This window comes from Hordeum vulgare, chromosome 3H (genome assembly GCF_904849725.1).
Source record: "Hordeum vulgare subsp. vulgare chromosome 3H, MorexV3_pseudomolecules_assembly, whole genome shotgun sequence".
Taxonomy (NCBI): Eukaryota; Viridiplantae; Streptophyta; class Magnoliopsida; order Poales; family Poaceae; genus Hordeum; species Hordeum vulgare.
This window is the reverse complement of record NC_058520.1, coordinates 360,982,330-361,054,418: the sequence shown is the minus strand read 5'-3', so window position 1 is coordinate 361,054,418 and position 72,089 is coordinate 360,982,330. Positions and strand designations below refer to the sequence as shown.

General features: G+C 44.5%; 3 pseudogenes; 2 read left to right on the top strand and 1 right to left on the bottom strand.

Annotated features, from left to right (window-relative positions):
• The first annotated feature begins 20,461 nt into the window (after window positions 1–20,461).
• On the top strand, window positions 20,462–21,906 carry LOC123441761 (annotated as a pseudogene).
• Window positions 21,907–38,260: 16,354 nt separating this feature from the next.
• On the bottom strand, window positions 38,261–41,382 carry LOC123441760 (annotated as a pseudogene).
• Window positions 41,383–43,744: 2,362 nt separating this feature from the next.
• Window positions 43,745–44,475, top strand: LOC123441759 (annotated as a pseudogene).
• The last annotated feature ends 27,614 nt before the right edge of the window (window positions 44,476–72,089 follow it).

Here is a 72,089-nt window from a genome sequence, read left to right as displayed (position 1 = left end):
ATTTTCCACTTTTTCCTCATGGGATTTCCTTGGATGACTTTCTCAGCCCATTATACCTTATTGTACATACAATAAACCCACGTGGACCCCTTGGGGCATGGTGGGCCCACCCAGTGGGCTCCCGGAACCCATTCGTCACTCCCGGTACACTATCGGCAATGCCCGAAAACTTTCCGGAATCCAAACACCAAGTTCCTATATATCAGTCTTCATTTCCGGACCATTCCGTAAACCTTCATGACGTCCGTGATCTCATCCAGGACTCCGAACATACGTCGGTCACCAACACATATAACTCAACTATACTAAAACACCATCGAACTTTAAGTGTGCACACCTTGCGGGTTCGAGAACTATGTAGACATGACCTGAGACACTCCTCTGTCAATATACAATAGCGGGACCTGGATGCCCATATTGGATCCTACATATTCTACGAAGATCTTATCGGTTGAAACTCTATGCCAAGGATTCATATAATCCCGTATAACATTCCCTTTGTCCTTCGGTATGTTACCTGCCCGAGATTTGATCGTCGGTATCCCTATATCTATTTCAATCTCGTTACCAGCAAGTCTCTTTACTCCTTCCGTAATACAAGATCCCCGTGACCCACAATTGAGCCACATTGCTTGCAAGGCTTATATGTGATGTTGTATCACCGAGTGGGCCCCGAGATACCTCTCCATCACACGGAGTGACAAATCTGAGTCTTGATCCATGCTAACTCAACGGACACCTTCGGAGATACCTGTAGAGCACCTTTACAGTCACCCGGTTACGTTGCGATGTTTGATACACACAAGGTATTCCTCCGGTGCCAGTAGATTACATGATCTCATGGTCATAGGAATGAATACTTGACACGCAGAAAACAATAGCAACAAAATAACACGATCACATGCTACGGTTATAATTTGGGTCTTGTCCATCACATGATTCTACTAATGATGTGATCCCGTTATCAAGTGACAACACTTGCCTATGGCCAGGAAACCTTGACCATCTTGGATCAACGAACTAGTCAACTAGAGGCTCACTAGGGACAGTGTGTTGTCTATGTATCCACACATGTATTTGAGTTTCCAATCAATACAATTCTAGCATGGATAATAAACGATTATTAGGAACAAGGAAATATAATAATAACTAATTTATTATTGCCTCTAGGGCATATTTCCAACAAATAGAGCTTGTGAGATGTAGTTATCACCGACATCGAAGAACAGCTGAGTTCTTGTGATCAACACGCAAGCAAACCCCCTTGAGCATTCCGATACAATCCCACTCTCTCGCTCTTGCTCTCATTTTAATGCACTAGGAAATAATGATTTAACTGCTAATTATGTTACGGTAGATGAACCCATTCCTTTGCATGACCTGTCTTTGTCACAGTAAATAGCTAAACCAAGCAACCTAGCATACCTGGTAGATGCTTGAGCCATGTTGTGCCATTACCCTGATATGCTTGCTATGCTTAGAGTTGAGCTGGTCTGATCATCTCGATGATGAATTGGAATGATCATGTCCTACTAATGGGGGTTAACTGTGTGAACCTGTTTTGGTAAAGGTAGCGATGAGAGGCCATGTAGGAGTACATGGTGGGTTGTCTCATTGATACCGCACTTAGGACCTGAGATCTTGTGTTAGTGTTCCAAGATTAGATACTACCGCACATTGGGTTCCGGTAACTCGACCCCTCTTGGCCTATTAACTACTTTGTTCTCAGTCCAGGAGTCGCAGTAGTTCGAAACTTTCATAGGTTGTGGCACGACCTGCTAAGTGGATGAACGGTCCAATCGGGACCGGCTTGGGGCCCTGCTCACATCGTTTGAGTCCATATTGGAAACCTTGCCAGACTTCCATTATGGATTCCAACTTATATAGGCGACTTCCTTGGGCGTGAGTCATTGTAGGTTAACGTCCGTGGACGACTCCCTCGCTGGTCTTCCGCTTGAAGGTTGCCGAGGTGCTTGCTTTATGTGCACATGGCGCTAAGTGGCGGGAGCATGTGTGACGAAGTACACCCCTGCAGGGTAATTATCTATTAGAATAGCCGCGTCCTCGGATATGGACTACTTGGATACTTACATGGTTCATAGATAACTTTAACGGATACTTTAAAATGGTTCAGATAAGTGTGAGTGCTATGGATGGCCTTCTCGTAGGATGACGAGAGAGGATCCATGGTGGTCTATTGATGTGGTGGATATATGGACTCGTGTGCGCTCTCTCGTAGGGAGACGAGAAAGGTATAAAAGGTCAAAGCTGGCTTTTCTGCAGTAAACCCCACAACCCCGTTAATTGATACAAGATGCATATGTAGTTAGTTCTGATGTAAGTCTTGCTGAGTACCTTCGTACTCACTGTTGCTTATTTTCATTTTTGCAGAGACAGACGTTTTTCTCTCTACGTTTTCCTATTGACGTTAACATCGATGGAATAGCTTGGGAACCCAGATAGTGGTCTGGCTCCTATCGTAGGGTCGTTGTAGCTTTTCAGGCTCTTCCAGCCGCTTTTAATAGATGTCTGTACCCAGACATGTAACTTCCGCTTGATGCTTGTATGCTCTGAATGTTGGGTCATGTGACCCCTCTGTTTGTAACATTATACTATGTTGGCTATTCGGAGCCTATTAAATAAATGATGAGTCATAGAGTTATGTTGTGATGACATTATTGTATCTACACATATCATGCATATTGTGTGTATGTTTGAAATGCATTGGTTTGTATGGGATTCGACACCTAGTTGTGTGCCTCTAGTAGTACTCTTTATAGGGAAATGCCTCTTTGTGATTCCTCTTGGTAGCTTGCTACTGCTTCGGAGACATTGATTGACTGGCATGTACCCTTCTTAGCTGGTGTGTTTGTCCCCTCGGGGAAATGTCACGCGGTGTAATGGAGTCGTTGTAGCTTGCTACGACTCGTCTACACACGTTGTTGACCGACACCTGCTTTGCTGGGTTATGTATGCATGTCCCTGTACGGATGTACCACTTGGGTTCATAACTAGCCATGTCGACCCGGGTTCTCTGACATATGATTGCTCGCGACATAGTCATATACGTGAGCCAAAAGGCACAAACGGTCCCGGCCATGGTAAGGTGGCAGCCGTGGGGATTACCGTGCGTGAGGCAACAAAGTGATATGATGTGTTACAAGCTGGAATTGTGTGGCTTAGGATCGGGGTCTCGACAGCGTTGGTATCAGAGCTTGACTGTCTGTAGGATTACCAAGCCAAACTGGTCGATGTTGTGTTTTGTAACACTATAGTTATATAAGGAAGTGATTGTGGAAAGGGAACGTAGATTCTTTTTACTTCTTTCATCAAGTCACTCTATTCTGAATCACCCTCTTCTCTTCTACGGGGATTAAGGACTAGGCTTCTTACCTATCTGCTAGGATGACGAGTTACTGAACCATGGACTTATAGGATGGTCGGGTGTCAAATCTATTTCCATCCATTTTGTGAGAAGTGTTGCCTATGTTCTTGCTGTACCTTGAACCCATGATTTTGATTTGTTATGTTGCCCAAATCTCTTGCACGTTGCCTCATGTTTCATGCCGGTACAGCCATTATGTTATCCGATTTTCCCTAGGATTGTGGTGTTTTATCGTTCTTCCTTGTTTCTGAACCCTGGTTGTTTCCTTCAGGATGTCGCCAGTAATCCAAAATTCTGCTGGTCGTGGTCTGAACCATGTAGATGGTAGGGATGAAGAAGGTCCTCGCGATCCGCCTTTGATGACAGAGGTTATGTTAGAAATTGAGAGGAACAAGCGTGCCACCAACCGTCTATTGGAACACATTGAGCATAATACAGCCCATCAGCGCAATGAGCTAGTATCCATCAGAGACTTCATCAAATTGAATCCGCCCACCTTCCATCATTCCAATGAACCACTAGATGCAGATGATTGGCTCCTAAGTATAAACAATGAGCTGCGTTATGCAAACGTGGCTGAAGGAGACAAGGTTACTTATGCCACATATCACCTTGAAGGTTCTGCTAGCCTATGGTGGGAGAACTCTGAGGCCATGCGTCCTGCAGGCCAAGTTACTTCATGGAAGGAGTTCTGTGAAGCTTTTTGTGAGCATCATATTCCGCAGGCCCTGATAGATCAGAAGCAAGAGGAGTTTTGCAATTTGTCTCAAGACAAGATGGATGTGGTTGCTTATAGTTGTGAGTTTGGACGCCTCGCGCGTTATGCACGAGAAAAAGTATCCACAGATGCCAACAAGCAAGCTAGATTCAGGAAAGGTCTTAACCCAAAGCTTCGCCATGATCTCAGTCTGCATGAGTTCATCAGTTTCGAGGTTCTTGTGAACAAAGACATCCAAGCAGAAACAAGCAGAATGACCTACGAGGAATCTTGCAAGCACAACTGTGATGTTGGATCATCTTCAATTTCTATGTCTCGGAAGCGCAGGATATGGATACCGAATGCAGCTCTTCCTCTGAGATATGTACCGAGGCCATCCTATATGGCACCTCGTTTGCCAATGCCAAGTGTTCCCCAGAACAACCTCATCAACCAAGTGTTCAACCCAGATCCACGTCCTATTTATGGAGCATGCTTCAAGTGTAGCCGGCAAGGACACTATTCAAGGGATTGTCCTCTGCGTGGTTATGTTCCAACCCCATCAGGAATGGGTGTTGTTCGTTGCAAGACGCCAACAAAGAAGCTTAATGAAAGGTTAGTTGCTCCAACTCATGGATGTGTGCACCATGTATCTGCAGAAGAAGCTCAAGATGATGATGATGATGTCGTGCTTAAGACGCTTCTTGTCAATTCTCATACAGCTTCAGTTCTATTTGACTCAAGAGCATCCCACTCCTTCATCTCTGAACATTATGCCTCCTTGCATAACATTGCTTTCGAAGATATGCCCATCCCATTAGTAATTCAGGCTCCAGGTTCCAAATGGCAAACTAATGCAGTAAGCCATGGGAACCAAATCCTTGTTGATGGTTTAGTATTCCTTGCTTCTCTGATAGCCCTCAAGACTTCAGATATCAATATCATTTTGGGGATGGACTGGATGTCAGCTCATCATGCCAAAATTCATTGTTTCTCTAGTACTGTTCAGCTTACCCATCCTTCTGGCCAGATAGTCAATGTCTCGTCTGGTATTTCAAAATGCCAGATATATGCTCTCAATGCCAATCGTCTTCCAGACCTTGAAAACAACCAGGTAGTCTGTGACTTCTCGGATGTATTTCCAAAGGAACTGCCAGGTGTTCCACCTGACAGAGAAGTAGAGTTTGTCATAGAACTTGTTCCAGGAACCGCTCCAGTTGCTAGAAGACCCTATAAGATGTCTCCTCAAGAATTAGTTGAGCTTAAGACCCAACTCAATGAATCTTTGAAGAAAGGTTTCATCCGTCTTAGTTATTCTCCTTGGGCTTGTCCTGTCCTCTTCGTCAAGAAGAAGGATGGTACGGATCCGGTGGTTGTAGATTATCGACGGGCTAATCTGGTTACGATAAAGAACAAATATCCGCTCTCGAGGATCAACGATCTGTATGATCAGCTCGCTGGATCTGCAGTCTTTTCCAAGATGGATATGAGATTAGGTTATGATCAAATCAAAATTAGGAACGGGGACATTCCTAACACGGCCTTTGTCACTCGTTATGGCCAATACGAGTACACCGCCATGTCCTTCGGTCTAACCAATGCCCCAGCCACCTTCTCTCGCTTAATGAATTCGATCTTCATGGAGTACTTAGACAAATTCGTCGTGGTTTACCTCGATGATATTCTGATTTACTCGAAGAACGAAGAAGAACATGTCGAGCATCTTAGGCTGGTATTGATGTAACTTCGAGAGCACCGCCTTCACGCCAAATTCTCAAAATGTGAATTCTGGTTGCCAGAATTGACCTATCTAGGCCACGTAATTTCTGCGAAGGGTATTGCTGTCAATCTTGAGAGATTTCAGGCCATTCTTGATTGGACTCCACCTGAATCGGTGAAGCAAGTTAGGAGTTTCCTTGGCTTAGCAAGCTATTGTCGCCGTTTCGTCGAGAACTTCTCCAAAGTTGCCAAACCTCTAACTGAGCTCCTTAAGAAAGATAAGAAGTTTGAGTGGACCCCACAGTGTCAGGAAAGTTTTCACGAGTTGAAAAGATGACTGACTACTGCCCCGGTACTTGTGCCCCCAGACTTCACAAAGGACTTTATTATCTTCTGTGATGCCTCGCGTCAAGGACTTGGATTCATTCTTATGCAAGATCGTCATGTGATTGCCTACGCATCTCGACAGTTCCGTCCACATTAGGAGAATTATCCAACACATGAACTGGAACTTGCCGCTGTAGTTTATGCAATGTTAACCTGGCGACATTACCTTCTGGGTAATCGTTGCGAAATATACACTGATCACCAGAGTCTCAAGTATATGTTCACCCAACCAGATTTGAATCTCAGGCAAAGACTTTGGGTTGAGTTGATCACGGACAACGACTTAGGAATATCTTACACCCCAGGCAAAGCCATTGTCATGGCTGATGCACTAAGTCTCCTATTGTAACAACCTCATGTTGCTATAAAGTCAACTACTTCTCCATATGGAATTTCTTAAGCTTAATCTTCACATTGTTCCTCAAGGATTCCTTTCCACCTTGGTGGCGAAATCAACTCTTGAAGATCAGATCAAAGAAGCTCACAAACATGATATGGGAATTTCCCGGATCAAGAGCAGCGTTGCCAAAGGAGTTGCTGGTCGTTTCTTGGTAAATGATAAAGGTGTTGTATTCTTTGTGAATCATTTAGTGGTTCCCAAGAAACAACAACTTCGAGAATTGATCCTCAAGGAAGCTCATGAATCTCCTCTCACGATTCATCCTGGTAGTACTAAGATGTATCAGGACCTACGCCAGAGGTTCTGGTGGACCCGGATGAAGAGAGAAATCACCCAATTTTTTGCTAACTGTGACGTTTATCATCGCGTTAAGGCAGAGCATGAAAGGCCTGCTCGCACCCTTCAGCCCTTGGCTATTCCCAAGTGGAAATGGGACAAGGTCGGTATGGATTTCATCACCCGCTTTCCAAAGACAAAGAAAGGGAATGATGCCATCTTCGTGGTCATCAATCGTCTTTCGAAAGTTGATCATTTCCTTCCAGTTCGAGAGAGTATAACTGCTAGTCAGTTAGCAGACCTATATATTTCTCGAATAGTTTCTCTTCATGGTGTTCCTCTGGAAATCAATTCAAACCGTGGAAGTCTTTTCACCTCCCTATTTTGGGAAAAATTCCAAAATGCTATGGGAACTCATCTCTCCTTTAGCACTGCTTATCACCCTCAGTCAAGTGGTCAAGTAGAAAGAGTCAATCAAATTCTCGAGGATATGCTCAGAGCTTGTGTTATCTCATTCGGGATGAATTGGGAGAAATGTCTTCCATTCACCGAGTTTGCTTATAACAACAGTTTCCAATCTAGCCTGGGCAAAGCTCCTTTCGAAGTTTTGTATGGACGAAGATGTCAAACGCCATTAAACTGGTCAGAAACCAGTGAAAGACAATTCTTTGGACCGGATATGATCCAGGATGCAGAAGAGCAAGTTCGCATCATTCGTGAGAATTTAAAAACCGCCCAATCTCGTCAAAAGAGCCAATATGACCGTCGTCATAAGGAAGTAAGTTATTAAGTTAACGAGAAGGCTTACCTTCGGGTTTCACCTCTCAAGGGTACCCATCGATTCGGTATCAAGAGCAAGTTGGATCCTCGTTACATTGGTCCTTTCCACATTCTTGCTAAACGAGGAGAAGTTGCCTACCAATTGGAACTGCCCCCTCAGCTTTCGAAAGTTCATGATGTGCTCCACGTTTCTCAACTCACGCGTTGCTTCAAGGATCCTATCCGCAAAGTGGACCATGAAACGCTTGATCTCCAAGATGACCTTTCATATCGAGAATATCGTGTTCGTATTCTTGATGAAACCGAGCGCAGCACTCGACATCGCAACATCATGTTTCTCAAGGTTCAGTGGTCTCATCATTCCGAGGATGAAGCAACCTGGGAGCGCGAAGATCGTCTTCGGCTTAAGTACCCCGATCTCTTCCCGACTACGCCTGAATCTCGGGACGAGATTCTTGTTTAGTGGGGGTGAGTTGTCACAGCCCTAGTTTCACTTTGCTTGCCAAGCATTCATGCATGCATATATAAATTCTTTTAAATTTGAAATGGGGAAGTGATGAAGCCTCACGAACCAAAATTTTGTGAAATATGCAATATAAAAATTGCTTCAAATAGTTTCAGGAAAATGTCCCTGGTTTTCCAATAAATTATTGGCATGATATAAAAATGTCAATCAATATTTCTGGATCACAGAAACATTTTATTTTGGACTTTTGATTTAATCTAACAATTATTTGCAATGGAATTATATTTGCTATATATAAAATATAGTTTCATAAACTCTCAAAATAATTGTGTTGTATTGGACAATTATTTGATGTCACATACAAATATTTTAGGGTTTTATAAAAATGGTTTGAATTTATTTTCAAATACAAACAAATGTCAGAAAAAGAAATAAAAGAAACAAAATAAAAAAAGAACAGAAGCTTACGTGGCGCTCTCCTGCTAGCCCAGCCCACCACGAGGCCCGTGTCGTCTTCCTCCTCTTGCGAGAAGGCACAGGAGAAGCAGGGGACAGCGCTCGCCGTGTGGCAGCCACCTCCTCCCTGCCTGTGTGCCTCCCCAAGCCAGCGCGACGATGGGGATGAGACCCCAGAGCCGTTCCGATCTCCTCCTCCTCTCCATTCCCCCCCCCCTCGCTGCTCTCCTCTCCTCACCGCCATTAACGAGCTCTGCTCGAGCTCGCCACCGACGCCTCTCCGGCCGCAGCGAAGCACCCCGAGCAGCCCATCGACTCTGCCTCCCCGAGAAGCTCCTCCACGTCGAAGGAATCGATCCGCAGCCCCCTGAAGCGTCGTCGTAGTCGCCGTTTTCCCCTCCGGCCACCGAAGACCGCCGCTGTCAATTCGGCCTGCCCCGAGCTCCCCTTCTGTCACCGTTGCTCCCATCAGCTCTGTGGCGAGATGGAGAGCATTTCCCCCTTCTTCCCCTTCTCTCCCGTGCACCACGGTCCCATGCCCCGCATCGAGCCTGAGTCGCCTCCACAAGAGCTCGTCGCTGGCACTAGCTCCAGCCCCCTCAGCCCCTCTTGCTGCCCGTGGAAGATGAGCCGCTTTGCCAGCTTGATGTAGTCATCAACCGCGTACAAAATGGCCCACTGTAGCACCGGTTAGGGCATCTCCGGCGAGCCCTCCGCCGCGGTTTGGTCACCGCCGGCCAACTCCGGTGGGCACCGACGTGGCAAGGCAATTAGTGCCTAATTAGCCCCCATCAGCCACTGACAAATGGGCCCTGGGGTGGGTCAAACCCCAATTAGGGGCTGGTCAGCGTGGGTTTAGCCCTGGGTCATTGACCAGTGGGCCCCACTTGTCAGGTTTGACCTGGACCAGCTGGTTGACCTGCTGACGCAAGATGACATCGGCCTGATGCGGTAATTCAATTTCTGGTTTTAAATAATTTCATAAAAATAGCAAAACTTTGAAAATTCATAGAAATTAAAATATAACTCGGATGAAAATAGTTTATATATGAAAAATTATCAGAAAAATGCAAAGAATCCAATGGTGCCATTTTCATGCATGTTTGAACAATTTAAACATGCTGAATAGGACAATTACACAATAGGCTTATAAATGCTTATATTGGAGTTTAGAATTGATTTATATTGATCAAATAAACCCCAATTAACTTGTGATCACTTGCATTAGATAGAACCAGCATCATGTTAACATGCCATGTTCAGGCATCATTGTGAAGCATTTTATGTGTTTAATTTGTTCTGTGTTGATTTTGTTGATAGACCTTGCGAGATGTAGTTATCACCAACATCGTAGAACAGCTGAGTTCTTCTGATCCACACGCAAGGAAACCCCCTTGAGCATTCCGATACAATCCCACTCTCTCGCTCTTGCTCTCATTTTAATGCATTAGGACATAATGATTACACTACTAATTACGTTACGGTAGATGAACCCATTCCTTTGCATGACCTGTCTTTGTCACAGTAAATAGCTAAACCAAGCAACTTAGCATACCTGGTAGATGCTTGAGCCATGTTGTGCCATTACCCTGATATGCTTGATATGCTTAGAGTTGAGCTGGTCTGATCATCTGGATGATGAATTGGAATGATCATGTCCTACTAATGGGAGTTAATTGTGTGAATCTGTGTTGGTAAAGGTAGCGATGACAGGCCATGTAGGAGTACATGGTAGGTTGTCTCATTGATACCGCACTTAGGACCTAAGATCTTGTGTTAGTGTTCCAAGATTAGATACTACCGCACATTGGGTTCCTGTAACTCGACCCATCTCGGCCTATTAACTACTTTGTTCTCAGTCCAGGAGTCGCAGTAGTTCGAAATGTTCATAGGTTATGCCACGGCCTGCTAAGTGGATGAACGGTCCAATCGGGGCCGGCTTGGGGCCCTGCTCACATCGTTTGAGGACATATTAGAAACCTCGGCCAGACTTCCGTTATGGGTTCCAACTCAGATAGGCGACTGCCTTGGGCGTGAGTCATTGTAGGTTAACGTCCGTGGCCGACTCCCTCGCTGGGCTTCTGCTTGAAGGTTGCCGAGGTGCTTGTTTTATGTGCACATGGCGATAAGTGGCGGGAGCATGTGTGCCGAAGTACACCCCTGCAGGGTAATTATCTATTCGAATAATCGCGTCCTCGGATATGGACTACTTGGATACTTACATGGTTCATAGATAACTTTAACGGATACTTTAAAATGGTCCAGATAAGTGTGAGTCTATGGATGGCCTTCTCGTAGGATGACTAGAGAGGATCCATGGTGGTGTATTGATGTGGTGGATATGTGGACTCGTGTGCGCTCTCTCGTAGGGAGACGAGAGAGGTATAAAACATTGTTGTAGTTTAGGTTAGCCAAAGGTCAAAGATGGCTTTTCTGCAGTAAACCCCACAACCCCGTTCATTGATACAAGATGCATATGTAGTTAGTTCTGATGTAAGTATTGTTGAGTACCTTCGTACTCACTGTCGGGGATATACCCCGCGGTATGACTCAGCAATCCATTTGTAAGTAGCCTGGGACTCAGCAATCTGTTTGTAAGTAGCCCGGGACTCAGCAATCTGTTTGTAAGTAGCCCGAGACTCAGCAATATGTTTGTAAGTAGCCCGGGACTCAGCTGTCTGTTTGTAAGTAGCCCGGGACTCAGCAATCCGGTCGTAAGCCGCCCGGGACTCAGCAATCCGTTGGTAAGTCGCCCGGGACTCAGCAATCCGTTTGTAAGTCGCCCAGACTCAGAAGCCCACGAAGAGAAGCCCGTGATGGAGAGTCATAATATGCTAAGCCTAAATCCGGCTTGGACTCTATATGTAACTCACCCCTTCAACTTATATAAGGAGGGGCGAGACACCCCAAGAGGGTTAGGTTTTTTAGAGGTCTCAATAGACAGATTCACAGCTTAGGTCTAGACAAGACAAATCATGAGATAGACATATTAGACACCCACAAGATTAGAGGTGTCGAGTCTGCACCCTTGTAATCGAGATCATCATCTTCATCAATGAAACACAAGCAGGACGTAGGCTTTTACCTCCATCGGAGGGGCCGAACCTGAGTAAACTCGCGTCTCTTGATTCCGACCAACCCCTTCAAGCCGCCACATGGTTGCGATGGCCTCACACCTAAGTCGTTGTACGAGGACATCTGCCGTGACAAAACCACGACAGTTGGCGCCCACCGTGGGCTGATCGCACGGTGGTATTGTGTTCTTGGAGGGAATTCTTGAGGGATCGAGAAGATCGCAATTGGTTGGATGAAGAAGAGATGGCATGAAGCAACCACACAGGATAACCCGGCGGGGACAACCTTGGAATAGATCCGGCGTATCGAGACAAGAGAAATTAGGGTTATCGGGCGCCATCGTGCGCGCTTGGACAATCCGTCGATTCCGTCCGAAGATTGATTTCCGCTACTGTGGCCTCACTTCACATCACCGCGTGTGCACCTCTTGGCGTTCGGTCGAATCAGAAAACAAATTAGTCGTCGAGACCGACAGGGATCGAGTCTACTTATTTTTTGTTAAGCGGCTGCGTGCACTTGTCGCCAAAATCATCGTACAAATTGTGAGACCATGACCCGGACTTCAGGTCTCGAGGGAATGGACGCAGATTTTTCCTAACCATATGTGCGCGCAACTCGTATCTGTGCCGTCCATCCGCATGTTGTCGCATCAGCCGGGCCCGCACCTGTTCACGCCATGCAGCGTATTCTTCTAGGATCAAGTTTTTCTGATGCATGTATATGTTGCTGTATTGTGTCTTTTGTGGGCCATCTGCTAATCTAGTGCTAGTACTGCTGCTAGTCCTTGCATGTACTATTGGTACTGCATGTGCTGCTATGCGACAGTAGCACCCGTTTGACAGCGACAGCGCTATCCCCAGAGGAAGCAATATATCAAACGGATGTTGCGCTAGTTGCATTTTGACATATTAAGTATATGAAGATAATTATTCTGTTTGTTAAACCACTAGTAATATCTCACAATTCTTTTTTTGGAAAAAAACGTAATAAAGTGCGGTGTAAAGCAACGATGAAGTTCCGACACGCGTCTTAAAAGGACCCATCGTAGGTGTCCTCTCCCCGTTATCCATCCATTCCCCGGCTCTCCTCCTCAATTGTCCTTAGCGTAGGAAAGTCCCCTCTCACACGCAACCAAATCCATCCGCTGGTGCTCCTTGCTGCTCTCTTGATGCAGATTCTTGGCCGGCGGCTGTGCCGCACAGGTAGCGCGCGGAAGACGCCCGGTCGAAGCCGAGATCGGAGAAATAGGTATCCTTGTCATGCTCGTTCTAAATCTGAAATCCCTAAACCTGTATCCTCTTCCGTCAGTACTAGCACAATGACTGCCAATCCTTGGTCACCAGTGCTATCCGTGATGCTAAGGTCATACACAAGGCCCGGATTAGATAGCTTTTATAGTATTGACATGGCCAGCAACCATGGGATGCGCGGTTGCCCTCTGACGCTGCTCGTCCAAGATTGGGCCACCGGTGCTGTCCGTGATGTGAGATGTGGTGAGGATGGTTGAATTGATAGCAGAAGCAGAACGGGTATTAATATCCTTCCTTTTTCACAGAATAACACTTGCAATTTATGTAACTTGTTCGTGTACGAGCAAAAGTAGTACTTATACTTGGTGCATGTTCATAAGAATATTCATATCCGTCATTCGTCCTGCCAAATCCATCCACTATGTAGTGCACCCTGATTCTGTGTCTTGTTCATTATTATGGATTATTTCTTACGAAAACAATTTGAGCAATTACAAGTATATAGATTTTGGCCTCGAGAAATATATTGCAGCATACATCAGACGGGGCTCTCCCTGGCCTGAACTTCTGGATAACTTGCAGCATAAACAGATATGATATCCAACCCAATTTGTTCGTGCCTGAATTAACAAAAAATTATGCTCATAAATTCAGATCCCAATCGAATGTCCGATTACTTAAACCATGCTGAACAACATGTCTCATACATCTAAGAGTTCAAATTGCATCTCTGTTGTTTGGATTAACTGAATATTACAGTCCCCGGATTAAAAATCTAACTTCTTGACCGACTGCGTCAAAGAGTTCAAACTGCCACTTTTGTGCTCGACCAAAAGACCACGCTGTAATTCTTAAAAGCATCAGCCATCATGCTTACTCCTTCTCCTTTTTCCTAACGAGGAAATTCCTATATCTCTCAGGCATGTGTCCAATGTTTCCCTCCAGTCCAAGAACATATACCAGTATGTTCATCCTGGAATGAACAACTCCATCGTTTTGCTGTTAAGAAATGAAATATCATGCATTATCACATCTTTTCATTTTGCATTAACGGGTATTTAGAATATGCCAAGACAGCTGCTTACGAACCGGGTTTAAGACCCTCTTGAATTTACTTCCCATCCAGTTGCGTCCGTAGTGTAGCGCATATAGCCCGCTGTCTGGCCTGAAAAATAAACATATAATGTAAACACACAGGGCAAGGTGCTCACATCATGTCGATGCGAGAAAACTTTTTGGCTGTTGACATTACCCGGTGCATAGGACAAAATTTAGCCCTTTCATAAATACTGTATTCCATCTTGCCATGTCGGGAGCCCAACCTTGAAAGAATTCTTGGATGCAGCTTTGCAATGCAACATGAAGGTTATTTGCAACTTTCCGGTGTCTGTTTTGTATCACTTTGTCAGACTCGTTCCCGTTGTTAATTGTTGGATCCAGGACTATTATCCTCTTTTTAGGGAAATCCCATATGTATGTCGACCATGTGAAGTTGAACTTCACAGGAAGTATGAACTGTAAAATTATTCATCAGTAAGTATGCGTTCATGTAAATTTCCCAATACTCTAGACAGGAGCATGACTTAAAAGATAGTTGTCTCGGAAATACCTCTGTGCATATATGCACGTCGTAATTGATATGTTCCCCGATGAACATGTCTTGGACGTACCTAACGATCACGTCCCCTCTGCTTACATGGTTCTGTTTGACAGAGGAACTAATAAGCACAGTCCATTGTTCAAACATGAACGGAATCAGTTTATATTGTCATCAACAGATGTACTCACCACAAAGTCTGGCTCTAGCCAATGTCGCCAGCAACCTTCATCTTTATCCAATGCGAAAACTTAGTCCATTTGCTCGTATCTTCTAATTGCTACTCTCATCAAATCATTCTCTATTACACCGCCTTCAGACAGGCTCATCCTGATATGATCAGTTGTGAGCTCCACGTATTTGGCTGCGTGCTGATGACCCAATTGCTGCAAATGTAATTTCATCATAGTAACTTGAGAAGCATGAATGCCACAAAAACATAAAAGAAACATAAGGGAATGTTCATCCTACTTATTGATGTAAAAGGAGTACATACTCTTTCCTTGCATCTACCGACTCTTTCATAAACATCCTGAAGACCTTTTTAACATTAGCTGGTCCTCTTGTAGGAGGATCGTAACCTAGGACGAACGGGGACCGTGCAGCCCTCCCTGGTTTAATAGTCCTTTTTCTATGTGGCTGTGTGCTAAGTCCATGTTGTGTATGTGTAACATTTAGGTTGATTGTTGCCTGCTCCATCTCCTAACGTATGTCCAACTCCTGTGCGGCTATCTCCCTGTTCAGGCTAACAGGTGTTGTTCCCGCTGCTCCATTCGGCGGAATAGAATGATGGGCAGGAGTGCATACCATCTCAAGTCCTGACCCTGCGATGCATATTTTGCGAAATGTTATCATGTTCCAAGATATGGGTGCTACACAACTAGTGATACGTTTAAGAGAAGTGTTTTATCACCTCGCAGGTCATCTCTTCCATCTGTTGACGACGGAGTTGTGTTAGATGATGGCACTGAACCCACACCTACAAGCACCGACGAGAACATGGTTAGTATTTCACATTTCATCTAAAAATATTGCTAGTTGGGTTCCACTATACCAGTTCTTCCCAACTAAAAATATATAGTTCTGGATGCACTATACAATAATTGAAACATAAAACGGCACAATATATATTTACCATGTGGCGTCACCGCTCTGCTGAAATCATCCATCAGGTCTATGCTCCTAAAACCTGTGAAATCTATCTTGAATTTGCTTGGACCTCCCTGTTTTGTGTACTGCTCAGTATGTTCCTCTTGCTGTGTTGTAGCCAATATTGTCAATTCCCTGCTTGGTACCTGGATTGCTTCATCATTTTCCACGCCGAGATCAAATGAGGGCACCTCTGTGTTCAGCGACGAATGAGGTCCATAAATCCACTTCCTGCCATCTACTGATTGGGCCTGAATTGGCATTTGTTCATGCACTTCTGTATCATTGTTTACTGGATTATATTGCTCCGCTGCTGTGATTAGTTCATCAAAATTTCTAATTGCTGGGTCAGCCTCTTCCGATGCCTTTCGACCCTTTTTCTTTTCGTTGAACAACCCATTTGATTTACATCTGACTTATGGCTAACATTACCAGGATCTTCGTCGAACGTATTTGTTTTTGTGTTACACATGACTGAACATGGTGACAATGGCGACTCTTCTCCGGAATCTTCAGTGGAGACATCACCTCCTTGATCGATATAAAGGTTTAGCCACAAACACATCATCTGGTATACTGCAAAAATTTAAATTCATATAATGAACTCCTTACCTTTATTTTCTTATTCCCTAGTCCTTTTGTTGTTCTGCCTTACAGTATTTGTTATTTCATGTATGTCTGCGATGATCTTAGAGGTCTCTTCTTCAATAAAGGTTTCTGTCTCCCTTAGTACACCTTCCCACCCATGAGCGTGGCATTTGTTTATCTTTGCACCTTTCTTAGACGCCAATTGCAAAACTGCTTTGCATCTAGATGAATACTGTCCAACTTTTTCCACAAGTATGGATGCAATCTGATATTCACAAAAAATGCAAGCATATGATATAGATCATTCAAAAAATGCAATCTGATACATGTCAATTATAAAAAGATGTATATTGTGATGTTGATAGTACCTCCTCAACCATTGGTCCTCGATTTGATTTGCTTGACGCATCACCGTAATTTGTAAAATTGCGTATCAACCTCACCGAAGACATGTTCCTGCTGTAGCACACTGTGTGCGCCGGCCTCGACTAAGGAACAACACAAACCTCGGCATGTTAGCACAACATAATGAACTTAATTTATTTTAACATCATAAAGAAATATTGTCAATTATCATTATATGATCCTACCAGCAGCAGTCCGTATATCACAATTTCTGAATTTTTTCCTATGCTTGTGTCCGCATCAATAATTCTGTTAATTGTCTTATGGTCATAGACCTTGCATCTCGGAAATACGTCGTGTGGTAGGTTGTTGTCCTCAAGGTCAAGATTGTCTAGATAGAACACATGTGGCGTTATATATCTGTTTTAGTATTCCCAAGATACATGACTTGTAATGTGCGCTGCGCTAGGACAATCTTAATTTAAACATACCTGCATGAAAAAAGTGCAACCAGAAAGGTTTGATTTTACTTTGCCTCCAAGGAGCTCTGACTTGACCCTCCCAGCCGATATAAGCACTTCTTCCCGGACGTACTTGCCCCAGTTATACATGTGTATGAGACCAGGGGTGTGCAACCCGCCCCAGTGGTCTGTCATGAAGTAATTGTGCTTCAATGGCGGTGCGAGAACATATGTAACTGCACATACAACGTATGCAACCTTGAAAGCATCAGATTCTGCCTTGGTCATCTTCCTGCCATACTCTTTCTTTACAATCTCCTCGATGACCGAAATCCTTGTTTCACTACTGCTTATCCCCAGTGTCTGCCTGACTGAACTCAACACATGGGGTGCTTGGTTCTTGTTTATTGTTGCTCCTTCTCCAGGCACACCTAGAACCTTATCGACCTCTTTGTCATCAAATGGAGTGTCCCGTCTACCATCCACAATTATTGCTGAAACTTTTTCATCCACCTTGCTGAGAACCCACATCTGTTGATACCTATTTGTCCTAGTAATCTTTGGTATGTGCATTAAACATCCTAACTTCATCTCCTCAACTAGCCTCCTCTTCTCCTCTGAAAGAAGATCATTCAGTTTCTTAAACCTCTTGACGCTGCCCCTGGAATTTATCGGACATACCCCTCCTTTCCTATTTCCTTTTTCGCAGCCTTCAGAATCAGATTCTGCTTCCTCTTGACACACTTCGGTAGTTGGGTACGCGTCGAAGACATCCATGTCCTCTTCATCCGATTCCTGGTACATGGATCCTGAGGAGTCCGAAGACATCACCTGAAAATGATAAGCATGAGAAACATTTATCATTGCCAAGAAAACATATCAAATGAATACCAGATACTGAACAAAACAAATTAACAACTTTAATTCATGGCGACAGTCAAGTGGTCATAGCAGTTGTATGAACATCATTATTACCCAAATACGTCTGGTTTGTACGCCATTTGTTTGGATTAATCCATGACATTGTATTTAAAAAGACCATATTATTCAACTTAAGTAATTAAACACGGCCTTTGTAAAAGCACGACAAAATGTCAACAATGTCTCCACCCGCGTTATATATGATATTATAAAGCAACAGCCAAGCATGCAACCCCCAAAACAAAACATTTTGTAAACTTAATGGGGAATATATAGTCCACATATGGTTTCATGCCAAGAAATCATATCAATGCAAACCAAATACTGATCAAAACAAATTATTTTCCTTTTTTCTTTATGGTGGAACCAGGCTAATCCCCTGCACCCCTCTTATTACATTTTGCTCGGTAGTAATAACTATGATTTTATCATAGTATATCTCTCTGCCGCCCCTAACTGACATACTAATAGGTTGGGAAACAGGTTTCATAGAATCTTACATTTTCAACCAATCAAAATGTGTTGAACCACCAAGAACTAAGAACAAAGAACAGATCAGAATGTGTTGGGTTTGAACGAGGGGATTGTGCATCTATACATAGATCCATTTGAGATTGGCCATGTAGAGCAAGGGGATTGTGCCATACCTTTTGCAGATCTTGCTCCAGATCCTGCTATAGTTATTGGAGCTTTGCCTGAGAGCTCGAACGGAACGAGGGTGGCTTCTATCACTACTTGCTCCCTATCAATGACCCTGCCTGTATGGACGGGGACAACAACAGAGTCACTGACCCTTGCCCCGACTACAGAGACTGGCAGCTTCCCTAATGTTGCCCTCGTGCAATCGTGATGTGGAGCCCCATTGTGCCCATACGACCAGGATGCCTGCTGGGGTGGCCCACAGAGTCACAGGCCCTTGCCCCAAATAGTTTATATTGTTTGTACAGCTGCAGTGCACAATAACGACCAGTACAAAGGACACAACACGGTGGCTTCTTCTTGTTAATGCTTCTCGGGATAGTTTAATACATGGATTAACGACAAACGTTGAGCTTTTTGTTGGAAACAAAACTTCCAAGCTCGTAACTAGTGGGAACTTAGAAAGCAGTAAGATACATAAGACGTTTTGTTGGCCAACAAACCAACAAATATTTAGATCGATGCCATCTAGCTCACTTAGCCACCCATGCGGACGTGACCGCTAGGATTGCAGCCACTGGTGCAGTAGCCGCTAGAGCCATCTGGATCGCCTTGTTCATCCACTTGAGCCTCCTTATTTCAGCGTTTGCCTCTTCGAGCTGTTCATGCACCTCGTCAAGCTTCTCCTCGCAGCTCTCATGAAGGTTCTTGTGGTAGTTGGCAAGATCAACCGCAGTCTGGCAAAACTGGTTCGTGTACCTGTCGAGGTCTTCCTCCCAGATGTATGCTTTGCAAAATCTTGCACCTGGTACCTGGTTACACCAAAGGAGACATCGGTGACTGTGTGTTAGATAAACAAGATTATTTGATCCCAATAGGGTGACACCATCTACGCTGATCTCACGTTGTAGTTGATGCATCTCAGGAAGAACTTGTCGCGCTTCGCCACCGACGATCCTTTGCGCTTTGCGCATGCCTGCCACATGCGCAGCGCAACCTGTGGACTGCCTGAAGGTTCGACATCGCACTGTTGGGAATATTCTAGGCTTAAGCAAGTGAACTGAATCTGTCTAGAGGAGTTGTCACCCGTTTTGTAGAGAACTTTGCGCATATCCACAATGAATTCCCATTAATACTGCAACTAACGCACGCACTGCTGAATTAAACCTGTGTGGTCGATTCCTAGACAGCAGTCGTTGTTCACGCCACTCCATGCTCCAGGCGAAGTCAAATCCCTTGTTTTACGTGCGTGTCGTACCGGGTCTGGTTCCTCTGCTGCAGGCCCATGCCACTGTCCTCTTTGAATTGAAGTCACGGGCATGTCTTGCAAAAAGATGGCAAAGAGAACTCACGGGTCCGCCGCACCACCATGCCACAGTGCTCGTCAAAATGAACTCACGGAAGATTGTTTGTGCTGGTATTTTTATTAATAGTCTCTCTGGACGTCTCCGAAAAAAATTAGGAGATCGACGCGTCCTTGCAAAAAGACGCATCAGGGACAATACTTGTATCGACGCGCATGTGTGTGTGTTTTCAGAGACACGTCATTGACCATGTCTTAAAAAAGTGCGGTGTTTAGCTATAACAAAGTTCCACTGTGCATAGATTACCCATGGTCCTTTTTGCATGCCGACGGGTCCTCACATTGGATTCGCTGTAGATTGCACGCGCTGGATAGGCATCTCGTCTCCACAGGTAGGGGCCTCCCTTTGCTGTAAAGTGCACAGTGCATTTGACTGATTGATTTCCCCCTCTCCCATGCCTTGGCCATGTTGCCCATCGTTTCACGCCGCGCGGGTACTGGTCCGTGCCGCGCGGGTATTTAGTATACGGTGCCAGGCACATCCACCTCCATAACTTTAGCTACGTCATGGCAAACCGAGCCAACTCTAGCTCGGAGATGTTCTCAGGCGAAGCAATGATGACGCCGTTGCCGAATCCATCCGGTACATCATCAATCCCTGTAAGTTCAACTACTAATTTGGTGGATGTTGTTTTCATAGTTCATATTACCTGATGGAGCTATCACTCGACGACTGCCCAGGCTGCTCCATCGTCTCTCAGGCCGTGAACTATTAAGATGTTGTTGGATTCTTTCCACGAAGACACCGAACGCTTTCCATTGATTATCGACGGCATGCCAGAGTCAACGGTATAGTCACACTCAACTATATGGTTAAATGTTATCATACGTAATCAACTTGCTAACTTTTAATGAAAACATACACAGATCGATCTGATAGGCATGATCAGTAACAAACAACTCAGCATGGATCACTGCACTTTTGACCTATACGACGGCACCGGGTCCCTAAATGTGTTATTCTGGTAAGTATTCAATCAAGCAGTGATTAGCATAGCATATTTAGTGTGTGTTGTTAACACGCAAAGCCCGTCATTTTTTCAACAGTTTTGGTTGCGCTCAGGACTCCAGGGATGCTTGGTCATTCAAGTTAGAAAGTTCACTTTCACTAATGAATTGTACTTGTCATACTATTTTCATCGTATCCTTTAGCTACAAATTTTCATCTAAACAGCAACGGGGTCTACGTACGTGTCGTCGGGAGGGCTACCAGCTTGGAGGGTTTTTTTTTCAAATAAAAGCCTACATGGTCAGGTGCATGGAGCAGGATAAGATAATCCATCTTTTTAGATGCATGATTTTTTGATTGTTATCAATTGCTAATTCCTCTTGGACTCCTATTCATGTTTCAGGACTGTAAAAAACTTCGACGACATAACCCATCACTTTGTCTACTGCATCAAGGCTCATGTTGACATTTCTAGGCAAACCAGCTAAAAGGTTTGTCGTGCTAGGGGCTTATTCGTACTTAATTTATACTGTCTGGGTAACAAATTGATTACAATTAATAGCAGGAGAAACACGCTGCAGTTACGTCTGCATCGACTATCATGCCAATAAGCTATATCACTCCAAGCCAGATCCCAAATCACTGTAGTCTTGAGGAAAAGATTTTCTCCACTTTGCGCGACCCAGCCTACCGGTGAGCACCTTGTATAGATTTATCGCAACCTGAAGTTCTACTCACAATCATTATTAAGTTCTTTCAAATTTCAGTGACTTAGAACACGGTGTGAGCCTAAAGTTGCTTCGCAGCGCGGTGGGCGCGAGTGAAGATGATATCATGTAATGTATTTTCCGACATGTCCTCGCTATTCTTTAACTTGAAAAAAATATTTCAAATTACGAATGTGTATTCTTCAAATTTCAGGAAACTGATAACAAAGCAACTCGAGCTTGGCAAGATCTACACTACCATCGACGAACGACATTTCAAGGCTTCGCAGTTATGATCTTCCAGCTGATTTTGTAACTCTGATTAATGTACCGTCGTAATGTTAGGGTAATCTGGATATGGATTAAGAACAACAGTTAAGCTTGTATTATTATAATTTCATCTAGAAGTATGATATTGCTAATCATATATATGTCCACATCCTACCCCCTCATTACAAACACATGGCCGTTTGAACTATTCACCCACCCACTCCTCGCTTGCTCCCTCATTCCAAACACATTATGCCTCCATCGACCAACGACCAACTCCAACACTCCACTTCCTCCTGCCACCTCTGCCACCTCTGCCTCCATCGACCAACTCCAACACTCCCCTTCCTCCATGTCCAGCATCATTTCCATGTCAGTTCTTGACAATGGGCAACTTCTGGTAGAAATCCTTTCCGGGCTATCATGCACTCGTTCACTCATCTACAGCTCTGCTGTTAGTCCCTAATGGAAGTGTATATCTAGATCCCAGCCTTTCATTGAAGCATACGTTCGTCGCAATCGCCCGGCCGTGCTCGGATTCTTGGCCGAGTTTGAACGTGGTTACAGACTCCATTTTCGGGTCGTCGATGCATTAGCTTTGCAAGGTGAGGCCACCAGAGCTCTCCTTCGTTCACGTATCGATGATTATTCCCTCTGACGAAAACGCATAATAGCATCTGAGTCTGGTGAGCTGCTCGTATGTGTCATCAGCCCTCCTTTTGTTTCCTCTGACACAGACGATATAACTATCGATGGGTACTACACTTTCTTTCCAAGCTCGTTTCCACCTGCATACTCATTTTTAGCAACTCGTATCCCTCGGGTGCCTCGCCTGAATGGCCAGCAAAGTCCCAACTTCTATGGTCAATTTGGCATCTTGTAGAGAGCCGGTCAGACAGCATTTTCCTTGTTCGTTAAAGATGCAGCAGGCCCTTATAATAGATCTTACGATGGTATTAAATTCAGGTCCAAAACTGATTTGCATGTACACGTGTGTGTGTTCAGAGACAGGGCTTGGACAAGATTTGTGTCTGATCCTTTTCCATATCGTCCTACTTGCATCTTTCACATAGATCCTTACTCCATTTTATCCGGCAGCTCATTATACATGATGTATGTTGCACGCGTGTTAATTCGCTTTGACATTCCTAGCTCTACATTCACTGTCGTGCATCTACCAATTTCAACTAGGTCATGTCTCGATTACAGTGTTTCCCTTAATGAGTCTGGCATCTTGTCTTTGGTAAATTGTTCTCATGGCTCGCTCAATACCTGGCTGCTTCAACTAGTGCACGGCCACTTACAGTGGAGCTGTTGCGCAAAACTAGATTTAGTCCACACATTTTCCAGTACAGTTGGTCCTAATATATGGCAGTCCGAGTTTGGCGTTGATTATGGGGATGTTGGCCCTGGTGATTTCTACTCCGTGCAAATCAGATCATCTAGCAAGAACTCATCGGTTGTTCTACTAACCTTCGCATTCGATCATGGCATGTTTGTTGTTGACACGGTTAACGGCACTGTCAAAGGTTTGCGCTGGTTACCCGAGGATGGTCAGATGAGGCAAGCATTTCCCTTGACCGAGCGTTGGCCACCGACCTTCCATGATTGAAGCAATTGCTACTGTTTGATCACCGGAAACAATGGTTTTACTATGTGTTTTGTATGCGATGGGTACAGTGTGTCCACGTATTTGTTATTTCCCATTACCCTTTGTTGTAATCCGTCATTTGTAACCGATGAACAATTGATGAATCTTGTTATATAACAAGAGGTGTATCCGGATGGACGCATTCTAAAGTTGTTTATTTCTATAAACACGAGAAATAGTGATGAATTGAGTCGCGTCGACTTCTATAAAAATGAAAACTGATGTAGCTTTCAAATAAATTCTTATAACGCTTTTACTCTCTAATACACAAAAACGCTAGTATTCTTATCCGGATTGCTATGGACGTTCAAAAACCGTCAAGGGAGCCGTGAAGGAACGCACTAACAGTTTCTGATAAAAAAAACGCCCGGTTGTACACAATTTTATTGGTAATAGAACTTCGTCACCAGCTTACGAGCTCAATTCACGTATAGAAAAAACACCAACCAATAAAATGAATATATTTCTGCAAGGTATTAATCTGGACCCGCGTGGCCGTCTTGTAAAACAACCATATGGGGTGGGTTACGTTTTATGTTGGTTCTTACCAAGTATCTTGCTTAGTTCCTTCGTACCAAGCCCGCCAGCTCCTTTCGCTCATATAACAAGCACTAGCAGGGTCCTACTGGATGTGTGAGTTATTTCATAACAGATCGCTTGATGAGCTCCTCCGTACCAAGCCCGCGGTTGACTTGCATTCACGCGACCGATTTATAAAGTTCTTCTAGCGATATAATCAAGAGCGAGTGATTCCATCCGGATTCTCGATTTATAAGGTTCTTCGGCTATATATGCAAGAGCACAATATGGGTCCGGTTGAGGTATATGTTATTTCATAACAGTATCCCCGTTTTGAGAAGTGCATGGTGTCAATCCGGGTTACGGTGCATGGTATTGTGAGCGAGTGATTGCAACGCGGTCGAGTAACCACGTCTGTGTTCTCGATTCATAAAGTTCTTCAGCTATACATGCAATAGCATCAGATGGGCCCGACTAAAGTTTTCTGTCATTTCATACAGGTCTCCTGATGAGCTCCTTCGTACCAATCCCGCGGATGGGTCGGATTACAGTGCATGGTGACGATCCGGCTTACAGTGCATGGTATTTGTCGTGTTGTTATAATTACAATCGTGAGGATAGAACCGCGCGTTATAACAACTCGCCGAACTAACAACGAAACAGGCAAGGGATAGAATACGTAATACATAATGCGATACACACACATGGCCAATAAACCACTAACATTGCCGGCGCGTAATTGCATCCGCATTCCCGATTTATAAAGTTCTTCGGACATATATGCAAGAGCACCAGCATGGTCCTACTGGATGTGTACGTTATTCGATAACAGAACACTTGATGAGCTCCTTCGTACCAAGTCCGCGAGTGACTTGCATCCACGCGATCGATTTCTAAAGTTCTTCAGCCATGTGCTCAAGAGCACCAGATGGGTCGGATTAAAGTGCACGTTGATAATCCGGATTACATTGCACGGTATTTTCCGTGTTGTTATAATTACACACATGTGGATGGTACCACACATTATAACAACTCACCGAGCTAACAACAAAACGGACAAAAAAGATACAATATGTAGTGTGATACACACATATGCGACATCAAAACGTGATCAATAAACCACTAACATTGTGAGCGAGTGATTGCATCTGGATCCTCGGTTTATAAAGTTCTTCGGCTATATATGCAAGAGCACCATATGGGTCCGATTAATGTACGTGTTATTTCATAACAGTATCCCTGTTTTGAGAAGTTCTTCAGCTATGTGTGCAAGAGCACCCCGTGAGACGGCTTAGAGGTTTCATTTGGTATTCGTCGTATTGTTGTAATTACATTCGTGTGGATGGTGCCGCATGTTATAACAACTCATCGAACTAAAAACAAGACGGGCAAAGGATAAAATATGTAATGTGATGGATGCAACATAGAAACATTATCAATAAATCACTAACATCGCGAGCGAGTAACCGCGTCCGTATTCTCGATCCATAAAGTTCTTCAGCTATACATGCAATAGCACGAGATGGGCCCGACTAAAGTTTTATGTCATTTCATACATGTCGCCTGATGAGCTCCTTCGTACCAAGCCCACGGGTAGCTTGCATTCACGTGTCCGATTTCTAAAGTTCTTTAGCAATATACTCGAGAGCGAGTGATCGCATCCGGATTCTCGATATGTAAAGTTCTTCTGCTATATATGCAAGAGCACCATATGGGTCCGATTAAGGTATATGTTATTTCATAACAGTATCCCCGTTTTGAAAAGTTCTTCATCTATATGTGCAATAGCACCCCGTGAGGCGGCTTAGAGATCTGATTGGTTATTCGTCGTATTGTTATAATTACACTCGTGTGGATGGGCAAATGATAAAATATGTAATGTGACAGATGAGCTCCTTTGTATTGCCCGACTAAAGGTTTATGTCCATTCATACAGGTCGCTTGATGAGCTCCTTCGGACCAAGTCCGTGAGTGACTTGCATCCACGCGATGGATTTCTAAAGTTCTTCAGCCATGTGCTCAACAGTACCAGATGGGTCGGATTAAAGTGCACGTTGATAATCCGGATTACATTGCACGGTATTTGCCGTGTTGTTATAATTACACACATGTGGATGGTAGCACACATTATAATAACTCACTGAGCTAACAACAAAAATGGACAAAAAAGATACAATATGTAGTGTGATACGCACCTATGCGACATCAAAACATGATGAATAAACCACTAACATTGTGAGCGAGTGATTGCATCCGGATCCTTGATTTATAAAGTTCTTCGGCTATATATGCAAGAGCACCATATGGGTCCGATTAAGGTATGGTTATTTCATAACAGTATCCCTGTTTTGAGAAGTTCTTCAGCTATGTGTGCAAGAGCACCCCGTTATTCGTCGTATTGTTGTAATTACACTCGTGTGGATGGTGTCACATGTTATAACAACACATCGAACTAACAACAAGACGGGCAAAGGATAAAATATGTAATGTGACGGATGCAACATAGAAAAATTATCAATAAATCACTAACATCGCGAGCGAGTAACGACGTCCGTGTTCACGATCCATAAATTTCTTCAGCTATACATGCAATAGCACCAGATGGGCCCGACTAGAGTTTTATGTCATTTCATACATGTCGCCTGATGAGCTCCTTCGTACCAAGCCCGCGGGTGGCTTGCATTCACGCGTCCGATTTCTAAAGTTCTTTAGCAATATACTCGTGAGCGAGTGATCGCATCCGGATCCTCGATATGTAAAGTTCTTCGGCTATATATGCAAGAGCACCATATGGGTCCGATTAAGGTATGTGTTATTTCATAACAGTATCCTTGTTTTGAAAAGTTCTTCATCTATATGTGCAAGAGCACCCCGTGAGACGGCTTAGAGATTTCATTTGGTATTCGTCGTATTGTTGTAATTACACTCGTGTGGATGGTGCCGCATGTTATAACAACTCATCGAACTAACAACAAGATGGGCAAAGGATAAAATATGTAATGTGACAGATGCAACATCGAAACATTATCAATAAAATCATTAAAAATCGCGAGCGAGTAACCGCGTCCATGTTCTCGATCCATAAAGTTCTTCAGCTATACATGCAATAGCACCAGATGGGCCCGACTAAAGTTTTATGTCATTTCATACATGTCGCCTCATAAGCTCCTTCGTACCAAGCCCACGGGTGGCTTGCATTCACGCGACCGATTTATAAAGTTCTTTAGCAATATACTCGAGAGAGAGTGATCGCATCCGGATCCTCGATTTATAACGTTCTTCGGCTATATATGCAAGAGCACCATATGGGTCCGATTAAGGTATGGTTATTTCGTAACAGTATCCTTGTTTTTGAGAAGTTCTTCAGCTATGTGTGCAAGAGCACCCCGTGAGACGGCTTAGAGATTTCATTTGGTATTCGTCGTATTGTTGTAATTACACTCGTGTGGATGGTGCCGCATGTTATAACAACTCATCGAACTAACAACAAGACGGGCAAAGGATAAAATATGTAATGTGACAGATGCAACATCGAAACATTATCAATAAATCACTAACATCGGGAGCGAGTAACCGCGTCCGTGTTCTCGATCCATAAAGTTCTTCAGATATACATGCAATAGCACCAGATGGGCCCGACAAGAGTTTTGTGTCATTTCATACATGTCGCTTGATGAGCTCCTTCGTACCAAGCCCACGGGTGACTTGCATTCACGCGTCCGATTTCTAAAGTTCTTTAGCAATATACTCGAGAGCGAGTGATCGCATCCGGATTCTCGATATGTAAAGTTCTTCGGCTATATATGCAAGAGCACCATATGGGTCCGATTAAGGTATATGTTATTTCGTAATAGTATCCCCGTTTTGAAAAGTTCTTCATCTATATGTGCAATAGCACCCCGTGAGGCGGCTTAGATATCTAATTGGTTATTCGTCGTATTGTTATAATTACACTCGTGTGGATGGTGCCGCATGTTATAACAACTCATCGAACTAATAACAAGACGGGCAAAGGATAAAATATGTAATGTGACAGATTCAACATAGAAACATTATCAATAAAATAACTAAAAATCGCGAGCGAGTAACCGCGTCCGTGTTCTCGATTCATAAAGTTCTTCAGCTAGACATGCAATAGCACCAGATGGGCCCGACTAAAGGTTTATGTCATTTCATAGAGGTCGCTTGATGAGCTCCTTCGTACCAAGTCCGTGGGTGACTTGCATGCATGCGGCCGATTTCTAAATTCTTTAGCAATATACTAAAGATCACCGCATGGATCGGATTACAATGCATGGTGTTAATCCGGGTTAGAGTGCATGGTATTTTTCGTGTTGTTATGATTACCCTCGTGAGGATAGTACCTCACGTTATAACAACTAACATTGCCAGCGAGTAATCGCATCGTCATTCCCGATTTATAAAGTTCTTCGAAAATATATGCAAGAGCACCAGCAGGGTCCTAATGGATGTGTAAGTTATTCCATAACAGAACGCTTGATGAGCTCCTTCGTAATGTGCATGTTGATAGTCCGGATCACAGTGCATGGTATTTGCAATTTTTTTATAATTACATTCGTGTGGATGATACCATACATTATAACAACTCAATAAATCACTAACATTGTGAGCGAGTAATTGCATTTGTGGTCTTGATTTATAAAGTTCTTCGGCTACATGTGCGAGAGCACCAGATGGGTCCGACTAAAGGTGTATGTTATTCCATATAGGTCGCCTGATGACCTCCTTCGTACCAAGCTGGATGATCTCTCTAATAAATTCGGAGACTGATTCTTATTAGCCGTCGGATTATATATTAAGATAGTAAAATTAATTTGATCGCTACTAGACGTAATGCGGTATTAATATTACTATTATTATTTGAAAAAACAAGATTTTTTTATGCGGCTAAACTGGAATCGACGTTACGCGCATGGGATTCATTAGTCGGCCTTCCGCATAAGCTGGCGTATGATTGGGAAATATTCTGTAACCCATCTATCATGCGTTGAAAGTGGACCTGCTGTTTTTTCTCACGAAGGGTCCACAGAGAAACATTCGCTCGTTCCCCTCTCCTTCCTCGTTCCCATCTCAGATCTCAATCCATTTGGCCGAGAACAATGGAGGACGATGCGCACGTAAAGTCAATTCATCACGAATCATCCCAAGTATTTTCCACATCGTCTGTTCAATCCTCCCTGCGCGGAGATCCCATCTCTGTTCAATCCTCTTTGCGCAGAGGTGCCGGAGCTGCCTCTGGTTCAGCCTCTGTTTTGTTATAGTATATTCACTGGTTGAACATGATTCTATTCCTAGATCTCCCTGAGTCAACTTTGTTTACCTGGCAACAGATCTCGTGTACTAGGGATGGTAGCAACATGCACCAAAATATAACATTCAGATCTGTCAGGAAACTCGCTCTTGAACACTAGGAAGTATATTAATATATTATCCTAGATCCGTTGATACTAATACGTATTGGTAGTGGTGATAAACCAGTTACAATGTATATTATTTGCCACTGAGCTATACAGTAAAATCCGGGTTATTTATTCTATACTGATGTAGATTATGAATACCAATGAGCACAAGGTTAGGTTGGCCTCAAAGGTATACATTTCGCTGCTTCTGAACTTATGACGGTACAAAGACCAGATTTTTAAACAGTTGATATCACCAATTTTGCAAGGGATGTATTTAGTTTATTGTACAGGTTGCATTTTGTTAGATACACTACAATTTTCACCATTCTAATTCAATGATGATTTGTATTTGGACTCAAGGGGGATAGGTGCCGTGTTTTCAAGCATGAAATTGATGTGTGTCGTGATGCACAAGGTCCACCGTGTCATGTAGGGATACCGATCACAAGGTTATATCGCTCGAAGATGGTAAGCTGTGAAAAGGTTCACAAAACATTTTCATTTTGTCACCTTAGTTAGATCCAGCCATGACGCCATTCTAACTTTATTCCTTGCAATGACACTTTACAGTTTGTTCCATGCGCTATCCGGCATATCTTTGAAGAAGACATCCATCGTATTGAACCAGATGCGACGCAAGGAGACATCAATAGTTGGACTGCTTACTTTTTTACTTTTGAGAGGCTGCAGTATGAGGTTACATTTCAGTATGATGATTTGGCTACAAAGATCGTGGGTGAGGGATGGCAGCAGCTTCTAGATGATTATGCTGTGTGTCCAGGCGATATGATGTATATCTACATGAGTAACGGAGGCTACAACCTCTCAGTCGACATAAAGAGGGATGGCGTCCAACAGATACCGCTCAGTTATGTTGGAATGTTGTTTCATTTTGTATTATCATGCTTTTACACGACGATCTTTAACATGGTTTTTCTAGTTCTATCATGTGTTAATCTTAACTCAATATACATCTGGCCTGAACGAGATTATCTGATGCGGACATTCTTCTGTTTTTTTCATAGTATTATATCCTTGAAACTAGCTGAAAGACCAAAAGATACGGCAAATATTAAGGCTCTTGCTATACACCTTTAACAGAACCTGGATTTAACTATAGATAAATTGTTTTTACAATGCATTCTGTGTTGAAAGTTAGTTTTTTTGTACTATTATCTTATTAGTAGTTACATGTTCCATGAGAATTACAACGTATTAGGCAAACAATTCTCTCTAGTTAAAAGACTTCCCTTTTAATGATCAAAATTCAAAACAAAGATGTTTCGCTACAAATTATGCTTCAAATTCAATTTGTATATTTTTTGTGTGTTACTCTCATTGTCTAAAAACCTGTTCTTTTTTAATACGTGTGGTATGAAGCCATGCGTGGTCTCAGCCGTAGGAAGAAAAAGATCATCAATAAATGCATCATCACGAGGGGGATAGAGCTGGAATATTCTAAGATAGCAAAAATGATCAGAAATGTGTTTGGACCAACAAAGTCTCTGTGTTGCGTCCTAGTGCACAGGATTAGCAAATGCGACGTTTCATCTCGCTACATGGTTAGTGTTTTAAATACGTGAACTGAATGCACAGTATAAGGGTATTACTGAAATGAGTGCTGGAGATAATTTACATCGTATTAACCTTTTACCTTCTGCTTTTTACTACCTATTGTTTGCAGAGAATCCCAAAAAAAGTGGTGCAACGTATTGAGAAGAAAACGGGAATTCTTGAGGAAGAAGGACAGCTTATGCTTTTCCATGATGTTGATGCATATGTTGATGCTAGATACAAGAAGCTTACGGATGAGAGGTTGGTTCTACAGGGAGGTTTCAGGACTTATGCACATTTGCTTGGTTTGAAGATTGATGATTTGGTATCAAATTTTTTCGAGAAGGTTGAAGACCCTGCAGCGATAAAAGTGTGGTTCACCGTCATATCTTAGACGACTTGCTGGGAACTTAATGTAATATTGAAATTAGATTGGGAGAGATGAATTTGGACCTTCTAGTGTTTTGCGTATGGCAGACGTGTTAGCTGCATTTCCTAAACAATATCTATACATAACCTTTAAATATCTTGTTGGGGATGCAAAATTAAAAGAATGTTGAATTGACGTGTTTTGAGTATGGCAGTCCTGATTGTTGACCCTTGATTCATCCTCATTCAATGTTATGGATGCCCTCCTAAAGATCGGTAACGTTAGATATATCGATATGGATGCCCGTGTCATTTTGGTAACACTATATATACTAAAGTGCCCTAAGGGATAAAATCTATATTGTGATCATATGTTGTTATGTATATTAAAGTGCCCTAAAGGATACGCACGGCCTCAGCAGCAAAACAATAATGCAAAATCATAGAAAATGCGCTAGTACCGCTGAATTAAATTTTGCACACCAGCCCCATCCCCATCCCCATTCCCATCCCCAGCCACACGAGCCCCCCTCACCAACCTCACGCCATAGCCACAAAATCCACTCCTCCTCCTGTCCTCCTCACCAACCCCAAACCCTAACTACAGCCTCCATCCTTTCTGAAGGATGGCATCGTCTTCCTCTTCAACGGGAGCACGCTCCTCGCGCCATGGTGGACATGCTGACTATTCCCCAAACCCCTCTCCGATTCCTTATCGTGAGCAGCCTCTAGCGTACGAGCCAACTGAGGATTGCTGGTGTGCTTGCAAACACAAAGGTGCAAGATGGATCTCCTGGAGCAACAACAATCCTGGGCATAGGTATCTTAAGTGCCAGAGGTCTCGGGTAAGAGTTCATTTTCAACCCATCCCTTCTTCGTTCTAGATGGATCTTATCCCCCTCATGCATCTGTCAAATGGTCTTCAATAGGTTGGAGGTTGCGACTGGTTTAAATGGTTTGATGACCCCACCACGCCGTTTCTTCGGCAACTTTTGGTCGATCTGCGAGACGCGGTGAACAACTTTAGGAGGGAGAACACTCGGCTCACGGGAGTCAATGCAGACCTGGAATAGGGGATTAAGGAACAGAGCATCCAAAAGCATGCATTGTGGAGTTTGTTGCGCAAGATGACAGAAGGAAATATGGCTGTCCAAGAACAAATGGGGCACGCTGAACAAATGGTCAAGGAGAAGAACAATAGACAGCATAAGCGTATGCTTTTTATTGTAGTTTTGATAGTGATCTCTCTGATTATATCTATCAAGCTTGCATCATAGTGTGTTGGTGTTAGAACTGCACTGCTTTTGTTGTTGTACTCTTGACAACAAATTCGTTATTAGTGACCTATTTGCTGTTGTACCGTGATGGAAAACTGAGTAATATCATTCCTTTACTACACAAAATGTCTGTTTCCTGCTGCAAAAGTGTTGTATAATATTTTAGTTTGCACATCCCGTACCATATTGCAAAATGAATGATGATGTGTAGGATAAAAAATGGCAGAGCATCAGGACACTTAATATGCCCAGATGATGTATGATAGACAAATGAACAGCATGTAACATATGCATTTACCCTTATGGATTTTGCATTTGTACATCCACTCACTTTAGACATACGCATCCTTGTAGCATTGCCGAGATTTGGCGCCGTGAATCTGAAAAATCAATACATGGCCGCAAACTGAACCTAACTGTTCATTACACCGTCGAATTCGGGATTTCTTAACATCCCTTCTAGACATTTTGTACCACCAAAAGCCAACTTCTACCAAAAAATGCACGAGATGCGCATCAAATCCATCTTCTCTCCAACTACTATATCGGACTGGACATCTTGAACTAAAGGTTTGTCACTGGAATCACCGAAAGTTCTTCCTGAGCAGTTATTCCTCTTGTGGCCTTCAAGGCCACACTTGGAACACTTTGGGACTTTCCTCTGTTTCTTTGCTGCACTTCTGTATGAGGGGCATGCCGAAGATTTGTGACCCCTCCCTCTACAAAGAGAGCAAAACTTCGTTCTGGGCTTGCTCACATTTTCATAACTTGGCTTTGCTCTTGCGTTTGTTGGCCTCCCTCGATCCCTCTTGCGTGATACCACATTCATTGAGCCTGACAATCCATCTGTTCCTGTTCTTACAGGCATATCTTGGTCATGAACTTGAGCTGCACCCTGGTCGTGTAACCCTCGACCATCACTCTCCTGGTTGGTTTCATTTAGGATGCTTATTGCATCCAGCAAGACCTTCATTGTGGCGCCATAAGCTTCGGTGTTCTTGTCGCCCATCTGTACAATCTCAAGCGCCTTGCTGTACAGTGAAGAGTGGCGATAAGTAGCATCCTTCAAAGAGGAATTGCGTTCTTTATAGATCATCAGATGCTTTGGCAGAGCCTCACACGCGTTCTTCGTCCATCTCTTCATGATATGTACCTCCGGAATCTCCCTAACTCCAAGGGATAGTAGAACCTGATGAATAAGTATAATTCAGTTTTGTTGAAAAAAAAACGGTGCTAATTATTTGCATTGGGTACAGGTGTGTTTTATTTCTTGCATTCTATATTATAAGCTTATAACAACCAAAAAAACCTGAAACATAAACTGAGTCCATTGGAAAACAACACAACTTTGAGCATCTTATAACGACACGAATCAGCTGTACATTTGCTCTTGAAATAAAGATCAGAATTGGCTCTTGTGACATACCCGGATAGCATGGCAGCACAACATACCCATGTGTGAGTAAAGACCACACTCACATAAATATCCTCCAGATCCCTCATCAAACAAAACATGATATTGTGTCCTCGACCATGCTTGCCTCCTCTCTGCATATATGTGGTTAACGACATAGACCATGCCTTGCTCTGACTGCCAGGCCTCTTGCAACACAAATGACCCTGATAAGTAAATTGCGTGCTGAAACAGCTCGTACATAGCTGCGGTGTAGACCTTGCTTGCATGGAATTCTAGTGGCACTCCGAGGTTAAGAACAAGACCACCCTGAAATTTCTGGTTGGCACTCAATTTAATTAAACATAATATACAAAATACAGTATGCATAATTTTCAAAAATATGATCTGAAATGATGCTCTATCGCCGGCTTACCACACGAGACTTCTTCTCTTGAAAATCTTCCTCTGATTCTCTGTCGAACATTAGTTTCTGATACTACCTCACAAAATTGTTCATAGACGATGCCGGATGCACGTAATTTTTTAGCATGTGGTTTGCGCTCTCCGAACGTTGTGTGCTCGTCATCCTTGCACAGAACACTCCTGAGAAGTATGGCTTAGCCCATTTTGTTCTAACTTCATAGATCTGAGTGAGCCATGGGTGGTCTTCGAGTTGATATTTCTCAATCAAGCATGCCCATGCAGTTTCAAACTCGTCTACGGTAACCATGTACTCTAGAAGTTTGTGAAACTCGTCTTTGAAATCACTGTTTTTTGAGTAAACAGGTTCAAGGTTTTCCCTAGCTTTCTGCAAAACATGTCATTTGCACCATCTGTGTATTGTATCAGGCCACTCGGAAGCTATGGCAAGCTCCATTGCCCGGGCTTGGTCTGCAAAAAAAAGATACGACATTCCCGGTTAGGTGTATGTGGAGCAAACTAGTAATCCACTAATCAGTGCTCACAGGAAACATGATTTTAAATTACCCGTGAGTATTGTTTTTGGAGCATGTCCTCCCATCAAGGACACAAATTCCCTGAACACCCACTCAAAGGTCTCAGTTGTTTCATCACGAAGCAATACCCCTCCAAGGATGATTATCTGGAAGTGATTGTTGACACCAACAAACAATCCGAAGGGCATATCGTACTGGTTGGTGCGATATGTCATGTCAAAGGTTATTGCATCTCCAAAAAAATTGTATTGGTGGCGGCTCTTATCGTCTGTCCACATCAATGCCCTGATCTTGCTCTCTTCATCAACAAGCACGCTATCAACGAAGTTTGGATCCTTCTCTTTCAATTCAGAGAATAGCTGAATTGTCTTCCTGATATCGTCATCACCCTGTTGTTGATTGATCCTCTTGCAGAGGTAACGTAGAGACCTCTTGTTAAATGGCAAGTTTTGCATATCTCCAAAAAGGCTTGCAATCACACCAAATGTCTTGCTTAACGATATGTTGTTGTTCCTAAGGTGCATGACAATATCTTTGGCATGGGCATCAATGTGCCTGTGAGATGCCCAATGCAACTTCTCTCCACAAGTTTGTGCCATGCCGTGATTATGCTCATACTTCACATCATGGATGAACCAACCATGGTCTGGTGTGTGATGCAACCTTAAAAATGCAGGACATTGGCAGCATACTGAGTGTGTATTCTCCCTACGTGGTTTGCCATGTTGGTCACGTGGTGAAAAGAGCTAGTGAGACGTATTATAAGACTTTTCAGATGCGAAACAAACCACACACCACACTAAGTATTTTTGCAAATCGCATGTTTGCAAGGAGTGGATGATGTAACTCACCGCGCATCCACAAACTATGTCCTGGACAGTCTTGCATTTTTCGACATTTCTTCTGCATTGTCCATACTTGATGCCAAAGCCAATCTCCCAAGAGTATAGGTTGTAAAAGTCGTAAGCTTCGCCCAATGAATCAAATTCCTGGCCGATCACTGGCTTTACGACGAACTCTGACTTCTTGTTTGCGTATCTCTTCATTGAATTTTCCAAAGCACTTACCCTGCCCGACAATGTGGCACGGCGATCAGGTATCTTTCCAAGTCGGACCCTACATATCATGGATGTGTGAACCGCAAGTCACGTGAAATAAACGGTGTTAAAAAAAGACAGTATTTTCACATCCAACAGACTTTGATTCCGAATAATTTGCTTCCAATGTATACAAACACATGTTGGACTTCAAAATTATTTACTTTAGATTATGTGCGCAGCAATACGTTCAACTCAACTAGATCTCTCTGAATACTGTGTAACTACAACTAACTTAAACTTCACTCTGTTGAGCATAAGCAATCAAATATAATACTCAGTGTGTCAAATAAAATACTTAGTGTAGCGATCATTGGCCCTGACTGTTTATAGTACTCAAATATAACACTCGGTGTATCAAACGTCGTCCTGAATCAAACATTCTGCTGCCCCCTATGGTAGTTGTTTCGGCAGAAATAAATGTGCGGTCGATCTGGTCCCAAATTATGTAAAAAACCGTACTGCCTAAATGTTCTGATTCATCGATTGCAAATCCTCGAACTGAATAACTGTCGCTGCACAGCCTAATGACGGTAGTACTGAACTGCATCACGGCTATTAGTTACAACTAATGAACAAACTGCCTATTATAAGCAACCAAACACCACAAGCATGGTATGTGATTGCAGTAGCCTGACATCCAACTGCGTGTGAATTGGGAGCTAGGTACATGTGCTGCAAAATGCAAAATAATACCAAAACTTTGTTACTTGCTAAACTACCGGGGCAGACTCTTCTGTATAATCTGACTGTGATCTCTTCTGTTAGTGCATATTAGGGTAAAGGAGCACGCGCTTGAGACTGCACCAGCTCGTTACAAGTGCGAGCACGGTTTCTTAACCTATGTTGGATCGACACGATCTACTGAAGAACTGTCACTGCAACAACTCGTCTTCTGAAGCAACAGAGACAGGGGATAAATACGACACTGAATGTGGCGGCAGAACGGTGCATGTCAGTACCTTTGAGGCCATGGAGATGGATTGGGCTGCGCTTTAGTATTGTGCTCTTTGTCTTCATCGTCTGGGATGGCCTTATCAGAATCCGTGGCTTGGCTTGACGAAGGAGAAACGAACTGGGCACATCATGCTCGAGCTCGTCTTCCTCGTCTGCCTCTGCCTCCTCTTCCTCGTCTTCGTGGTCTTCCTCTGCCTTCTCTGCCTCCTCTTCCTCGTCCGCCTCCGCCTCCTCTTCCTCGTCCGCCTCTGCCTCCTCTTCCTCGTCTGGCTCTGCCTCTTCCTCCTCGTCTGCCTCAATCTCACTCACCAAGAAATCTGGGACGCTTCCTGATGGGACAGGTTGGGAACAAAATCTTCCAAAAGCCCAAATGTCTATCAGCAATCCGTATGAATGGTAAGAAAAACGGAGAGGAATTTATGGATAGTGAAACCTGAATAGCAAATCGGTGAATGATTCGGCGCTTAGATCCATTGGTGGAGACCGGACGAATCTGGTGATCCAGGGGATGCGACGCGGTGAGCTTTGTTCCTCCGATGGATGCAGTTGCGCCTGCGTGAGGGGATTTGAATTTTGAATGGCGTCCGGCCTGGTGGATGTGGCAGCATGGTGGCGATGTAGTGGGCGGAGGGCGCGAGGTGGGACTGCTACGAGCTATGGCGAGGTCTATTTCGCGTAGGTAGTACTGGCATACGAAATGACTGTATTCGTTCCGTATGCGCTTGAAAAAATGGAACAAACGGAAACAGGTGGGACCGAGGGGGGACGACTCGCGCTGATCCAGTGGCCGAAGCGACGGCGTGGATTCGCGTTGCGCGCGCAACCAGTTAGAGAAAGCCATATTCGCGAGGGAATCATTGCTGCAACTTTTTCCTGATGTTAAGGCTAATCAAATCCAAAGAATAAAGTAGTAGACCTGCACTGGTACATGAGGAAGGCGTACCAATTGAGAACTTGATCACAGGGCCGTCTCCACAAATTTGGGGGCCCGGGACAAAAATCAAAATAGGGCCCTATTTTTTTAAACCATATAACTGAAGAACTAATTCAAGTAAAGCACACTCTCACTTAATTATTTAACTTCAAATATATCTTATTTGTTACAATATTTAGGAAATATATCAAATACTAACGGTAAAATATTAAAGATGGTACTAAAGGAATACACTTATAAACTGACCTCATTTTCTACCAAAAAGCAGCATTCTTCTAGTATTTCTTGATATGAAATCTTCGATCAAATCTTCATAATTAACCTTCTCCAAGACTTTCTTTTCAAGTGCTATTGTTGCCAATCCATTCAGTCTTTCTTGTGTCATAGTAGAACGCAAGTAGGATTTCAACAACTTGAGTTTAGAAAAGCTCCTTTCCGTAGTTGCAACCGTCACAGGAATGGTTAACAAAATTCTGTATGCAATTACAGCATTAGGATAGATTAAGGAGCGCTTCTTCAAAAAATTCAGAATATCAAGTGGGCCCATAGATTTCTGAAGTGAGCCCTGCAGAAAAAGTAGCTCGCAACACAATTCAAGTCCATCAATATCTTTATGTTCTCCGCTCTTAAGTGCATCTTCAAGATTAACACAAGCAGCCAATAAACTCTTGTCATCCAAGGATCGCAGCCTATCTGAAGTAAACAAGAAACCAAATATTTTTTCATACCCCTCATACTGTTCAAATCTAGTGTTAAGTGAAACTATAGCTTGATCAATAATATGCAAAAAATAATTGACCCTAAATGACTCCTCCGCTGATTGTGAAACAATAGATGGATCATCTGCACCCTCACCAAATTGCCTTTTTCTCTTGATTTTACGCTTGGTGCGGAACTCTGGATTAATATCCATCTCCTTTGCAATTTCTTTTGCACCTTCCAATGCTTTTGAAAAGCCAGATTCTCTGTACTTAGTGAAGAAGGAAATCAAGCCCTTTACAGACTCAATTGCAATATCAATAAGCATATCCTTTGACTACAACTCTTTGCTGATCAAATTAACAGCTGATAATATTTCATACCATATGATTATTGACACTAAGAATTCAAAGTCACAAAGATCATTTTCTGCCAATGATTGAGCTTCACTACTTGACGATGGTTCTTTATCATTTTCAGCCACTTGTAGTAGAGCCTCCCTTATTTCTGGTACTTGAATCCTTATAGCCTTAACACTATCAACACGACTCTCCCACCTAGTAGATGACAATGACTTGAGAGTCACTCCTGATATGTTATTTTTGAGAATTTGCCATCGTTTAGTAGAATTAGCAAATGTTGTGTAGATGCGTTGGATAACTCCAAAAAAATCGGATGCTTTACGACAAGACTTTGCCATATCACATATTGTCAAATTTAGACTATGACAACCACAAGCTGAATAAAAAGCTCTCCGATTTATTTTCAAAACTTTACTTTGTACCCCTTTATGTATTCCCTTCATATTTGACCCATTATCATATCCTTGCCCTCTCAGATTATCAATATCAAGGTCAAGACTTTCCAATTCATTTTTTAGAGCATCAAACAATCCTTGCCCAGTGGTATCATTCACATCCAAAAAACCTAAGAATGATTCTTCAATGCAAAAAGAACCTGAAGATGCATCAACATACCTAATTATCAAAGACATCTGTTCTTGGTGGCTTGCATCGGGAGTACAGTCAAGCAAAACAGAGAAGTACTTTGCTTCTTTTACCTTCTTAATGATTTCAGACCTGATTGCGGCAGCGAGTAAATTTATTAGTTCATTCTGGATGGAAGGACCGAGATAATGATCACGGATTTTATCATTTGTGATGCGGTCAACATGTTCTTTTATAACTGGGTCAAATTCAGCCAACATTTGAACCAATCCTAAGAAATTGCCATTACTATCTTGGTACACCTTGCTATTACTGCCACGAAATGCTATATTATGTTCCGCAAGAAACTTCACAATCAAAAGAATCCTGAGCAAAACTTTTCTCCAATGCTCCCTTTCTTTTTCAAGTTCTTGCTGAGCAACTTTATCAATTGTTTGATTCTTCTCCAACCTGAGGCGCAAGTCATACCAAGTACTCATATTTGTGACATGTTCTCTACCATTTTCATGCTCTTTGAGTCTACTGATAAGATGATGCCAGTCACTGAAACCATCATTTGCTAACTGACCTCTCACATGTCCCTTCCTTAATAATTTGCAGCAAAAACAAAATACTTTGTCAAGCTCTTTGTTGTACACAAGCCACTCTCTATCACACTTTTCTCCATTCGAGAGAACTCTAGTGTACGCTAGTGCAGAAAACCTTTCACCAAATTTGTCTGTACGACCATGCTCAATAGATAGGTCTCTTTTAGGACCTTTTTGCGCCAAAATATCAATCATTGTAGGATCAAGTGCATCCCATGTTCTTGGATCAAATATATCAGGTTGAACAGAATTATTTGTGTTATCAACAATATTAACATCATCACCTTCAGATGCAATATTAGCACCTTCATCAACATGATTAGAATCATCACTTTGGTCAACATTGTTAATATCATCACCTTCATCAGTTTCACCAATGTGAGCCTCGGCCTCTTCTGGATCACCACTAGGTGCATCATCAATATTAGCATCTAGAGTTTGGTTTTCAGAATTGGGTTGAGGTTCTTTCACAACAAATTTATCGAGAGCGCCCTTTTGTTTTCGAGCATCTTCTTCTAGTTTTTGTTTCTTATTTCGCTTTGAAGCACCAGAATCATACCTCCTTCCCGGATACATGATTCTTTCTGTTTAATAAGAATCTGAATCAATTCAAACTCTGAGAATTATAGCTATAAGAAATAAAGAAAATAGAAAAGGACTTCAACAATACGCTGTTACTTGAATTAAGTAAAGCACAACTCTGAAAATAACTGAAGAACCAATTCAAGTAAAGCACAACTCTGAAAATTGAAGCACCAGAACCAAGGCCTGACAAGAAATCACGTACACGGCCGCTGGGGATTGTGAACCAGGGCCTGTTATGAAGAACCAGGGATTGGCAAAAATATACAAACTTACCCTGGCAACTGGCAAGGGAAGGGATCTATGCGTTGCAGCGCTGGCCGCTGGGGCGTGGCCGGTCGGCCGTCGGCGACCGCGTAGGCGCGTAGTCCTGAACTCCTGGTCACGTACACGGCGTCGTCCTGCCTGCTCGATGCTGCGTGGTGCGTGTCGCCCTGCCTGCACTCAGCCGCCGTCGAACCCCGCTGCCCTTTCGTACGTGCGATCAGCCGATCAGCTATCGAATCTGGACGGGAGTTACGGAAGCAAAACGGGCTGTAGGAGCTAGCGTTCATGCCTGGGACTGGGATCGCTAGCTAGAATGGGCTGCGTGAGTCGTGAGATTGCCAGGCCTGAAGATTGCGTTTTTAGCTGGGCTTTTTTTTTCCACATATATATATATATTGCTTGCTGGACTGGGGCCCCCAAAATTTTGAGGCCCTGTGCGGTCGGCCAATTTGGCCTTCCTCATCAACGGCCTGCTTGATCAGATTTGTTTTTCCCATCAACTGCTACAACTACCTCTCGAGACTACCAAGATGACTGAAGGACGTGTTGAATATATGTGCATGCATGCTTCATGTTGCACGTACAATGACCAGAAGAAGTTAAGTCCCGATATATCACTGGAGATAGCAAGGAAACCGGACTCGACCTCACGCCGCCGTGTCGTACGAGCCACTGCAGCACTCGCAGCGCCGCCCGCGCCTTTCTTCGCCTACCTGTGCGTGCTAGCGCCTCTTCACCGATGCGAGCAGCCACCACAGCACCCTGGCTCCACCACGCCTCATCTCTATCGCAACCTAACTCGCCGCGGACGCGCCGCGACTGCCACCACGCCGGCCACCTTCGCACCTAGCGCGCCCTCGCCCCGCCGGCTCGCTTCCACAGCTCCGGCCGGTCTCCGTCGTCCGCACCACGTCCAGCTCCCGCTGTATCGCGCTGCTCCGGCCGGCTCTGCCTCGCCTTTGCCATGATTGAAGATGGATTTGATGCCGCTGCAGCGCATTCGAGCCAGCCGCCGCGTCGCTCTGAGTCGGCCGCCTTCCGCTGCCACAAGCCCGAGTCGGCGCCGCGTCGCTTTGAGCCGGCCTCGCCTCGACCTAGCCACGCGGCCGCACCTTGAGTCGGCTGGGCCCGGCCGCGTTTCCACCTCGCCCTGCTCACTGCTCCGGCTCGCTACGCCGAATCACTTCGATTCGCTGGATCGTCACGGCCCAAGCCAGCCTCGACCCGCCACCTCGCCCCCGCCGCACCTTGAGCCGTTCCCGCGCGAGCTGCATCCTCGCCGACCTGCCCCGTCGCGTTCGTTGCGCCGTTTCTCGACCCGCGCATCGCTTTGTGCGAGTTGTCACCTCGCCGCGCTCACCCTTGTTGGGCCTCGTTGCGTGGCCCCGTCGTTGAGGCCTCACCTCGCCAGGCGCGCCTTGAGCCGGCTCTACTGTGCCTCGCCGGTCTCGCTTCGAGTCGCCATGGACGCTTCGTGCCACGCCGACCTCTTCCATTATGGTTTGCTCCGCGCGCCTACGCCCGCGCAGCGCTCCACCTCTGCGCCCGCCGGTGTGGCTCGCTCCGCCCCCGCCATCTTCAACCTTGCTCCGTTCTCGCCTCACCCTGAGCCGGTCTGTTGCTCCCGACTCATCATGCTTGCCGAGCTGCTCCGCACCATTGCTAGATGTGCCGACGTTGAAGCTGGCATTCATATGAAAGACGGAGCTAAGGAACGACGGACACACAACATACTGGTCAGGGTGTTCTAGCCTGACGCGTTTACTTACAATGTGTTAAGTAGCTTCTTGTTGTTGTGATTCTGGTATACACGAAGGATGAGAAGGAAGAAGCTTCCCAGTCCCCAATCAGAAGGTGCAGGAGATGAGAAGTACTGGTCTTCATAAGGATTAGAGGATGAAGGTTATGCGCATAAAAAGAATCAGAGGGACCACATATACAGTAAAACTACTGCTACTTCTGCCCGCTCGGAGCAAGGCTGTGGTCAGGAATTTTGGGGCGATGACGCGGATCAAGCTCCTCACACGTCGCCGCCTTTGCCTCGATCCGCCTTCTCGTGATGACTCCGTCGTGTTTGCTGCTCTCGTTGCCATGGTCGCACCCCGCCTCCGCAGGCGCCTCTCTCAATTGTGCTCAGGGTCGGCCTCGTTTCCAAGCCGCCGGTCACCTCGCATCGACCCTCCGCTGTCCTCCGCTGTCGTCTTGTCAACCGCCCCGGCCGAGCCGCCACTGCGTCCCGCCTGTATTGCTGTCATGCTCGACGGCTCGCCACCACCCAAAGCGATCTGTACGGAGGCCGGCTAGAGTGGCAAGGGCGAGTCCTCTGCTCTTCGGCCTGAGGTGGCCTCAAGTCGCCGCCTCTGAGTCATCTCAAATCAATCGTTAATGGACTGATGTGATCGGCCGCGGGTGTTGCCGCTCGACGTCAGGTCAGGATGTAAGTGGACAGTTTATTGGACATTATAAAACTCACCCGCATTGCCCAAAATTTCTTATATGGGATTATATAACTGTCCAGCTTACATTTATGTGGCATATATGGCGCCCACGTATGACCACAAATTTCACAAAGCTTCGCCATCAGTTGCGCTTAGTAGCCTAATCCGGAAAGAACTAGCCCAACAGCCGAATAGTTTTATAGCCCAGAACATGATGATGGACCGACGGGCTAACGTTTTGTGGCCCTTACGAAATAAGAGCTTTTTAGAGCACTCGCTGCACCCCAAAAGAACCAGCAGACTGCAAAACGAAAGGAAGCCGCCGGCCCTAGTTCGTTTCAGTGCCTCGTCCCTGCAGTTTTCACCACACGGACCCTTGCCACCTTGACGGCGGCTCCTCTTTTATCTTTGACGGAAGCGGCGACGGCGACGGCGACGACTGTGCTAGCCCCTGGTCGAGCGCCCTGCACCCACCAAAGCCCGCATTCAGGCCGCCCCTCGCCAGCCCGCCACCGTCTCACCGAGATGCCACCGCTCTCGGCCCTTAACCACGGCCACCGCCACGGGTGTCTCGCCGTCGTCCTCCGCGTTCCACGGTGAGTGCTTCGTCGTCGGGGACAACATCGACACCTATCAGATCATCCCGGCCGAGCACCTGACCTGGTGCCGTCCAAGCCCGACGAGTACCGCAAGCTCGGCTCCTTCGCCTTCGTGGGCCTCCCCTCCGCGGCCTACCCGATTCTGTTTGTGGCCCCCGGTGAGGAGTCGTCGTGCTACGCCGTCATCATCGGCGGTGCCAACTTCGGGTGCGGCTCCTCCCGCGAGCACGCGCCCGTCGCGCTCGGGGCCGCCGGCGCGCGCGCCGTTGTAGCCTACGGCTACACCCGCATCTTCTTCCGCAATTCCGTGGGCTTTGGTGGGTTGTCCAAGTATGCCACTTAATTTAATTAGATGTCCACGAACGTCATATAAGCCTTTTTAAATAGATGACATATGTGGGACAAGTGGACACCAACGCCATTTACATCCTCAACGTCAAGTGATTTGATGTGATGCCATCATTCCGTTGTCGCTACTAGAAATTACATGACCAAGTTTCCGAGAAGAAAAAAAGCATCTGCCATGGACACTGCTCCACATGTGAAGGACAACCAAGAAAAAGTCAAATTACCAAAACACCACGAATTAGTATTCATTAATTATCTGGTGAGGTGGCACATGTGTGCTTCAAAGAAGGGCAGTTGCACGTACTGGACAAAGCCACACCAAGCAAAAATACATCCACTGCTCGCAACAATTATAGTGGTGCAGTCGATTCTGATCTACAATCGCACGGACTACATGTCCTGTCCAACTCCAATCCATCTGGACCCATTATCAATACGGTCATATGTGCACAGATCATCTGCCGTGAAAAACATGAGGTGTTATTTATCCGTTTTGTTTTATCAATACACATATTATTATTATTTTGAAAACAATTACTTCGCCCGTAATATTTTTCTGTGCACAACAAGCGCTCATTACAAAGGTGATATAATATTGTGGATATGGAGCTCACGTTAATCACGCGCCGGCATCCATCCACGCTACATCAATCCGAAGTAGCCAACTCGTTGTCTACGCCGGTTTACAAACGGCGTGGTTAATTTGCCGTCCACACCGGTTTCCAATGGAGTGATCAACTCGCCGTCATCGGCGGTTTACAATGACGCGGCCAATTCTCACGTCCGCGCGACCAAGATGGCTTACAATGACGCGGCCAAACTCTCACGTCCGCGCAAACCAAGAAAATTACAATGATGACCGATTCTCGAGTCCATGCCAAAAACATCAGACAACTCTCTCATGTCAAGACCAACCTGCCGATGCAGTGCTCGCCTATACGAGCCGCCCAACAGACGGACGCAAGTCGCCGCCCTCACGGCCCGGTTTATATTAACTCGCCGGTGCAGTGCTCGCCTCTACGAGCCGCTCAACAGACGGACGCAAGTCGCCTCTCCCATGGTCCGGTTTATATCAACCCACCGGTGCAGTTCTCGCTCATACGAGTCGCCCAACAGACAGATGCAAGACGCCGCCATCACGGTCCGGACGACATCAACATATCGGTGCAGTGCTCACTTATATGAACCGCCCAACAGACGTGCGCAACCATCAACATTATACCGGCTTATGTCAAAATCAAGTATGGAGACTCTCAAGCCGCCTCTTTGAGTCAACTTAATACTCGAGGGCTACATGGACATAGCTCGGCAGACTCAACTGGGATGAATAATTCAACAACCCCGGGTCGTTACAGAAAAATTAAGCCGGTCTCGGGGTCCAATGCCTCATTGACGAGATGATTTAAAGATCGCCTAAGAAGACAAGTCGCCATGATGCGACAGCCCAAAAATGGGTGCCCGACCTTATTGGTGGATGATTCACAAGCCGTCCAAGCATGGACGCTATCAGTATCAAAGAGCATAAGTCGCCATGCTGCACTTATTTCAAAACTGGATACTGGTAAGCCATAGAGGACCAAAGTTGCCACGTTGCACGGTTCAAACATGGGTGCCTTATCTGGTTTTCAGGATTAAGCCGGCTTACTTGGGGGCTACTAGCTCCCAAGTCGTTTTGCAATAAGAGCATATACGCTTCTGCAATCCTATGTCTGGCTTTTCCCTAATCATAGGTCACTTGGGGGCTTCCACTCACTGAGTTCAGCCTGAATACCCTCTTGGCTAGCGAAAAATTAACGCATTACAAATGATTATACTGGACTGTGTGTTGGACAAATCGCCTTATGATCCCATGTACTCTTGGCAAGTCAATCCGCTTTTGGACCCTGAACTTGCCTTGGTTAAAACATGAAAGGTACTGGCAAGAGGCAACGCATGGAAAATAGACAAACCATTGGTTCACTGAACCTGCTTCACTGAATCCTGACTCGCGCCTGATCAGCCGGTCTAAATAATTCAGGCTGTTGCGAAAGCCATCTTGGGGTAACACTACAGTTTTGCAAACTCATCTTGTCCTGTCGCGACTCATCGAGCCGACGAATTTTATGATTACCTTTGTGGCACTGCCATAAAGTTTTCATAAAAAGTTTTATAATTCCCCGAGACTCACTGAGCCGGCCGTCGTGACTCACTGAGCCAGCTTAACCTCTTTTGGGTACCACTAGAGCCTTGAGAGCTCGTCTTACCCGCCGAGACTCACTGAGCCGGCTATGGTGTAACCAACACTATTCTGTCATATACATGCATCATATTGCATTGCATCATGCATCATACATACATATCATGCCGGTCTTCAAACTGGGTCAAAGCATATTTTTTTGCAGGAGCAAATATATCTTTGAATAGCCAATTTGGTTGGGCTTTCATCATGGTTTATCATAACCAATGTTAAATGATTGGGGTTTTAAGGCCAGCTCGGAAGAATTGACTATTGTCAAAGAGCCGCCCTATCACATATAATGCCAAGTCATCTAATTGACCGACCCTTGGATTTCTTCAACTTGTGCTATGTAGTAAACTACAACACTTATGGATTTCTCCGACATATGGATTTGTCAAGGATATATTTGCCGGGTTACGTTGCAACCACGGTCAAGGATTTATTTTATCACAAAGGCATTATCAGCTCACGGAGTGGATATGATTTTATTCTACAATGGAAGGAATAGTCCCAAGTTGTTGCAGGCACACAACCCGGCACTTGGGGGCTACATATTCAAATCAAGATTACATCAAAGTGTGAAAGTCCCATGTCGCTGCAAGCATGCGCCATGACACTTGGGGGCTAATGCAACCCACTTTTCAAATCATCAACAGACCCGACTACAGGGCGCTTTTTATTCAAGTATGGATTCATGGAAGAACCGGCTCGTCATTTTTATAATGACCCGGTCCTTGGGGGCTACACATTGCTGCTCAAGGTTCCATCATCAGATTTACAAAGTCCCTGCTCATTATTGCATAATGACCCGACCCTTGGGGGCTACACCATATGATGTTTTATTTTCAAAGGAGAAGAACGTGGAAGTCCCGAGTCACCGCAAGCAATCGACCCGTCACTTGGGGGCTACACTATTCAGATCATAATTTCTAAAGTCCTAGGTTGCCGCAGGCAAGACAACCCGGCACTTGGGGGCTGCAGCACTAAGTTGTTTCACAGATCATGAGGTTCAAATTGAAGACCCGGCCCATCACACACTGATGACCCGGCTCTTGGGGGCTACAGGTAATATGGATATATCAAAAAAATTGAAGAGCACATTTCATTTCGTCATGGAGGTGAAGTATTGGGAGACCGGCTCAACATCACACGGATTTCTTTATCCCCAATAATTCGATATAGTCAATTGGAGTTCAGTTGTTTGACGGAGCACTACCAACAATCATGACCCGCCATTAGCAATCATGACCCACCATCGTCAATCCTAACTCGCTGAAGCAAGAGAAGCTGGTTCAACATTGTGTAGATTTCTTATTCCCCAAATTTTCATCTAGCCAAAGCATTGGAGGCCGACTCAATGGCATATGTATTTATTTTGCAAAGGACAAGGACCTACAAGATGATTGTGAAAACAACTCATTCATATGGAGAAGAGACGGGATTTCTGACGAGCCACTTCATAAACCACCCAAGAGAGAGAGCCGGTCACTTAGCATATTTGCTATTCTTATTTCAGAGCTTACCATGAATAAATTCAAGCTAACCTGGGGACTAATGTCGGGGATATACCCCTCGGTATGACTCAGCAATCCATTTGTAAGTAGCCCGGGACTCAGCAATATGTTTGTAAGTAGCCTGGGACTCAGCAATCAGTTTGTAAGTAGCCCAGGACTCAGCAATCTGTTTGTAAGTAGCCCGGGACTCAGCAATCAGTTTGTAAGTAGTCCGGGACTCAGCAATCCGTTTGTAAGTCGCCCGGGACTCAGCACTCCGGTCGTAAGCCGCCCGGGACTCAGCATCCGTTGGTAAGTCGCCCGGGACTCAGCATTCTGTTCGTAAGTCGCCCGGACTCATAAGCCCACGAAGAGAAGCCCGTGATGGAGAGTCATAATATGCTAAGCCTAAATCCGGCTTGGACTCTATATGTAACTCGCCCCTTCAGCTTATATAAGGAGGGGCGAGACACCCCAAGAGGGTTAGGTTTTTTAGAGGTCTCAATAGACAGATTCACAGCTTAGGTCTAGACAAGACAAATCATGAGATAGACAGATTAGACACCCACGAGATTAGAGGCGCCGATTCTGCACCCTTGTAATCGAGATCATCATCTTCATCAATGAAACACAAGCAGGACACAGGCTTTTACCTCCATCTGAGGGGCCGAACTTGGGTAAACTCGCATCTCTCGATTCCGACCAACTGATAACCCACAAGTATAGGGGATCGCAACAGTTTTCGAGGGTAGAGCATTCAACCCAAATTTATTGATTCGACTCAAGGGGAAGCGAAAGAATATTCTCAAGTATTAGCAGTTGAGTTGTCAATTCATCCACACCTGAAAGATTTAGTGTCTGTGGCAAAGTATCAGTAGCAAGGTAGTATGATAACAGCAGTAGCAACAGTAACCAGTAACAGCAAAGTAACAGCAGTAGCAACAGAGTAACAGCAGCAGCAGTGAGAGCAGTAGTGGCAAAGTAACATAGCAAGGACCAGTAGGAAAAACTCGTAGGCATTGGACCGGTGAAGGATGATTATGCCGGATGTGATTCATCATGTAGCAGCTATAACACGGAGAGATAAGTAACTAGCTCCCGTTCGTCAATCTAATGTAGGCATGTATTCCGTATGTAGTCATACGTGCTTAGGGAAAAGAACTTGCATGACATCTATTGTCCATCCCTCCCGTGGCAGCCGGGTCCTAATGGAAACTACGGGATATTAAGGTTCTCCTTTCAATAAAGAACCAGACCAACGCATTAACACTTGGTGAATACATGAACTCCTCATACTATGGTCATCTCCGGGAGTGGTTCCGGCTATTGTCACTCCGGGGTTGTCGGGTCATAACACATAGTAGGTGACTACAACTTGCAAGATAGGATCTAAAACACACATATATTGGCGACAACATAATAGGTTCAGATCCGAAATCATGGCACTCGGGCCCTAGTGACAAGCATTAAGCATGGTAAAGTAGTAGCAACATCAATCTCAGAACATAGTGGATACTAGGGATCAATCCCCGTCAAAACTAACTCGATTACATGATAGATATCATCCAACCCATCACCATCCAGCAAGCCTACGATGAGATTACTCACGAACGGTCAAGAGCATCATGGAATTGGCGATTAAGGAAGTTTGATGATGACGATGGCGACGATATCATCTCTCCGGAGCCCAAAACGGACTCCGGATCTGCCCTCCAGAGGAAGAACAAGAGGTGGCGGCGCCTCCGTATTGTAAAACGCGGTGAACTCTTCTCCTTGATTTTTTTTGACACAAAAGAGGTTATATAGAGCTGGAATTGGGGGCGGCGGAGCTTCGACGGGCTCACAAGCCTGCCATCCCCGGCCAAGGGGGCGGGCCTGGTGGGCTTGTGACCTCCTGGCTCCGTCCCTCCAGTTGATTATTGCGCCAGTAATTTTTGTATATTCCAGAAAAATTCCACGTAGATTTCCAGGTCATTCCAAGAACTTTTATTTCTGCGCAAAAACAACACCATGGCAATTCTGCTGAAAACAGCGTCCGCCCGGGTTAGTTCCATTCAAATCATGCAAATTAGAGTCCAAAACAAGGGCAAAAGAGTTCGGAAAAGTAGATACGACGGAGACGTATCAACTCCCCCAAGCTTAAAGCCTTGCTTGTCCTCAAGCAATTCAGTTGACAAACTGAAAGAGACAAAAGAAAAACTTTGATGAACTCTATTTGATCTTGTTGTTGCAACAATGTCTAACTCATATCCAGAATTTCAGCAAGATCACAAGTAAACCACATAAGAAAATGACATCTAGGTCTCACGGTAAACTCATATCAATGGCATAATCAACTAGCGAGCAAATAATATTAAGTCTCAAACGTCAACACTTCAATCAAAACAATCATGAAGCAGCACGAATAGATGGTATCTCGCTAGCTCTTTCTGAGACCGCAAAACATAAATGCAGAGCACCTTCAAAGACCAAGGGCTGACTAAACATTGTAATTCATGGTAAAGAAGATCCAGTCATAGTCATACTCAACACAGTTAAAAGCAAAGCATAAAAATGACAGAGGTGCTCTCTAATTGGTGCTTTTATAAGAGGAGGATGACTCAATAGGAACATAAATAGCCATGCCCTTCGCAGAAGGAAGAATTGATTTGCAGAGGTGCCAGAGCTCAAGCTTTGAAAACAGAGATAATAATTTTGGGTGGCTTGCTTTCATTGTCAACGCAATGACTAAGAGTTCTCACCATCTTCCATGCTACACATGCTATAGGCGGTTCCCAAACAGAAAAGTAAAGTTTTGTTTGCACTTATCTTTTCGATTTGAGCATGGAACTGGGAATTCCAATTACTGGCCCCTTTCTCATGAATGATAGTTAATAAACACATATCGAGGATAACACGCCTAGCATGGAAGATACTGATAGCCCCATATCACCACATGAGCGGTTCGGGCATGCAAAACAGATTATTTCTTGAAGATTTAGAGAGAGGCACATGCAAAATTACTTGGAACGACAGGTAGATACCGCATATAGGTAGGTATGGTGGACTCATATGGAACAACTTTGGGTTTATGGAAGTGGATGCACAAGAAGTATTCCCGCTTAGTACAAGTGAAGGCTAGCAAAAGACTGGGAAGCGACCAACTAGAGAGCGACAACAGTCATCAAAATGCATTGAGATTAACCAACATTGAGTGCAAGCATGAGTAGGACATAAATCACCATGAACATGAATATCATAGAGGCTATGTTGATTTTGTTTCAACTACATGCGTGAACATGCGTCAAGTCAAGCCACTTGAATCATTCAAAGGAGGATACCATCCTATCATAATACATCACAGTCATCTCAACATTCATGTGGGTATCCAAGACAAACCATTATAAGCTCCTAGCTAAGTAAGCATGGCATAAGCAACTATGATCTCTAAGTTGTCATTGCAAACATGTTTCTCTCACAACAAAGCTGAATCACGAACGATGAGCTAGTCATATTTACAAAAACAAAATAGATCAAGTTCATACCAACTTTTCCAGGCTCAGTCACTTCATCATATATCGTCATTATTGCCTTTCACTTGCACGACCGAATGATGTGAACAATAATAAGAGTGCTCATGCATTGGACTAAAGCTGGAATATGCACGCAAACACAAAGGAGAAGACAAAATAATATGGCTCTTTGACAGATAAACAGGTATGCATGCGAGAGCCACTAAACATTGTAACCATGATCTTCTACCTTGACCCAAAGAAAAAGAAAACTATTTACAAGGGAAAGCTCCCAACAAGCAAAAGAAGAACAACAAAATCTTTTTGGGTTTTCTCAAACTAGACAGACACACGAATAGAAACCTAGAAAAAGAAATAAACTAGCATGGATGATACAGTGGCAAAGTGTGAACACCGACGAACAAAGTGAAAGCATAAGCAAGAATGTAAAGTCGGTGAGAAACACGTACTCCCCCAAGCTTAGGCTTTTGGCCTAATTTGGTCTACTCCCATGGAGGGAAATAACCAGCTCCGGGGTACTCCGGAGTGGACTCAGGATGCCACTGCTGTGTGAGCTCCTCTGGCTCCCACTGATAAACCGGCGTCTGGTACTCCACTGGTAGCTCGGGCACAAGCACCTGTGGTTGGGCTAGGCCCCAATATGCGTAGATGTCTGAGGGCATAATAATGTACCTGCCTGCATGAAGATTGAACAAAGAATGAGCAGACAAAGTAATAGTCTCACGAGTACCCTCACTAAATACCAGGTTATAAATCATCCTTATATTTATATCTCTATCAAGATAGTCATGGCAAACCATGCTGTCATAATCTAGATATCTCTCGGGAAGAAGAGTCTCTTCTTCCTCCTCCATTCTAATAAGTATCTCAAAGTGTCTAGCAAGAGGAGTAGCATAGGTACCTCCATAGACAATGCCTTTAGAACGGTTCGTGTTCAACCGTTGAGCTACTATAGCGCCCAAGCTATAAGTTTTATCATTATAAAGGGCTTCGCGCAAGACCGCAAGATCTGGGGAACTAAGTGACCCAGCTTTCCCACGACCAATCAAACATTTTCCCACAAATAGTGAGAAGTACCGAAGCACGGGAAAATGTATGCTAGCAGCTCTAGCGCAAGACACTCCTCTCTCCTCTCCTACAGCAATAGTGTCGATGAAAGCTTCCAAGTCCCGTGGACGAGGTTCATGAATATCCCCAACAAAAGGTAATTTGCAAACATTGCAAAAATCCTGGAGTGACATGTGTTGGGGGATATCATTAAGTTTGAACTCAACCATAGGAGGATTCTTCCTCGGATAGAAGTTAAAGCTTTGTACGAAGATATTAGTGAGGAGGAGGTATTGCGGACACTTATCTTCAACTAAGGCATTAAGGCCTGCGTTCTCCACCAGGTAGTAAAAGTCCTCATAAAGTCCGGCGGCGCGTAAGAACACATCGCTTGGCCACTCGCACGCCCGAACTTCTGCAACTCGAGGGACCGGATACTTGGGCTTCTTCTCACTTCTATCATCCTTGGGGTCACGGCTTGAAGAGGCTCTTAAGAACCTCCTCATCTTTTCCCTTTTCTATCTGTGAATTTTTTTGAAACTTTTAGTGATTTTAAGGAAAAGTGAACAAGGCTCAACAAAACTCGTAGCAACTAATCCCACAAGTGCCTAGAGGCCATATTACGAATCAAAACTACTTGGGACCAGCTAAAATTAGCATGCAAAGCTCAAGAACATGGTCACCAATGCAGCAAAAATACGCGGAGTATAAGGCACTAGAGAAAAACTAATTGGACCAATGGAAGAGTCACTTACCAAGGAGTAATTCCCCAAAACAGATCGAAAATCCCAGTAAGAGGAGCAAGAACACGGGTTTGATCTGCGAAAAGATTTTTTCCTGAGGAAGGAGAAGTGGATGAGAGCTAGAATGAGTGGAGGGGGTGCCTGTGGGGCCCACAAGCCTGCTAGCCCCGGCCAGGGGGGTGGCCGGGCCTGGTGGCCTTGTGACCCACTGGCGCATCTCCTAGACTAGCTATTCATCTCAGTATTTTTCAAAAAATTCAGAAAAAATCATACTTGATTTTCAGGACGTTCGGAGAACTTTTATTTTCGGGGTACTTTTCTATGGGACGCTAAAGCAGAAAACAGGGAAAACTAAACTAAATCTATCATTTTTCTTCTAAGCAACCGAAGGTGAAAGCTCGGAACAGAGGTTTGTGACTCCTCGATTCATCCGTCTCATGGTCATCGAAATAAATCCTTCAATTAGGTTGATCAAGTCTCCTCGACAAACCTTTTCGAATCACAAAAGAGAATGGAGAATTTTCGAATAGTCACTAGGTCACCTCAATGGGGATGTGTATCTCCCCAACAAGCAAATCATACTTCATCTTAACAGGAGGTATAGGGCATTCAAAGCTCCCAATAAGAACCGATGAAGTTTTTTCGATAGCATTGATGCAATGTACTCGATATTGTTTCTTCGGAAAGTGCACAGTATGCTCATTACCGTTGACACGGAAAGTGACATTGCCTTTGTTGCAATCTATAACAGCCCCTGAAGTGTTTAAAAAGGGTCTTCCGAGGATGACCGCCATGGCATCGTCCTCGGGAATATCCAAGATAACAAAGTCTATTAAGATAGTGACATTCGCAACCACGACAGGCACATCCTCGCAAATGCCGATAGGGAAAGCAGTTGATTTGTTGACCATTTGCAGAGAGATTTCAGTGGGTGTCAACTTATCCAGTTCAAGTCTACGATAAAGAGAGATAGGCATAACACTAACACCAGCTCCAAGGTCACATAAAGCAGTTCTAACGTAGTTGCCTTTAATGGAGCAAGGTATAGTGGGCACACCGGGATCACCTAGTTTCTTAGGAGTTCCACCCTTGAAGGTATAGTTAGCAAGCATGGTGGAAATCTCAACCTCAGGTATCCTCCTCTTATTAGTCACAATATCCTTCATGTACTTAGCATACGGAGACATTTTGAGCATATATGTCAAACGCATTTGCAGAAAGACAGGTCTAATCATTTCAACAAATCACTCAAAATCCTCATCATCCTTTTTCTTGGATGGTTTGGGAGGAAAGGGCATAGGTTTCTGAACCCATGGTTCCCTTTCTTTACCATGCTTCCTAGCAGCAAAGTCATTCTTATCGTATCTTCTATTCTTAGGTTGTGGGTTATCAAGATAAACAGGTTCAATCTCCACATCCTTATCACTGCTAGGTTGGGCATCAACATGAACATCACTATTGATATCATCATTAGGCTCATGTTCATCACGAGATTGTGTCTCAGCATCAGAAACAGAGACATCGTTTGGATTCTCAGGTGTAGCAGCATGTGGGTTGCTGATACATCTCAAACGTATCTATAATTTTTGATGGTTTCATGTTGTTATCTTATCAACTTTTGATGTTTTATATACCTTTTATATCTTTTTTGGGACTAACTTATTAATTCAGTGCCAAGTGCCAGTTCCTGTTTTTCTGTGTTCTTGACTCTTTTCGGATCTGATTTTGGAATGGAGTCCAAACGAAATAAAATCCCCGAAATGAATTTTTCCAGAACAGAAGAAGATTGGGGGACTTGAGGGCCAAGGCAGGAGGCCCACAGGGAGCCCACAAGCCCTGTAGCCGCGGCTAGGGGGCCGCGGCTACGAGGCTTGTGGCCCCCTGGAGCTCCCTTGCCCTAGCTCTTTGGACTATATATTGCCTAAAATCCCAGAAAAATCAGAACGTCCATGAAACCACTTTTCCGCCGCCGCAAGCTTCCGTTTCCGCGAGATCTCATCTGGAGACCCTTCCCGGTGCCCTGCCAGAGGGGACTTTGGAGCTGGAGGGCTTATACATCAACATCGTTGCCTCTCCAATGACTCGTGAGTAGTCTACTTCAGACCTACAGGTCCGTAGTTAGTGTTGGAAATATGCCCTAGAGGCAATAATAAAATGATTATTATCATATTTCCTTGTTCATGATAATCGTCTATTGTTCATGCTATAATTGTATTAACAGGAAACAGTAATACATGTGTGAATAAATAGATCACAATGTGTCCCTAGCAAGCCTCTAGTTGGCTAGCTCGTTAGTCAATAGATGATCATGGTTTCCTGATCATGGGCATTAGATGTCATTGATAACGGGATCACATCATTGGGAGAATGATGTGATGGACAAGACCCAATCCTAAGCCTAGCACTAGATCGTATTGTTCGTATGCTAATGCTTTTCTAATGTCAAGTATCTTTTCCTTCGACCGTGAGATTGTACAACTCCCGGATACCGTAGGAGTGCTTTGGGTGTATGAAACGTCGCAACGTAATTGGGTGACTATAAAGGTGCACTACGGGTACCTCCGAAAGTGTCTGTTGGGTTGGTACGAATCGAGATCGGGATTTGTCACTCCGTGTGACGGAGAGGTATCTCTGGGCCCACTCAGTAGAACATCATCATGAGCTCAATGTGACTAAGGAGTTAGTCACACGATGATGTGCTACGGAACGAGTAAAGAGACTTACCGGTAACGAGATTGAACAAGGTATAGGTATACCGACGATCGAATCTCGGGCAAGTTCTATACCGACAGACAAAGGGAATCGTATACGGGATTGATTGAATCCTTGACATCGTGGTTCATCCGATGAGATCATTGTGGAGCAATTGGGAGCCACCATGGGTATCCAGACCCCGCTGATGGTTATTGGCCAGAGAGGTGTCTCGGTCATGTCTGCCTGTCTCCCGAACCCGTAGGGTCTACACACTTAAGGTTCGATGACGCTAGGGTTATATGGAATTGTTATACGAGGTTATCGAAATTTGTTCGGAGTCCCGGATGAGATCCCGGACGTCACGAGGAGCTCCGGAATGATCCGGAGGTAAAGATTGATATATAGGACGGATGGTTTCGGATACCGGAAGTGTTTCGGGCATCACCCGTAACGTACCGGGACCACCGGGACCACCGGAGGTGGCCCGGGGGGACCACCGAAGGGGGGCAACGACCCCAGGAGATAAGGTGGGCCAAGTGGGGGTGGGAACCAGCCCCTAGATGGGCTGGTGCGCCTCCCCACTCAGCCCATAGCGCAAGGGAGAGAAAAAGGGGGGGGCAAACCCTAAGCCAGGTGGGTCTAAGGCCCACCAGATGGTGCGCCACCCCCTCCTCCCCCTTCTGGCCGCCGCACCTCCCATCTGGGGGGGCTGCCGCACCCCCTAGGGTGGGAACCCTAGGGGTGGCACCCCCTCTCCCCTTCCCCTATATATATCGGGCACTTTTGGCCATTGGGACACACGGTTTTCCCTCTCTCTCGGCGCAGCCCCGCTCTTCTTCCTCCTCCTCTCTGCCGGTGCTTGGCGAAGCCCTGCCGGGAGACCTCGTCTCTCCATCGACACCACGCCGTCGTGCTGTTGGAGTTCTTCCCCAACCTCTCCCTCCTCCTTGCTGGATCAAGGTGCGGGAGACGTCACCGGGCTGCACGTGTGTTGAACGTGGAGGTGCCGTAGTTCGGCACTAGATCGGAATCGCTGCGAGTACGACTCCATCAACCGCGTTCTAGCAACGCTTCTGCTTAGCGATCTTCAAAGGTACGAAGATTCTCTTACCCCTCTCTCATTGCTGGTCTCTCCATAGGAAGATCTGAATATGCGTAGGAAAATTTTGAATTTATGCTACGTTACCCAACAGTTAGTAGCTAGATGGCTTCTTCACTCTTGGATCTTCATTACAAAGTTCTCCATGATCTTCATGGAGATCTATCCGATGTAATCCTCTTTGGCGATGTGTTTGTCGAGATCCGATGAATTGTCGATTTGTGCTATGAATTATATTTGAGTCTTTGCTGATTTCTTATATGCATGATTTGATATCCTTGTAAGTCTCTCCGAGTCTTGGGTTTTGTTTGGCCAACTAGATCTATGATTCTTGCAATGGGAGAAGTGCTTGGTTTTGGGTTCATACCGTGCGGTGGCCTTTCCCAGTGACAGAAGGGGCAGCAAGGCACGCATCGTGTTGTTGCCATCAAGGGTAACAAGATGGGCTTTCATCATAGATTTGAGATTGTCCATCTACATCATGTCATCTTGCTTAAGGCGTTACTCTGTTCTTATGAACTCAATACACTAGATGCAAGCTGGATAGCGGTCGACGTGTGGAGTAATAATAGTAGATGCACAAAGTATCGATCTACTTGTTTTGGACGTGATACCTATATGTATGATCATTGCCATAGATAACGTCATGACTTTGGGCAGTTCTATCAATTGCTCGACAGTAATTCGTTCACCCACCGTCTACTTGCTTTCATGAGAGAAGCCACTAGTGAACACTACGGCCCCCGGGTCTACTCACAATTATCATCTCGTCTTTCACTTTTACTTTGCATTGTTTACTTTTTGCTTTCAGTTCTCACTTTGCAAACAATCTATAAGGGATTGACAACCCCTTCATAGCGTTGGGTGCAAGCTCTTTGTGTTTGTGCAGGTACTTGTGACTTGACGCGATCCTCCTACTGGATTGATACCTTGGTTCTCAAACTGAGGGAAATACCTACACCGCTGTGCTACATCACCCTTTCCTCTTCAAGGGAACACCAACGCAAGGCTCCAAGGCTGCAGGGGAATCCTTTGCATACTTGACAAGGAAATCCCTATAGGCGTAGCCAGCAGCAACTAGCACTAAAGGTGTGAACTTATGAATATCGGTGAGACCGATATATACAACTCGGCGGCACCGAAAAGGTGACTCACGGTCAAGTGGAAAAACTCGGTGGCACCGATACTCAAACTCGGAAATTCTGATTTTGTGTATCTTGGCAACAAAATGTTGCTCACCGAAACTCGGTAGCACCTATGTAGTTTCAGTTGCACTGATTTGGTGGGAATGGCTAGTTCCCTGTCTGAGGTTGAAACTCGGTGGGTCCGATGTGGAAATGTTGGTGGCACCGTATTTGTGAATGTGGAACTTGACAGAGTGGATATGTGGGAAAATGACTGGGTGTTTTGGTGGCTAACTTTGAGCATTTGAGCAATGAGTTCATTTTACTACATCACCCCCTTTTAATAGTATTGGTTTTCCTATGGACTCAGAAAGTGATTTCTCACAAATATAAAATGAAGAGTCTTCTAGCTTGAAGCTTGAGCCAATATTATTCCTTTCTTGCATCAAGGGGCATGTCCACAAAAACCTTAAGCCATAGCATCTTTTGAACTTTTCTGAAATATACTTGGAAAACACATTAGTCCAATGATGCATATGTTGTGATCAATTATCAAAACCACCCTAGGGAGCAATTGTGCTTTCAATCTCCCCCTTTTTCGTAATTGATGACAACATCTAGATCAAAGCTTTGACAAAATATATAATCAATGATTAGCATCGATGCTTTGAGAAGTATGTGAAAAGCAAGAGCTCCCCCTAAATTTGTGCATTATTTAAAATTTGTGTTTGAATGTAAATGCACAATCGATTAGAATCATGGGTTACTCTTCCATGTCACATACATCTTGGTGGTGCGTAAAAATAAAAGCAATGCACATGACACCAACAAGATAATATCGTAGCATCACATAGGATAAAGCGTATGATCAACCACAAGGATAGCTAAGAGATGATATCGTAGCATCATACAGGATAAAGCGTATGATCAATCATAGAGATAGGATAAATTCATCCAACAACCAAAGTTTTTAAAACCAAATGAGAGAAAATAAAGTTAAAATCTCTCTCTCACACGAAGTCTATGATCTATAAATTTCTCCCCCTTTGGCAACAAGTTATCAAAAAGTTCAAAAGTATAGAACTACTCGTCTCTCTCGACAGCTGATGACTGAGTCGATAGAACAACGTCTGGGAAGCCGTTTGCTGATGTCCCTGGACCTGGAGGAGTTGTTACTGGAGGTGCTTGAGCTGGAGCTGGTGCTGAACGCGCTGAAGCTTGTGTTGAAGATGTCTCACCTGTCTCCTGAGTTGGAACAGCAACTCACCAAGGCCTGGTGTTGAACCTAGTAGTAGTGGGAGGAGGAGACTCATCCTCGTCATCATCATCATCTTCATCTTCATCCTCTGAGCGCGGAATCTCCATAGAGTCAACTTCATGTTGAAGTTGTGTGACAATGGTGGCCAACTCAGTTACCTTCACATCCATGTTGTGGAATTTTGTCTCCACAACTCTCTCAAGACTCTTCTGATTTTGCATGATCTCTTGGATGTTCTTCTCCATGCCTTGGACAGTGCTTACAAGAAATGCCATTTTCTCAGCTGGGGTTCTGAGCTGTGGAACTGGAGGTGGCATATTTCTAGCAGCTTCAGCCTTTGCTACCTCTGCTCCCATTCTTGCCGCAGCTGAGTTGGGATCATTGTCATCCATCACAACCTCATTATCTTCAAATTCAGGTTGAAGAGGTAGATGGGGACGATCAAGTAGATATGCATGCTTGCCTAGCTTGGCATTGACGAGCATATGAATGTAAGGTGCATATACACAGGATCTCTTCTGATCCGTAGCAGTTCTCCGGATAGTCTCAATTATCAAGTCCATCACTCTAAATCTGATAAGCGTGTCTATCAGGTGCAGCAGGTTGATAGAATATCCTATGATCATCTTCTCATCACCTAACTTAGGTATGAGGGTGTATTGCAGTACAATGTTCGTCGTGGGAATGCCAGCTTGAAGAAAATACATTGAACCAAGCTTGTGACTGGCCAAGTACTAATGTGGAAGGGTCTTGTACATATTGCCCATGGAGTTGTGCTTCTGCTTAGCGTCTGCATACACATCTACATCTGATTATTCCTGCTTGGGAGCACCAATGATAGCAGCCCATTCAGCAATTGTAGCTTCGTACGTGTGTCCATCGATCATCCACACTAAAGAATCTTCATAAAAGTGCACAGATGCATAGAATTGCATGATCAACTCGTCATTCCATGGGGTCATCTCCTTCCCAACAAATTTATCAATGTCCATTTCCTTGAAGTTATCTCGGGCATGTCGAAAGAAATCTTCATTATCCTTTATGTATGCCCAATCGACATACCTCATATCACTGTCAGCATGACACTTGTCAAATAAGACAATCTCATAAAAGTCTTGTTGTTCCTTGGTGTGAAACCTTGGATCAACAGCAGTTCTTCTCGTGACAGCATATGGATCAAGGGATCTCCAATTTCTTAGTCTGACATCCTTCCTCTTCTTCATATCCTCTGCTATAAGATGAGCAGCATTGTGGAGTGGAAGGAATGGTCTGAGCTTCGTGAGAACTAGAGCATTCTCATCTGCTTCTTCCTCTGCATCAGGGCCACTGGATGCAGGGACTTTTGATTTGGCACCTCTAGGTATGTCTTTGGTAGTCTTCCTAGAAGTTGGAGCCTTCTTTGCTTTAGCAGTAGGCTTAGGAGCAGACTTCATGGCGTCAGCCCTCAACTTCTTATTCTTGGGAGGAACTGGGATCTCCTCAACATCTTCTGGATCTTCATACATGGAAGTTTTTCTGCCAAAAAGATGGACAGTTCTCTTCCTGGGCCTCTTCACACCAACTTTCTTTGCAGGTGCATCCTTGGAAAGCTCAGTGCTCTTCCTGGCATACTCAGGTCCTCTTAGATCAGCTGGAGTAGCAGCGAATTTCCTGACAGCCTTCTTAGGAGGGGCCTTCGAAGGAGCTAAATCTCTCCAAGCACAAAGTGTGAAACCTCATCATCAGAATTTAGCTTCCTTCTATGCCTGATGGCTGCCTTGGGCAAGCCATGGGAGCTATATGATCCAGGGTCAGAGTTTGTCCTCTCTGGACTAGTGCCAGCATCCAAGTCAACACTTGGTTCCCTGAAATCATTCTGACTATCATCTGAACCTGGCATACTGACAGACACGCTCGGCAACAAACAGTAGAACATGTGAAGTGCATATAGGAAAGAAAGAATGGATGAGCATCACAAAATTCAGATATTTTTGAAAAATTGATGTCTGAAACTTAGGGTATAATCTTCTGCAGGATAAAAATCGGTGGCACCGAGTTGGCATTTTCGGAGTCACCGAGAAAGCTTACTCGCTTAATAGAAACTTGGCAGTCATTTTCGGTGGCAGCGAAAAGACTTGCTCGGTCTCACCGAGTTACTTCTCAGGAACCCTAAAACAAGAATATGTGGAACCGATTTTACAAACTCGGTCTCACGAGTTGCATACTGCGGCAGATCAGATCCGAAATTTCCTACTTCTACTAATCTAAGGATTCATCTGGTGGACAGGAGGTTTGCACACTGTGGTATGAAGAATAAATATTCCAATGCGTGAGAATCGGATGGGGATACGCGAAGGAGATCGAACCGTACCCTAGCTCGGTGGCGGTTCGGCTACGACGATGATGGAGGAGTAGATTGCATCGACATCGACGAATCCCAGAGGTGGCAGCACTCAGGGAGACAAAGGCGATGACCTGGAGTCTTGGGGGCAGTGAGGGTTTGGCGAACGAACCGTTTTGACGAATTGAAATCAAAGGATTCGATCCGCGGATATATATACCCATGCGCTGTCGGTGTCACCGAGATGGCAAAGTCGGTGTCACCGAGTTCCTCAACTGTCAGTAGACAGGGAAACTCGGTGTAACCGAGTTGGTGATTTCGATGGTACCAAGATAGGAAAACCTTATCAACTTTGAAAAATCGGTGGCGCCGAGTTTGTGGAGTTGGTCACACCGAGTTTTTCAAAGAGGTTTTGGAAGGCAGCCTTTGATCATACGGAACTCCGAGTGCACCTTCACATAGAGGGATCGACAAGTGCTTGTTCAAGTTTTGTGATGAAGCATGAATAGAACTTGAGATGAGATAGCATATATAGCTAGAGAAGGGTCCTAGGCATTCTTGTCAATCCAATTGGCAAAAGATAAATCAAAAGCCAAATAACAACAATTGGATGTCCTCGAATGATCAAACACATGCAGACCAACATGCTCACACAATAAGAATGATGAATAAAAGATGGTGAACATGCACAAACATCCTAGCAGCTATCAAGCACTTGGGCGATGACAAAGTCATCTACATATGAGTATATTGACATAGGATCCAAGTAAGAATACTTGATCATAGGTCATACTCATCGTTAAGCACAAGTGGGGTTACCACTTTTACATAAGAATTAATGTGTTCATATCCTTAGGAGATGCTTATACTCAATTCTTAGAGTAAAGCTCCCCCTTGATATGATATCCCCACTAAGAGGGATCAACTAACGTTGGGTTTTGTTGTAGAACACTTCAAGTAGGTGAAGTAGTGGTGGATGCTCAATGTTGATGAAGATCATCTTGAGTTGGGAGCAATCCTTGTTGTTTTCATACTCCTTTCACCTACATGGGTTAGTCCCAAAGCAAAAGGAACATATGCAAGAATATCTATGGACATGGAGTGAAGCACACATGGGATAATGTCCAAAGATGCATTAATTACCTTGTTCCTTGCTTACCTTTGAGGGAATGTGTGACTCCTTGAACTAATGCATATGGTTGAGGTTGATTGCATATAGTTCTTGCCAAAATGAATAAGAGTGAATTTCATTGGCAGAGTCACCCCTCAAGAACTTCTAGTTCTTCCTCTTGGGAATCCACACCAAATTTATGGGAATCCTTGGATTTGTGGTAGCACTTGTTGAGGTAGCCTTGGGAATCCACTTGACCTTGGCTTGGGGTTCTTCTTAAAATAGGTCAATGTCATCTTGAAGCTTTCCCTTGCCTTTGTGGTCTTGTGGTGGAAGACCATCTTGTGAGCTTGTTCCTTCGAAAGGAGTGGAATCACACTACTCTTCTTGGGGAACAAACTTGGGAGTGGGATATGGACCTTCTTCCCAAACATCTCCGTTGACGTTGAAGTAGCCAACACCTTGTTTCTTCCAATGTCCTCCTTGCTTTCGCACAATTTCCTCAAATTGCTTAATTCTGGCAAGACTCTTGAATAGACCTCTCTCTATAATCCCTTTCAATAGATCATTTTCTTGCTCAAGTGTAACTTGGCTAAGAGAATCGTTAGTGGAATCAATAGAGTTACTAGCAACAACATTATTGGATTTAGCTTTAGCATTGTTGTTACTAGATGAAGAAACCTTCTTGCCTTTGTTACTAGTGTCCCTAGGTTTAACTCGTGGAACAAAGTTAGACAAGAGTAATCGTTTGGCTAGATAAGAAGAACTCTTCTTCCGAAGATCATTATTGACTGATTTTAAGAACTCATGCTCTTGCTCTAAGTTGAGCTTCCTGAAGCGTAGCTTCTCATGGGTTCTTGCAAGCTCTCTATGATCTTCTAGAGTAGTATCATGAGCTAACTTAAGATTTTTTAATTCTTGAGTTAGTCGTTCAATTTCTTTCTTATCATCATCACTCAATTTCTCTTGACTAGCATGATAAATAGCAAGTTCATTTTCAGTGCATTCACTACTTTTATCTAGAAGCCAGTCATCTTCTCCTAACAAGTCATCCTCATCACTATTGAAATCAAGATACTCAGGATGTGATACCTTGGGGCCTTTAGCCGTGAAGCAGTTTCCGACTCCCTCATTTCGTGAATCAAATAAGTCGTAGGAGTTGGTGGAAACAAGCGCAATCCTGGAAACACCTTCATCTTGACTATAGTCAAAGTTGGAGTGATAGCTTCTCTTAGAGTGGTGATCAGAGTTGGAGCGAGTGACTCATTCACCAACATGAGCTTGATGTCTTCTTCTTGAACTGCTCTTGGTGTATTTGTCCTTCTTCTCCGATTCCTTGCCTCTCCGTGAGTGTCTTCGTTCATAGTGATCTTCTCTACTCCTTATCTCTCTACGAGGTGACTCAATCTCTTGAGCTTCGTCTTTGAGGTGACTCTTCTCTTATTTTGTAGGGAGCCAAGCACTCATTTGAGTAGTGTCCAGGGTTTCCACAATTGTAGCAATTTCGGTCATGAATGGACGAACGCTTCTCATCATGTCTTGAACTTGAGCTTCTATCTTTGCCTCTACTCTTGTAGAACTTGTTGAATTTTATGACCATGAGGCTTATCTCTTCATCAGTGACAAGATTGTCTTTTGAAGTAGCGGGAGCATCACATGAAGCTTTATAAGCATTGCTTGACTTGTTGTGCAGCTCATCTTTGTCATTGAGTGACCTCTCATGAGCAACAAACCTACCAATGACTTCAGTTGGCTTGAGATCTTTGTAATTTGTCATCATTTGGATCAATGTGCACACTGTGTCATACTTGCCGTCAAGACCTCTAAGTATCTTCTTGATGATGATGAATTTGTCGGTTATCTCTTCGCTTCCTAAGCCGGCAATCTCATTGGTGATGAGAGCTAGCCTAGAGTACATTTCAGCGACTCCTTCACCATCCTTCATCTTGAACTTGTCAAGCTGACTTTGAAGCACATCCAACTTAGATTCTCTGACATAATCAGTACCTTCATGCATATCAACCAAAGTATCCCAAATTTCTTTTGCATTCTCAAGACGACTGATTTTGTTGAATTCTTTGGGGCAAAGGCAGTTGAAGATGATATCGCGAGATTGAGCATTAAGTTGCAACATCTTCAGTTTATCAGCTGTCGCATCACGATCTGGTTCATGACCATCTCCAAAGAAGTTACCTTGCACACCAACACGAATAACAGCCCAAACATGAGGATTAAAGCCAAGTATATGCATTTTCATTTTATGCTTCCAACTAGCAAAATTAGTGCCATCGAAGTAAGGACCTCTACGATGATAATTTCCTTCACTAGATGACATACACTCCTAGGTTGCTAAACCAATGAAATGGAGACCAAAGCTCTGATATCACTTGTAGGATCGAAATTATGTCTAGAGGGGGGATTAGACTACTTGAGAGGATAAAAAAATTGCATTTTCCCAATTTTACTTGAGAAGCAGCTACGACAGTTATAACAAGTCAAGTGCACCCTACACATGCAGTTCTAATAGTATAGCAGCGGAAAGTAAACATGCAAGTGTAAATAGAGGAGTAAGGTAGGGATGTCAAATACATGAGGTTGACACGGTGATTTTTGGCATGGTTCGGATAGGTGGCGCTATCGTACGTCCATGTTCGTGGAGACTTCAACCCACGGAGAGAAACGGTTGCGAGAGTCCACGGAGGGCTCCACCCACAAAGGGTCCACAAAGAAGCGGCCTTATCTATCCCACCACGGCTTCCGTCCATGAAGGACTAGCCTTACTCACGGTAGACCTTCACGAAGTAGGCCATCTCCTTGCCCTTACAAACATCTTGGTTCAACTCCACAACATGAAGTAGGAGGCTCCCAAGCGACACCTAACCAATCTAGGAGGCACCACCCTCCAAAAGGTAATAGATGGGGTAGATCAATGAACTCCTTTTTATTGTGCTTCTAAAGATAGTCTCCTCAAAACAAATCACTCTCAAAAAAATATGCATGGGTAGGACAGGTTGATTTGGTGGAAAGCAGTTTGGGGTGACTGGAGATCAAGTATCAAATGATTGGATTGGAATATCTTGGTCTCAACACATGAGTAGGTGGTTCTCTCTGCGAAAATGAATCTAGAAATGAAGTGTGTGTTCTGAGTGCTTATCCCCACGAATGAGAGGTGGGTAAAGGGGTATATATAGGCAGCATCCAAAATCCAACCGTTACACACGAAAGAGCAAACTCGATGACAACAAAGTTGGAAACTCGGTGGCACCGAGTAGCACTAAAGGTGTGAACTTTTGAATCTCGGTGAGACCGATATATACAACTTGGTGGCACCGAAAAGGTGACTACCAGTCAGATGGCCAAACTCGGTGGCACCTATACTCAAACTTGGAAATTCCTATTTAGTGTATCTTGGCAACAGAATGTTGGTCACCCAAACTCGGTAGCACCTATGCAGTTTCGGTTGCACAGATTTTGTGGGAATGGCTAGGGTTTTGTCTGAGGTTCAAACTCGGTGGATCCGATGTGGAAATGTTGGTGACACTGAATTTGTGAATGTGGAACTTGACAGAGTGGATATGTAGTAAAATTACTGAGTGTTTTGGTGGCTAACTTTGAGCATTTGAGCAATTAGTTCATTTTACTACCTTGTCCCATTTTAATAGTATTGGCTTTCCTATGGACTCAAAAAGTGATTTCTCACAAGTATAAAATGAAGAGTCTTCTAGCTTGAAGCTTGAGCCAATATTATTCCTTTCTTGCATCAAGGGGCATCTCCACAAAAACCTTAAGCCATAACATCTTTTTAACTTTTCTGAAATATACTTGGAAAACACATTAGTCCAATGATGCATATGTTGTGATCAATTATCAAAACCACCCTAGGGAGCAATTGTGCTTTCAGTAGGAAATTTTTTGCTTCCCATGCGACGTTCCCCAACACGTGCACTGTATTTTGTTCAACTCCTTGCAGCATCACTGTTTCACCCAGGTGGTCGAACGTCGGGGTCTTATTGAGCAAGTGGCACATCATGGGGATGAACTGTTCAAGCCAGTCCATGCCCAATACTTTGCCGTATGCGCCGAGCTCGAGCAGGCGCATGTCGGTGGTGAATGTGTGCCCTTGCAAACACCATTGGATGCCGGGAACGACCCTGTCGGTGCCTAGGCGTTCACCGTTTTCCACCTGGACCTTGACCGATGGCATCTGAGCTAGTTTGGCTACGATCCTTTGCACGAAGGGCGCGGAGATGAAGCTGTTCGTACTTCCTGAATCCACTAGCAGCAACATGACTTGGTTGCCGACCAGAGCGCGAAGACAGACTGTACGCGGCATGTCGCCCTCGGATGACCTCGCTATGGTCCCCACATGGATGGTAAGCAATTGTGTAGGTTTCTTGCAATGGTGCTCCTCACAATACCAGTAGACGCACTTGAAACAAAGGTCATGCGTGCACCGATGATCGCGCAGTTGCCACTCGCTCACGAACTCCTCGGTCGCTGCAGCCGGGCGATGGGCGCCTTGCATGCGCGCTGGAAGAGGTACTGGCTGTGGGGGTGGCCGGCCGATAAGGTGTGTTCTTGGGTGCGGACGAGGCATGTCCAGCTCCTCCTCCTGAATCCTAGCGAGCATCGAGGCGCGTGTGATGTTCGATGACGCCTGTAAGTGCACCGCCGTGAGCAGATCATCGTGAAGGCCGAGCAGAAACTGTGTGACAAAAAAATTTGGGATCAACGAAGCATCCAGCGCCAGTAGATGGTACATGTGGCCCTCGAATTCGATGCGATAATCAGCCAATGTGCAAGTCTGGCACAGCTGTAACAGCTTGTGCATCTCGGCCTCGAACTCGTCGGGGCCGAACTCCTCCTTGATTGCGTTGCAGAACTATGGCCAGTTGAGAGTGTGATGTGCTTGACGAAATGCCTGCAGCAAATGCGCCGCGTGGCCCTCGATGTAGAGTGATGTTGTGGTCACCCAGCTGTGCGGTGGCACGCGGTACAGCTCTAAGCAGGTCTCGCATTGATCTATCCATAGGTAAGGCACCGATTCGTCGAACTTGGGGAAGTCGTGCTTGGGCGGCTTGACTGTGTATGTGTCCCGGTGCTCTTCCTGGTAGGGTTCTTGTTGGGCGCGCTGGTGCACCGCCCCGAAGAGTGACGCAATCGGGCGCGTCCCGATGAGGGGTGGCCCAGCGTTGGCCAGGCGCACGAACGGGTGCTCTGGTGGAGGAGCGGTGGATGCCTACGGCTGATGGCGCGGAGATGGCGGGTCCGTCGACATGGGCTGGTCATGGTGCTGGCGCGCCTCGTCGACGTCGGACTCTGTGATATCCACTTGCCTCCACAGATTGTCAGATCGTTGGAGACGTGCTCGTTGACGGCGAGTTGGGCCTCCACATGCTTGTCGACGACGAGCTGACTTGCCTCCACTTGCTTGAGCAGCGATTTGATTTCCCTCGAGGTTTCGGACATGGCGGCGAGTATGTGGCGGGTCTGGGCTGATGGTTTGGACGGGCGCATCATCACCTCGCTCCAATCGGATCAACCCCGCTAGGGATTTTGCGCTGGCCACCGAAGTGAGCCCGCACCTGCGGCGGTGGATGTTACGATTCAATCGAGTTGATATGAGATCGACGAGCCAGAAAACAAAATTGGGTGGAGGGATCAAACAGGCTGTGATTACCAGTTTGTAACGACCCGCTGATCCAGAGGATCGATACAAGGGGGAGAAGGGGGTGAGATCTGAGTTTGGTTTATTCCTTCGAAAGGAAGAAGGTGAGACACAGAAAAGGGTAGGTGAGGAGGAAAGAGGAGTAGGTGAGGATTCAGAGTCTCATACAACACACCTGCTTGTCCTCTGTCTACACCCACATTTATACGCACACACACACCTAACCAGTGGGCTCCCACTCACATGGCTTACACATACAGCTGTCCACCGCATCAATGGGATGCTTGTGTGACATTAAGTCGCCATTGAAATTTTCACCTTCCATCATGATCTGGTCCTCACCATTGGAGAGCTTGGGCTGATCAAGGGGTGGTCTTGCACCATCGCCCCGCCTTGGCTATTTTATCCACCTTACTAGTAATTGCATCTGAACATGACATATCTGCTTCAGGGACTACGGGATAGGAAGATCTGGATAGTATGGAGAGATTGGGACTTCGTGAGGAAGATCTAAACGATGCGGTGGAGGAGGATCCGTCGCCTCTTCAAAAAGATGATATCAACATGGGATTTCAGAAGAAGTATGGATCAGGTGAATGGGGACAAATATGTTTGTGTTCCAGTTCTCATGCCTATGCGACTCGTAGAAGGTGGTGAAGGGTGATCATGGTTTTTGTGGTGTCAGAGTGTCTTGGTTGCACCATTTGATGGATTCACTAAGACATTGCCAATTAATATTTATGTGTTGTGCATGTGCCTCTAGATACATGACCTTCCAAATGGTTATAGGGGTTTGGTAAAGTCGCTAGCATCCAGAGCTGATGAATATGTAACGACATAAGCTTCATCTATGAGTTTATGGTAATGAAGTGTCAAGATCAACGTTCACAAGCATTTGAAAAATCCAGTATTTATCTATAACACTATATAGTATGTCAATAGCTTCAAATATTAGTCGTTGGATATGCTCCATCCAACGGTCTAAAGATGGAAAATCCGAGTATTATCATCTGTTGGATAAAGTTTTCAACTCATAGCATTCTCCCACCTGTCTTTCTAATTGAACCACAAATTCTATCATCTCATGTGTTCTAGAAGTATATTTCCACATGCTTATCCGGTACTCTAATAAAAAAGACTGAACAATCTGGATTCCAAAAGTAAGAACAAAGTAGGATCTTGTCCAATACATATTCAAATGTATTTAAATGACGTGCAAAGCACGTATAATTTACTAGTAGTTTAGAAGGGTCAAATAAAGTAATTTCTGGTGAAGTATGGGAGGCTCCTCAACTGATGCACGGATTATGGAGTTTTAAGAAGGCATTGCTCCTATAAAGAATGCCAGCGTACCCGCCATGTGTGAATCCGTTCGTTTGGCGTTGTCGTCCCCCGACTGGCTTTGTTGGGTTCTGTGTTGGGTAACACAATATAAAATAAAATAAAAATCGTCCTACGTACAAACCTAAGACCTGTAAGAAGATGCATACGGGGTTTAATCTAATCGCTACCAACTCGGAATAGCAACCAAAAAAGAGTTGGTGAAGATAGTTGGTGCAAATTCCAGCATCTAGGATTTACAGCCTTCCAACCACGAGAATTTTCTCCCTCAAACAAAGATCAAAAACACGATCTATCCACCGGATTGCACGCATATAGTGTCATCGATCCGGCAACACTTTGTTGTTCAGAACTAATCCTCGTTGAAGACTAGACAGGGGTGGAGCAACCTTGCGGTAGAACAAAAATATTTCATAGAGAAACTAGAGAGAGAAGGGAGAGATGAGTAGGGGCGAATCTATCCGCACATTAGAAGGATAAAATCTAGTTATCCTAGCCAGTTCATGAGCTATTTGATTATTCTCTCTATTACAATGATCATAGATAACAAGAGTAAAATCTAAGGTCGGGAAATAAGAATCATCAAATATGGCACTTGCTAGTGAGGAAGAATTGCCATCTTTCAAAGCTCAAACTATCTCTGCACTATCCAACTTAATCAATTTACCCTTGATCTTACTGCATCCAACCCCGTGAAAAATGGAGAAAACTAACCCTTCTCCGAAACTTCAACACAAAATGAACCCAATCTAAAAATATTTCACCAAAATGACCCTCTTTTGCATGATGCCCGGGGTTGAGGCGCCATGCTAGAGAGCACGACACCCCGGGCTAGGGCGCCATGGTAGCGACGTCTAGCATGTCGCCCAGGCTAGGGCACCATGCCAAATAGCACGACGCCCTAGCCCGAGCATCATGCTATCTAGCATGGCGCCCTAGCCGCGGACATCATGCAAAAGGCCATTTTTTAAAATATTTTTTAATTGGGGCCATTTTGTGTTGAAGTTTTGAAAAAAAGTCACTTTTGCCCATTTTCGCTCAAACACCTAACAACAACGGCTTTCGCTATATAAAAGGGCGTCTATCTTGTTTGCCTCATGATACACAAGGGCGAATACAAAAGGGCGTCTATCTTGTTTGCCTCATGGTACACAAGGACGAGTTAAATTTGTTAATGGGTTCATCTTCATATATTACATGGGTTCAACCCTAATTACACTTTGATTAGCATCAACTCACTACAGGTTTTGCATAAATCCATTATGGTCAACTATACCTGGCCATGCGCAGTCAGACCGGGCCTAATCATCCCATCGAACCGGGTTCGGGCCTAAAAATCAAGCCCAACAGTCGGGCAAGCCAGGCTCGAGCTAGACGAAAACTAAATTTTAGCCGTGGTCAGGCCTGACCGATCAAGCCATGTCAGGCTTTTTTGGGTCGGGCCTGATTTTCTAGGCCCGACAGTTGGGCCAGGCCAGGCTCTGGCCTAGGGTATTAGTCGTGGACTTTTTTGGCCCGGCCCGTAACAGGATATGCCCCCAATGCCAAAATGCTAGCCCCAGGTGGTACACGTGTATCTTCACCCTCAAAAAAAGCTACTCCCTCGGTTCCCCCTTCGTAAAACTACTAACTCGATATGAAAATAGACGTCTGTTTCAGGTCTGAAAAATATAAACGTCCGTTAAAATTTGAAACGACAATTAAATCTATGAAACGATTGAATCATTTCTATGCCCGTGTGTTTAGCAACGGAGGGAGTAGAACATACATGTTGTCTTGTTAGAAGTTCAGGAAAATATTCAGATGATGTACAATGTTTTTCACATTTCAAGAAAAAATCTAGGAGAAAAAAAACTCAGGTGTGTTGACAAATATCTTATGAGCTGCAAAAAAAGTTGTGAAACATGTATCCATTTGTATGTTGTACAGATAAACAAATTGTGTTCAGATATGGATACTTTTTTTCACGAAACAGTTATAA